General features: G+C 43.1%; 3 protein-coding genes and 1 long non-coding RNA gene across 5 annotated transcripts; 3 read left to right on the forward strand and 1 right to left on the reverse strand.

Annotated features, from left to right (window-relative positions):
- Nucleotides 1-2,858: 2,858 nt before the first annotated feature.
- Nucleotides 2,859-12,229, forward strand: LRRN4 (leucine rich repeat neuronal 4). Its single transcript, XM_076335132.1, has 5 exons — nt 2,859-2,969; nt 4,695-5,418; nt 6,644-6,848; nt 8,428-8,565; nt 9,739-12,229. The coding sequence occupies exons 2-5, from the start codon at nt 4,731-4,733 to the stop codon at nt 11,069-11,071; spliced, it is 2,364 nt and encodes a 787-aa protein (XP_076191247.1). The 5' UTR covers nt 2,859-2,969; nt 4,695-4,730; the 3' UTR covers nt 11,072-12,229.
- A 9,963-nt stretch (nt 12,230-22,192) lies between these two features.
- CCT4 (chaperonin containing TCP1 subunit 4) lies at nt 22,193-30,067 on the forward strand. Its single transcript, XM_076335133.1, has 14 exons — nt 22,193-22,408; nt 23,151-23,203; nt 23,460-23,549; nt 24,311-24,419; nt 25,563-25,705; nt 26,406-26,527; nt 26,612-26,744; nt 27,132-27,271; nt 27,572-27,668; nt 27,983-28,093; nt 28,376-28,506; nt 28,628-28,862; nt 29,472-29,585; nt 29,915-30,067. The coding sequence occupies exons 1-14, from the start codon at nt 22,291-22,293 to the stop codon at nt 29,927-29,929; spliced, it is 1,611 nt and encodes a 536-aa protein (XP_076191248.1). The 5' UTR covers nt 22,193-22,290; the 3' UTR covers nt 29,930-30,067.
- Nucleotides 30,068-32,247: 2,180 nt separating this feature from the next.
- On the forward strand, nt 32,248-45,411 carry FAM161A (FAM161 centrosomal protein A). Of its 2 annotated transcripts, XM_076335134.1 has the most exons (7): nt 32,248-32,370; nt 35,455-35,702; nt 36,145-37,329; nt 37,760-37,927; nt 41,278-41,377; nt 42,384-42,538; nt 43,169-45,411. In XM_076335134.1, exons 1-7 carry the CDS (start codon nt 32,248-32,250, stop codon nt 43,644-43,646), a joined length of 2,457 nt encoding a protein of 818 aa, XP_076191249.1. In that variant the 3' UTR covers nt 43,647-45,411. The 2 variants fall into 2 exon arrangements, with proteins under 2 accessions (XP_076191249.1, XP_076191250.1); XM_076335135.1 differs by lacking the exon at nt 37,760-37,927.
- A 10,466-nt stretch (nt 45,412-55,877) lies between these two features.
- Nucleotides 55,878-62,128, reverse strand: LOC143159121 (uncharacterized). Its single transcript, XR_012995117.1, has 4 exons — nt 62,099-62,128; nt 60,715-60,788; nt 59,321-59,435; nt 55,878-56,056 (listed from the first exon to the last, which is right to left on the reverse strand). It is a non-coding gene; the product is annotated as an uncharacterized LOC143159121 (long non-coding RNA).
- Nucleotides 62,129-70,990: the final 8,862 nt, after the last annotated feature.

Genomic DNA, 70,990 nt, shown 5'->3' on the forward strand with positions numbered 1-70,990 from the left:
AACTAATACCTCGACTCGGCTGCAACCCTATGCTGTACATCGTGCTTAATTAAACCAAAGTCAGGTCAGGGTAAAACACTACCAATGTCAGATGGCTGCTGTCTGTTCTTACAACAAACTCTGTAGGGGATTTCACCGCTGCCTTCAGCATGTGTTACTGCAGCAGACAACACACACACCCCAGAGTTTTCTGAAACGTCAGGCTAAATAATCCTGTTCTTGCATTCTCTCCCTGTTCTCTGTAGGAAAATGTCTTGCTTGTGCTTGCTCTGTGAACTGACCTGCAAAATTCTTCTTTTCTTTTGTTGGCCTTAAAAGCCATTCTCCAGATTTTTTCAGGATAGTTTCATTCTTAACCATCACTTGGATCACGGCCAGTGAGAAACATTCATCTCTTAAACTTTACAGCCTGGTACCATCCTCGCCTTCTCCTGCTCTCCCCGTGCTTCTGTTTATCTCGGTGTCACTAGGGAATGCAGGGCTTATCCCTAGAATTCCTGCAGGCGAGGGGTTTTGTGCAGCACTGAATCAGCCCCAGGGTGGGGGCGTCTGGTTCAGCTCTTTGTGCATCATCCATGTGAAAAGGCTGACAAAAATGCCTGCCTTTACTAAACGTTCCCCCAGGTTGCCACTGAAACTCTTAGAAAAGTAGAAAAAGGGAGAAGAATAACCTGAAGAAACACAGCGACATGAGAACAGGCCAAAGTGACTCACAAAGGGGAAATCTCTGCCTGCTGCTACCAGATAATTTCAAAGAAACTGGTGAGAGAGGGCTGCTGTCTGCCCTGGGAAACCTTCACCAATACCTGGGCAGCTGTTGGAGACGTAGTACCATAGCAGTAATATTCCAGATGATTAGAGTTTGCAGCTAGGCAAAGAGCTGGGGAAATAGGACGCCTGCCTCAAAAACTGGGCATCCAAAAAGCAGAACCAAAGGTGGAAAATAAAAATAACAAACGCTCATTTTCCAAGGGTGCTCTGCTTCTTGCAAGAGGTTCTCTGTATCACTCAGAAGTCAAGCACCTCTGGGCAAAGACTCCACCTCCCTTCCACCTTCACTGAAATGAGTGGCCCGCTCGCTAACGGCCGGGCTGCTTTTCCAGTCTTATGAGGCTGCTTGTCTCAGTCTCCAAAATGAAGTCAGTAAGGTTGAACACATTAAAAGTAAGGCAGCATTTGGCCCTCCAGGTTTCATGGAGTATTTTTTTTAAGAGATTAAAAACAATATAATAACCAATGAAAATTCACTGTCTCTAAGCACTAAGCTAACAGCAGCAAACACAACACGGGTATTTAATAGCCCGAGGCAAAGCAAGACCACCTCCCTGCTCCCCAGCTTCTCTCAAAGAAGAGCTTTGCAGCCAGCAGGTCTGCAAAGCCAAAGGGAAGGCAGGGTTTCCACCCGCCTGGCAGGGGCTGGACTTTCCTCCTGTTATACCAAATTCTTCAGATTTTTTTTAACCTGCTCCAGTTTGCCCTTTGAACCCAGCAGAGTGCAGATCTCTGAAGGTACCTGTTAGCGTGCACGTGCCAGGCCTGCACGCTGCCCTAAACACAGGCCTGCGAGCTGCTCCACCAGGGTTAATCTGTGGGATTAGCCCCTCATTTAGGAAACTATTTGTCTTGCCTTAGAGCCATTCCACACGGGAACAATATGTACATCTCGCCCAGCCTCCAAGGGAACCGCAATGGCTCCAGAGAGTCCTACTAAAAGACAGTATCTTGTTCTGTGGATGTTCTGGTGTTTTTCAAGGCTCTCTCCCCACGCAGATAATGAATGACATGGTCAATAGATAAGGTCTGCGTACATGCAGACTCAAGGTTTTTGGGAAAGCAAGACCTTTATCTGCACTTCAGTACCCAAGCATACAGGTCTGTGTTGCCTTCATGTCATGGATCTGTTTTGTTGTCCTGACAAACGAAAAACACTGACTACTGTTCTCCCTGGAAATTTTAATCATTAATTGTCTTATAGTAGCAACTGAACAACCACCCTTTTGCTTTTACTGTGAAACAATCTCCATCAATTCATCCCTTTCCCATTCCTGGCTTTACTCTCAGCCCTTGACCAGCCAAATTATTATTCGAATTGTGGGAATGCTGAGAAACCCAGCTCAGGGCAGGTCCCTTGGTGGGAGATGTTTTACATTGTCAGTCTTGCTTATCCAGCAAAGGATGAGAGAAGGAGCCGAATGGGAACTCTCCCAAGCCATGCAGTACGGCAGATGCAGAACAGAGAATACAACCCACGCACAGCAGGACCGGGAGAGGCCTCCCAAGTCCATCACGTGCAGCATGAGATGCCGCAGGCCCTCTCCATCGGCAGAGAGCATTCCTCTCTGCAGGAGTGGTAGGTGAGAGCTTCGCTTTTGACATTTCCCAAGGGCCTCCTTAGAAAAGTCATTTGTCCTGCGTGAACATTTCCAGGAATTACTCCCAACTGCAAGAGTCTTAGAAATAAAAACACTTGAAGCCTTTTATTGGTGCCTAGAGAGCAACCAAAGCCCATGTCAGCAGACAGAGCCTTAGCTTTACATCATCATGGCCTGTCAGCAAAGAAACACAATAATTCCTCTCCCTTCCCCCCTGTCACTGGAAGACGTGAGAGTTGGGACTACAGACACTGATCTTTTCCCTTTATCCCCCTCTGCTTAGACAAAGACAGACGGAGCAGCCCTGCCTGAGTGTTGGGAAATAAGAGCCCTCCCACCCACCTCCTACTAGGGCCGAGGGAGCGGGGAAAGCTGCCTGGAGCCACCCCCTCTCCAGTCAGGGGAAAGCTGGATGCGGGGGAGCAAGCCTGGAACAAACCTCGCCTGCGCTTGTGGGCAGAGCCACGAGCAGGGAAAGCCGGGAACAGAAAAGAGGCATTTCACGCTCTCAGCTGAGTCACCGAAGTGTATAAAATCAAGGCCAGGCAATCGGAGCCACGCAGAGCAGAAGCACGAGGCATCAGGACTTCTGGACAGGTACGTGCAAGCGGATGCGGTTTAGAGCCAGGGACTAAGATTAAATCTAAGATCGGGATCCAGCAGTGCAATTCCTCCCATCCTCTCCCTGCCATGTGCTGGGAATCCAGCAGCTCTGGTAACCAGGAAGCCCTGAGGCTGCTCAGCTCTTGCCTGGTTCCAGATGGCAAAAAGGACACAGGCAACCAAATTATACTATGTTGCTGGTCCCTACTTCAAACCTGGGATGGCAGCAACAGATGATGGTCTGGGCAAGCTCTGGCACCATTCAGGGAACAGCAAGTAGCTATTAAGGTTTGGAATAAGTCAGAGATATTTCATACTACATGGGGCTTCAGCCACCCCCCTACACTGTAATATATTTTTGGATGAGGAATGATCGTTGTGATGCCTGGCAGCACAAAAGACAGCTCAGTAAGAAAAGCACTAGTTTTGGGCTTTGGTTAATTCCCTCCTCTGACACAGATTACCTGCGCAGCCTTGGGCAAATCATTTAGAGCTTTTTTTCTTTTTCTGTTCTTTTTTTTTTTTTTTAAATGACAAAGACAAAGCTGGGGTGGGACGAGGAGGGAGCATGGAGGGAACTGTAACACTGAATAACATGCTTCTTGGTACCCAGGCCTTTAGGGCCCTGCTCCAGGAGCACACTCTCCGTTTCTGACCACTTTGACTGAAATGTGGTTCGGGAGCTGCATTTTCAGCACATCCTTTCCCCAGCAGCTGGGGTGCATACCACACCTGAGGCACTCACCTGCAGCAGGGCCCCAGCCCTGCCACCGCCTGGCAGACAGGCTCCAGGGCACTGCCAGCGGGTCAGGAGCAGAGGAGGAGGGCGAGTCTCAAAGTGCCTTTGGGGTCCCCACCGTGGCTGTCACTCATAACGGGGCAGAACTGCCCTGGCAGAGCCCACACGAGCCCTGGACTTTTGCTGTTTCAACTTCTGCTAAGGGAAGGAAAGCCCTTCCTAACATAGGAAAGGCACTTTTACCCGCCCACGCCATTGCAGCTCAGCCCAGTTTGGGCTCCTACGTCCTTTAATGTTTAACAACCCTCCCCTGCCTTTGGATCCATACATTTGCTTTGTACAGACAACCTCACAGAAAAAAATCCCTTGCCACGGTCCCACCTGACCCTAGCCCTGTTGCTTGGGTATCATCCCATTAGATAACTCTTCCCAGTGGGCTGGCCAAACTGGACACTATGCAGCAGGACAGCCCTGTAGAGAGCAATACACAATCAGGTATAAAAGTCAAGTCCCATAACATGGCAATATCCCTCTCCTGCAGCTTGTCCAGTATAGTCCCAACCGGTATTTTTATACTGGAGTAGCACTGGCACTCCCTCATACCCCGGTACTGCACAGAGGCAGCTGAGCAGAGAGACCAGGGAGCCCACCTCCTGCACTGCTGCTGTTCTGGGTGCCGGTCTGGTGCTGAGGGTACTGGCGTGGGAACCAGACACGTGATACAACTTGGTTGCTTTCTGCATGAAAAACTGTAGGTACGCTTAGACTAAGATCACATGATACTTCTGTCCCCAAGAGTTCATGTTTACTTAGGCTTAATTACAGAAGAGACATTAATTATCACTTCCGCTGTCTGGATGCAATAGGAAAGGACTTACAAATGTTTCACTTTTAGATAGCTTGTAGCTGCCTGGAGGGATTTAATTTAGCTCTTAATGCCGATGTTTTGTTTTCCCCTCCCTGAAACAAAAACCAAACAGATCTTGCAAGTTAATTGCAAGCCACTTAGGAGAAGGATGTTTTCACGCTTGCTCATCCTCTCTCTGCTGGTGGGGAACACAGTGTCGGGCCCGGTGAGCAGAGCAGAGCCTGCAGCATCCAGGGACATCACCACCTTTTTCCAGCTGGCTCAGGAAGACTCTTGGGAGAACGTTAATCTCACCAGCATGTCCTGTGAGGATCGGAAGAACAGGACCTGGATCACCCTGCAGCTGACCAACAGCAGCCTGACAGCTTTCCCCGTCTGCCTTCCGGGGGCCCTGGAGACCTTGGATCTCAGCAACAACCTCTTAGAAGAGGTGAATGGCACGGAGATAGCAAACCTCCCACGGCTGCGCGTCCTCTCGCTGAGGCAGAACCATCTCCAGGCAGTTAGATGGGGATCTGAAGCCCTCAGCAGTCTCCTCTCCCTGGACTTAAGCTTTAATAAGCTGTCGTCGGTGCCATCGTGCCACAGCTCTGCCCTGCCTAACTTGAGGTGGTTGTCCCTGGCTGGAAATCCACTGATTGAAATCCAGCCGCTGGCTTTTTCCTGTTACCCTCAGCTACAGTTCCTAAACCTCTCTGCAACGCTGCTCGGGCAGGATGACAGCAGAGGAATTAGGGAGTCTGCTTTTGCCATCAGCACATCTCCCAGCGAGGCCACGAACAGGCCTGGAAACAACATCAACGTGCTTGATCTGAGCGGGACCTTTCTTGAGAAAAGTAAGTTTCTGGATTTCCCACTGTAAACATGGGGCTTGGTCAGGCCAGGGGGGAGCAGAAGCCTCGCTGGGACAATGGCTCCCATCCTGGCCGAGCCCGGGGTGGAGGGGGAACACCCCACGCTGAAAGCTGCAAACAGCTGGTCCAAGCGTGCAATGCACTCTCCAGCTGTGATGCAACTGCTGGGGGGAAACCCTCACGCAGACCACCCTCCCAAAGGAAGAGCAGAGAATGGACACCACCAAACAGGACTATTTGTCCCACTGTAGTCCCCCACCTCTGTCCTAATTCCACTGTCAGCCCTGAGATTAGCTTTGGGAGACACAGGAGGAAATTCATTTCCCTTTCCAGACACACTGCTGAAATCTTTCTTTGTCTATCCCCACAGTTACACTCTGCTTTATACAACTGTGTTGAAGTAGCACAGAGAGAGGCTTTTTGTGTCAACCACAACCAACCAAATACTTCCGCACAGGGAGACAATCCCTGCCCTGAGCAATTTACAGCATGATTTTTTTTTCTTTTGTCTGTCTCCCCTGCCAGCCTCGGTTTATAACTGAGGTGCTGAAGCGGACAGATGTTAGATGCCTTGCTCAGCTGCTCTCAGCCTGGGGCAGAGCCAGGACCTTAGGGACTCCTCAAGCTAGAGGTTTCACCTCAACCCACATTTAACAGATACACCACCAAATTTACTCCATGAATTTACCTAATCCTTCTTGTGGTAGTGAGTTACACAATTCAGTCGTGGGACGGAAAGGCACTTTTGTGTAAGGCCTATTCTTTCAGTTTCATGCCTCTCAGCTCTTTTTCCTGCGCTAAGAGAAACAAGAAGTTACTTGCCTTTCTCACACCAGTCAAGACTTTGTAGACCTCTCTAATCTCCCCCCACCTACCACGTCTCTGAGCAGAGAAATCCTTGTTCATTTAATCTCACCTAATAGGAAACCTATTCCATATCTCTTATCAGCTTTATCGTCCTTCTATCTTCCCTTCTTTACCTCTGCCCTACGACAGCATGACCTGCAGGTAATATTACAAAAATGTGATTGCATGGGTGTTTATACACTGGTGTATTGATTTTTGTTCTATTTCTTTCCCAAGAAGAATAGCTGCAGAAGACCACAGAGATATTTTATATCCCTATGAACTCAAAACTTTTTTCTAGGCAGAAATCTACAGGAATGCTCTATTTAGGCAACAGATATAAATTTTTTTTCTGCTTCAGTTCAACCAGAGTGGACCAGAGATTTGCCCAACCTCAGATCGCTTCACCTGACAAAGATGTCACGATTAAGAAGCCTCGATACTGACTTCTTCAAGTCCATGCCTGGTCTCCAAGAGCTGAACTGTCAAGACTCCTACTCACTGGCTTTCGTGAGGACAGAGATGTTTGACAGTGCTCCTCATCTGAGCCATCTCTCGTTTGAGAAGTGAGTTGTTTTCTTTTTTGTTCTTCCTCACATAACGTTGCCTTTGCCTCACAGCACCATGGTGCCTGGGAGCTGATTTTTATGCAGAGTTTGCTTGTTATCAAGTGTTTAGGAAGGAGGTATGGGCTTGCATGCTATGGAGAAACGTGCTGTCTTATACTCAGATATGCCATGTAAAGCCTGTGATGTAGACCTGATACAGCAGAAGAGCTGATACAGCCCAAAGAGGTGGCATGAGACTCACAGCACAGTTACTGGTTGCTTGAGATCGCATCCATCGCGCTCCCGCTCTTCTGCCTTATCTCCCAGCCCAATGGATGAGTTCATCTAGCGCTGTTAAGATTGGCATAGACCCACTGAAGCCCACTTGCAATACAGCCCATGCTTCCAACATCTACAATGGCAATGTCTCACCAGAGGAGAAGCGGGTCACTGAGGATTCCTTGCTCTACAAAGGATGAATGCTGACAGTTTCCTAAAATCTGCACCTTGGAAGCAGTCAAAAATCCTGTCCCTCCCACTTTTAGTGTGAGACATTAATATAGTTCCTTGTTCAGCATTAGTAAGAGCAATGGTTTAGTCCTTATTCTAGAGGTAACACCTCTGTGATTTACTTTGTATGCCACGCACCTGTTGAAATACTAAGGGAAAGAAAAGTCTGAAGGTGATTTATCAAAATAAGGGTAGGTAAACTGCACACAGAACAGTCAGCATAAAGGAAAAGATTTGGAGAGCACCTTACAAGAATTCTGTAATATAGGCCCAGATTATAAGCATATCAGAAAAGATGGCACTGGCTGTGCTCTAGGAACCAGTTTTAGGAAAATATACCCATTTAAGCAAAAAAACCCAACGGATTCCATCCCCCACTAGATTGCCACACTGAATTTACACAGCACTTTACAATACCTGCAGGAATACCAGTTCAAAGTGCTAAAAATCATGACCCAAACTTAAAAAAAACAAAGGAGTAGCAGTTAAAGTCACGGACAAAAGAGAGCATCTTCTGAGCACTCAGACTACAGGGAGGTCACATTATCACACTCTTTCTGCAGCTAGGACAGCTTAACAGTAAAGGCAAGGAAGGTCTTCCCGTATTAGTCATTTGACCTTAGTCGGTGAGAGTGTATATTATGAAAGAGGCAATTAACATGAAGAGGATGATTGGCATACAGAAAGACAAGCCATTACAAGCAGACTGAGAAAGAAGCTAGAGAAATGGCTTAGTATAAAAGAAAAGTGTAGCTGAACGCACGACGGCAGAGAGGAGAGCATCCTTCACAGAAGACCCTTGCCAAATGCTAGGTCCTTTCCCTTCCAGCTGCCATCTCTAAAGGTGTTATCCCCTTACAATGCTTTTGTTATGCTTTAACACACAGCAGCTACGCTGTGCAAATTAGAGAGATGGGCAGGCATTAGCCTGGACTTAAAAGTGCAGAATGGTGGTGTTGGTAACTGGCTACTTCCAAGGGAACTGAGAATATTGCTTTGTGTCTTACACACTCTGGGATACTAAGCACACTCCAGTCCTTGGAAGGTAGCTCAGCGTTCGCTAATTATTGCATTTGTCATCTTGTAGCTGTAACCTGAGTTCCTTTAATCCTTGGAATACCAATTCATCGGGTAGCATCATCATCAACTTGTACGGAAATCCTCTGTTGTGCAACTGCCAGCTCTCCTGGCTGCTCTCCAAGCCCAAGAAAGTTGTACTGCAAAAGTAAGTGAGTTCAAGGAAATAAAGTAATGCTTTTCAGACACAACTTACATATTTAAGTTATTTGGGGACCAAACATTCACTGTCATCTAAGTTATTCAAATTCCTTGTGTGCTCTTCCCTTCCACAAGAGGTAGAAATACAAAATAAAGTCCCCTTCAGGGACAAAGCACGGCTGAATTGTACTTGATTGTGGACAAATGCCATGGGCACACGCAGAACAGTAGAAAGTGTTATTAGCTGTGGATTCTACTTTAAGGTGAGAAGAGCTTATTTTCTCTATTTCAGTTCACATTTCTCCATTAGCTGGAGATAAAAAATGAGCTGGCTTGGTGGCCTTGATGGGCCACCACTGGGAGCAGGAACTGGAAGACTTTGCAAGATATTTAGCAAATTATTTCCTCTTTGCCCTTGCATTCCCAAAGCCTAGATCAGCACAGGCAGTCAACAAAACCCCTTGCAAATAGCCCCGTTTGTCACCTATTGTTTCCATGCTCTCCTACAGTTTTACAGACTAATTACAAGAAGCTGTAGTTAAAAGAAGTGCTTTGCATATGTATGATCTCCCTTCCTTTTAAAAGGCCACCGAGAAGATTTCTCATCAGAAGTGGACAGAGCAGGGAAGTAGATTGTTAAAATTAGATTGTTTCTCATCAGGATGGGCTTAGCAGTTGCATTCTTTACAAAAACATGCGATGTCTGAGTAAAGAAAGAACTCGAGCTCGGTCATTTAAAAGCACATCCCGCGTCAGCACAGCTCCAGCTGCCTAAACCAGCTGACTTAAGGATCCTGGGGACCCTGTTAAATCTCTCTGCAAGCGTTCCCCTCCTAGTGTGGCATTAAAGTCTGACCCTTTACAACAAGTTACCTTGAACCCTGACACTCTTGCTAAGGTTCACAGTCCTTGTAGCAAATGATGCTTCCTCTCAGGCAAAAGATCTTCCTGCACCTTACAAAACCAAAAAGCCAGTCCCCTAAGTTCCCAGTGCTGTATAAAGCCATCTGCCAAGCACAGGACTATCGTTAAGACAACCTAGCTTTGGTTTAGGTTTCATGTCTTCTTTAATATAAAGACTGTCTGGGGACAGCAGGTTGCCACTTCCAATCCAAGCAGCCTAACAGCAGCCTGTAATGTTCTTGTGGATCTTGTCTATGCTAACTTGTCCCCTCTGCAGGGCTTGGGAGACTTTTTGCAACACATCCCAGGAAGATTGGGACAGACCTTCAACATCTTTTTCACTGCTAGAGCTCTACAATAAATGCCAGTCTGAGCGAAACGTTACACTGCCCGATTCAAACACACCCTCTCCCGAACGCGATGCTTTCAGCCTTACCAGTTATGATGCAACTACCGTAGTAACAACAACCGACTCTGCTCCACTAACCAAAGACACTTCTACCAGCTCCCTAATTCAGAGGAATGTAATGAGCACAACTGCAGCCAACCCAACTGAGCCGATGCTCACAAAGGCCAACAGTTCCTCCCAGGAGGAGGTGGCAGTTTCTGAGTCCACGAGCCATCCCCCTTCTTTTGTGTCCGTAACCAGCTCCCCAACTTTTCTCCAAGAGCTCTATAGGCACTCCTCAGATTATGGTTCCACGAATCAAACTGAAACAGATCAGCTAAAGAGAGAGCTCAGAACGACCGATGCAACGTTTCCCCAGGAAGGCCCGTTCAACCAGCCCACTAGTGATTATTCTACTAGAGCAACAGGAAACCCCGATGCCACTGACCATTATATCCACTCCTTTGCCACTCATGCTGGGGAAGGTACACCACAAACGAGCCTACCACAGCTGAACTCCACAAGGACCAACGCTCGGTCAGAGCCTGCATCCACCAGATCACTGATACACTATGTGGATGACTACGATTACGATGAACAGTCAATGGAAACCCCAGTGCAACTGGCATACACCTCCTGTGACTACAACCCTTGCAGACACCTTCAGAAGCCGTGCAGTGAACTTCAGAGTGCATCCCAATGTTTATGTCCTGGCACGTCGAGGGAAGATGAGGTTCCAGACCCACCGAGGCTGAGAGAGGTGTCTGAAGTTACAGACAGCTCTGCACAGATACACTGGTGCGCCCCAAATTCAGTTGTTCACACCTATGAGCTGATGCTTCATGCCCAAGGCAACGAGGACAGACAGTTTGTTCTGGACAATATTTATTCCACAGCAAGGCAGTACACTCTGTATAATCTATTACCATACACCACTTACCACATTTGTGTGACTGCTTCGAACAAAGCAGGGTCAAGCCAGACAGCAAGTCAGGGAATTCCAGGTAATTCGTGCACCAGATTTAAAACAAAACCCAGCTACAAGTCTGTCTTTGCTGCTCTGTCTGCAGCAAGTGGACTCTTTCTCATTTCCACAATTATTTTGTCTGTATGTCTGTGTAAGGCATGTAAAAAGCCTCAGAGTGAGCAATATGGTACACACTTAGTTTCTTATAAGAACCCAGCCTTTGATTATCCGTTAAAACTACAAACAGCTAATTAGCTTTAGGTGATCATTCTACACATTCAAAGCTCACTGTCTCTATCACCTTGGTATGTTTTCCTGAGACTCAAAATGTCCTTCAGCAAAACTATGAAACATCAGACTCCATAGCCCTCATGTTTCTAAGGGAGAGAAAAACACACAAAAAGAAAAACTAATAACGAAGGTAGTCAAACAGAAAAAAGCCTTTGGACTCTTTCATGTGCTACGCAGCAGCAAATCTGGACACTAACCCTGAAAAGTTGTTTTTATAATCACCTACAAATATACTAGCATACATTTCACACAGCCCAGGTCTCCTGGGGCTCAGCGGCAAGGTGCTATGCAGCTCTAACTCCATTAAAGAACTCCGGTGACTGCAACTGCTCAGCCCAACTTCAGTTCAGGAAAAAGAAACATGAAGATTAATTGTAAAAAAGGACGGTGCAGGATCCTTAGGGCAGGGATAATAAGGTTTTTTCTGACTTTGTATGATGTTTTCCACAACGGAGGCTCCTGAGTGCTACCATAATACCAATTTACAGGCAGTGAGGAGTTTGCAGTACAGCAGTAACCCACAGAAGAGGGAAGCACATTAGCATTTGCTTCACGATTTTAAGCAGAGATGATTGCTCAGTCCCATCTACAGATTTAGCAGGCTGATGATTTACCCCATACAGAGGCAAAGAGCCAAGTAATGAAACAATTTAATGCGTATGCTGCTGAGACTTGAAAAACTGAAATCCCATCCACTAGCAGCGGACAGTTACGCAGACATTTTTCAAATGTACTTTTGGGTGCTAATTGCTGCTACAAAAATAATAAGAGATGCTGAGAATCTCAGTTCTTCAGCAGCTTTGAGCTTGCCATTAAAATTCAAAGAGATGTTTGTGTAAGGGGAGGCGTTTGTCCCGATCAAATACTTCCTATTCAGAGACCCATAGGTTTATGTTCCAGTAGCTGCGTGTTTCTGCTGCTGTATACTGCTGTATAGACACAATATGCAAAATCCCCCCAGATCTCAGAGTGTGAAAGGTGCTATACAGTGTAAAAGAGTCTCTGTTCTGTTCTTTTTTTTTTTTTTTAATGCTTCCAGTATTAATGGAAATAAAAGCTACAGAGTTGAGTTCTGGTTCTTTGTTAAAGACCCAGGTCTTTGTGTTGTCTTTACCATTTACTACGTTTAGCCTGAGAAATTAACTCAAACATTTTGTTGTTTTGGAACTAACTTTCAGTATATAGTAATGTTTTTATTATGGTAAATTTGTGTTATCTGATGTCATAAGAGCTTTCATGTTGTATGTGCATAAGGTGGCCTCTGCCATCCTCACCACTACCGGCTTGCAGTCCTTCCACGCGGGTTTGGCCTTTCCCCTACACCAGTGCTGGGAATGACACCGTCATTGGACAGATGCTCGTTGCAAATTCCTGCCGTGCCGGTCCTGAGCTGCTGAGCTTGGCTGAGCCCCATGACTCAAACTCACAATAGAAGTGAAATACAAATGGAGAAGCCAGGATGGCGTCACCTTCCACTTTGAAAATCTCTTCTATTGTCACATTCTGGTAGTTCAGACCTTTCTTTGTTTGGACTTAGTTCTTCATATTTATTTTCAGCCTGTTTTTTCCTGCGTTTTCTGGAAGGTCTAGTGAACAGGCGCAGATGATACTTTAACTTAATTTGAAGTGAGCACAAACCTTCAGTCTTTGACTCATTATTCCAAACTGGGGCAGAGATCATATACTCCCTTCTGTTTGTACAACACAGCTCTAAGAGACCTTGACTGGGGTGTTTGGTATTAGAAACAGAAACAAAGTGGAGCAAAATAAGAGATTTGTGAATAGCAATTGCTATAGTCTTGAAGATTAGCTCTAGAGGAGGAGGACAAAAAAGATACTGCAACTGAAAATGAACATTGTTCCAGCTTAGCTATGAGTTAGTCCAAAGCAATAGGACATCATTTAAAATGAGATTTTGAGAGGATACGTCTAACTACCCTTTACAACGTTGCAACTCATAATCACTGCAACACCTAACTAGAAAGCCACAAAGCTCAGCAGAAGAAGCTCTGCCAGTAACAGGATTTGACTTCCCTGAGGGTCAGTGACCAGGGGACACTCCAACCTGACACTGCCCAGAAGTGCAATCTCATATCGACCTCAGACTCTTGAATCTTTCCCCACTGTGAGATGCAGGTTTATCACAACTGATTTCTCCAACCAATTCTCACTCCAGCCTCTCCTGACTTTTCACAGGTCTTCACTGCCTTCAAGCCAAGGCAACATGTCAGAGCCTCCCATTCTTTAAAAGTGTCTTTCCTGTGAGCCAAACAAATATGTAAGTCCCACTCCCACGTCCCCCACTTGCTCCAACTTAAAGTAACCCTCAACAGCCCAGTTTGATCTGGGCTGATGAACCATCCTGAAGCACAGATCCCCCAGCCAGGGGTAGTGTCTCTCTCTTGCCCAATCACACTCTACCCTCTTACAAGTGGGACGTAAGAGAATTAGCAGCAGGATTCAAAACATGGGATTTTTATTTATCGACACCTATGGTAAGTATCAGTGCTTCAGGTGCAGAAGTTCTCCCCCCCCCCCCCCCCCTACCATTTTATAGTTTCACCGGAGTTGATTTTAGTAATGACCAACTTTGTTGCCTTTTTTTCTATTTTGAATCAGTGCTTCTCTTATTTCACTTTTTCCTGATATTTGTGCTAAGCTACAACCAATCTTCCTTGGATATATTATATATATACACTCTGAAATAATTTTCAAGTTATGAAAGCTAATGGCTTTATTCTGCCGTACTTCAAAAATCCCAGCTTGGATAAAAAAGTCCTCCCCTGTATTCCCACTCAGAACTCGTGTCTCTTGTATATATACAAGACAAATAGCTGCTGCAGCCCAAGAACAGGTAAAATGACAGTTATTCAAAAGGGCAACTTCCATTTGAGTAAGTCACAATATTTTCAAAGTAAGTATTCGAGTATAAAACCTTTTTTTGAAAGCACTGCCTGTTGCTAGTTCTTAAAACCGATGTATACCTCTAGAAAAACTGAATCACCACATTATCCCCTCTAGATTTTTTATCGTAGCTGCACCTACCAAATTAGAAAGTAAACCCCAAAAAGCAAGCAATATTTTAATCCATAGGGTAAAGTTACCTTGAAGCCCATTTTCTGGCTTCTACATAATCCAAGTATAACTGCAGAAAAAAATTAACGTCATCCCCGTTCCCCAACCTCAAAACCCAGAGCTGTCATTCTTGTAAACACAACTAATAACCAGTTTGGACGTTTCCTGTATTTTCAGTACTGTGCATCGACACAAGCAGCGGAGCCGGTTCTCACAGTGCTGCTTGGGACAGGGGGCAGTGAGGAGAGCAACCAGGGAGCTAAACGGAAACTCTCCCACCCACACGTAAAGCCATGTTAGAAAGTTGCCCGGCTCTGCTCCGCCTGGTTGTTCCTCCCCCTCTTCCTGTTTGCACCCAACAGCGAATCCTGTTTGTACCTCCAACTCCAAAGACATAAACCTTTGGCGGCGTGACTGGGATACCCAAACATCTCTGAAACCATTTTAAAAGCTAACAAAAGCCAACCCATTAAAAAAATATATACAACTAGTAATCCACTTACTGTTTCACAGTCCAACTTGTCCTGTTTCTGTGTGAGAGGAAGATCACTTGGGGGACGCGCAGAGAGCGTTTAAATATGTTTTTTTAAGAGCTTGTGTAATTTTTTTTTCTGGCTGTTCTCTCCAAGAAGAAATAGTTATCTGCATTCCAAAGAACCTTCTCCATTCACTTGTCAATGTTTTTATTCTTTCTACAGGACCAAGCTCAAGCAAAGGAAGTCCAAAATAGCCAACAGTGCATGCAGGTGCATCCCCTGGGTGTCATGGCAGAGGTGCATGCTGCTCCGTCTCCTAGCTCAGCATTTGACAATCAGTCACTGAGTCTCACGGAGTCTCCCAGGAAGCAGAAACACTCTGGGAAAAGGAGCTGATCCCTGAGAAGGCCTCCATACAGAAAAAAAAGCAGCTCTCCAAGGGCCAGAACCCACGCAGGCAAAAGCCTTGCTGGCTGCAAGGGAACAGAGAGGGACCGCCTCGTCTTTGGTGCAACAAATGCCATTTAGAGAAGCAGTCACCAGGAGCCCTGTCCTGGGCGGCAGAAGAGGGTGGGCGGGAAAGCCCAGAGCAGCAGGACAGGGCGCTTCACCCTGATCTGCCTTGGTGACAAAAGGGAGCCTGCTTTTGAGAGTTGTCCCTGGCCACAGGCTTGAGAGGTATTTAATGGGCCAGCTGGGAGACGATGCAGCCCAAGGCAGGGAGCTCACATCATACCACTGACTTTATCAGCCTCTTCGTGGAAGGATGCAAAATCAAACCACCATGCTCATTCATCAAGCACTGCACTGGCACAGACGTACTCCTCCACGGTGGTCTCCAGAAAAATGCATTCATGTGGTGTTAGAAAGGAGGATGCCTCTGAGGGTTCAGGATCTTGCTCGTCAAGAAGCATCAGATTCGTACTTTGCCTGTGAAATACAGAGATGTTTATCACAGGTGCGAACATGTTTCGAGTTTGCGGAAACAGATATTCATAAAAGAACATGTTTAAACTCCTGGTGCTTTTTCTTTTTATCAGCTGTCCGAAGTATGCAGAGTTTGTTCTGAAGCAGGGCAATATATTACAACAATAATTCCAACCTCTCTAAAAAGTTATCAAGCAGGACAACAAGTAATATTCTTTTGAAATACATTCAGGAAACAATCCCTTACAGCAAGGCTGGTGTTCTGCTGTCATCTAGAGGGAGAGGGTGGAATCATCTCCCCAGGTACTAACCCACATGGAAATACTCATTCTTTCACCAAAGAACTTCAGCCTGCACCCTACAGACCAAGCTCACTAACTTAGGCTACCCATGTGCCTGCCTGTGTGCATCTGTGTATCCTTACCTATTAACATTTGAAGGGAAAGAAAGCAGAAGTGCTAAGAATTAACAGTGGCAACAGTCCCAGCCCCCTAGACTGTTACTCAGCAGCTTATCTGTCCCTGTCTCTAATACTTTTTGCAGCCTTATGACCAGGAGGTTCTCTGCCAACTTGACACTGGGAAGGAAAAATGTAAATGAAACTGTCAATTTCTTAAGAGCAAGGAGGGGATTACTGTCTGAGAAAACCAAAACTGGTAAATCAGTCTACAAGTGCAATAAGATTTTTTAAATATTGAAGATTTTGGAAACAGAGATCAGATCACGGTCATTGCACTTACAGGAAAAAAAAGGCAAGAATTGCTTGGGTTTTTTTCATTCAGCACAGATAAAGATCAGTAACAGTTAAGTATGTTTACATTATCTGATATGTTGAATTTCATTTTGCATATAATATTACTGTGGAATATTACAATAATTGGATGGGGATCTTCTAAGCAACTCTCACCAGCTTCAAAAAACACTGACGATTCAACTGATGCTTATGGATTTTGCAGGTCCAGGGCACAGTGGCAACTTGTACAGCCCTGGGCCGACAGTCGGGCCATGCACAGAGCCGTTCCTTTAGCACCTCTGCAGCATGTCCAGCCAGTCACAGCGTCTCTGCAGCATCTGGTTACTTGGTACATGAGCAGATCAGTGCTCTTGGCCCACTGGTACATATACTTGATCTGCCCGTATGCAAAATGGAGGTTTTTGCATGCCCCAGCTATAGCACCTCTGAAGAGTCGGGCGCTGCCAAGAAAGCATGAAATAAAACATCTCCATTTTCACTGCTGGAGTTGACCAACCCATAACCTCAAGCTGACATTTCCCATGCCACAACACGTTTTTAAGAGTACGTTGACAATGTAGCTACCTATAAAGTACAGTCTTCAAAAAAAGGTCTGAATCCGTAGGAATCCCTTCTAGCAAATTCTTCACAGGATTAGCAACGTTTACCGTAGTGTCTTAGCAGAATAAGATCACCATAAATAGGGTATTTGTCTTCTCTTCCAAACCACAGTGCAGCATTGTATTTTGTGCTGCTACCTAATCCTCACACTTCAGTGCTGGATGACATTACTTACCAGTACATGTGAGAAGATAATACTTGTATGGCACTTTGGGTATTTCCCAACATACTACCACAGTATATATCCGCATTTTTGCAACCTCCTTTAATGGGTGAGCAGCCTTTTCAACTGCTTACCACGACTCTCAGATTATTATTTTTTTAAAGGACCGTAAGGGAGAAAAAAACTCAGAAAATACTAACAAGAAATGGAGGGAGTGTGAGAAAAGGGGCAAAAGGTCTTCACAATACGTAGTCCACTGGATACACCCAGAGCAGGAGAGAACCAAAGAAAATCAGAAGAAATAAAGTAAAAGAATCCCAAGAAGAATCCATAAAAACCAGGATCCCTCGTTCACTGCCTCCTCCAGAAGGTGGAAGCAGTGATGCAGCTATCCCTGCCGTGCAGGCGGGCACAGGGCTGGCAGCTCCTGCAGGGCTCTAACCAGGGCACAGCGCTCAGGCACCAAGAGCGGCAACTTCTGGGATGAAACTCCAGATAGAAGAGGAAAAAAAAATCACACACTCTGCACTAGGTAGAGACTTTCTTCATCTTTGGAAAATGAAAATCTACTTGCTGAGCTGGGAAGGCATAAGTATTGCATTTATCAAATGTTTAGAAGCTACTGGCTTATCAGAGCATGATTAAGTAATGGTACTTAATAACTTATCTAAGGCCATTGGGTGAAATGATGTCACCCTCCCTTTGGCAATCATTCGTTACGCTGTCATCACTACTGCCTTAAGAATACTCGGCAAGTTATCTCCAGGAAAAGAGAAAAAAAGACCCTGCGTGAGACTAACGTTCATATCCAACCTGACATAAGTGCAGTAAGTAGTAAAGAGACACATCCCAGGTGTTTTTTCACCTTGTAAAAAAGACAGAGATGCAAATATTCCCAGAAGCCCCATTTTGTCCTAATCGCATGATTAGATGTCCACTGACTGTAGTTATGCTGTGAAGGTTGTTCGTGTTGTTCATATTGCAGTAGAACTAGCAAGTTCCACTCGGTATTAGGACTCCGTTTGACAAGATGCTGCACAAACAGCTGGTAAAAAAGTTTATCATCTAACTGCACCGGACTAGAAATAGTTGGGGAAGAAAAATCGAGAGACAGAGAGGTGACGTGATCTGCCCAGAATCACAAGCACCCTGTACAACAGTGACTATAAAAAAAAAATGTCGTGTTGATAGCGGTTCGTTGTCTCTGCCTGAGTAAAACAAAACTTTGAAAGCCACAAGAAACATTGTGCCACTGACAAACATCCCAGAGGACTGAGCTCTGTCCTCAGTGTGCCTTTAACTAAAAGTCTCTCTTCTCTGTGCAGCTGCCTATTTATACAAAGCCAGAAAACACAGAGTTTCTACCACATTTAGTCAAAATTGGTGATAGGTCCAAGTCCTATTTGAAGGACAGAATACCAAGCACACAAATCTCATTTTTTCAAGAAACTAAGCTAAAAAAAATATTACAACCCCAGGATCATGCATGAGGGTGTTTTCTGCATGATTTGTTATCGTCTCACTGCTCCCTGGAAATGCTGGAAAAGGTCAGAACAGCCAGAAATTATGATAAGAGGGTAAGAAAAACAATATAATGTGCAGGCAACTCCGAGTCTATACTCAGCTCTAAAACAAGTCTGGAAGGCTTCTGTGAGTGCTGGCTCTAAACATGACCTAACAACAGATTTGGTCCTTTGGGTCTGCTGTCTGAAACCTCAGTCTTCACCCTGACATGAAGTTGAACTTCAACAGCAAGTCTGACTGACGTTAAGCCATCTCAGATAACTCTCCCACAAGCAACACCGAATTTTGAATACCTAAGAAATGTCTCTCCACAACCCTCCACCTGGATCAACATTAACAACCGACACGCGGGTCAATGGGACATTGCAGGAGGACGCCTAACCATAAGGCTGCCCCTAAATACACACTAGTAAAAAGAAACAAAATAAATCTCTATTTCACATAGAATGAAGAAAAAAACTGAGTGGTAGCCAAAGCCCTAAACAAAACTCAGCAGCTGGAGAGCCCTATATGTCTGCTCATCTAAATTACAGAGAGCAGACACAAAACAAGTAATAAAACACAATGCACACTCCGGGTCAGCCTCCACCCAGTGACACCTCAAAACCTGCAACGACCTAAGATCAAACCAAACCCTACCCAAGGAGCTTCTGTTGGACACAGAACGAGGCAGCAGTGGATGACAACCTTTAAATTAGCCAGACAACTCCTTTTACATCCAGCGCAAACCTGATCGCACAGACTAACGTTTACAAAACCCTTAATCCTAACTCTGTCCTGAAGCCCAGCTCTAGAGAAGCAACCCTGCCAGACCAAAATTATTAGTAAGAAGGTAGCCGCTAACCACAGCAGCCCTAAACTTAGTGCAGCAGCTTGTTATGTACCAAGTAAAAAGCCAGGCTCTCCACCCAGCAATGGAACAAACTCCAACCCCAAATGATTCTTAACACTAGAGGGGCTGTTTTTGCCAGACACAGAGCTATGTGTAACAAGGTGGCTGCGACAGCATCAGTTCTAACCTCCGTCTCCTTCAAAATCCTGAAAAAAATTTGCTCCTAACCCCAGTGCAGCATTGTGCAGCACGTGTTCACTGATGGTAATAGCACACGATCTGTGTTTTCCTGTCACTCTCTGGCATAACCAAACCCAAAGCCCAGTTCAGCACCAGAGAAGCAACACCTGCCACTGCTCAAATTTACACAATACCCTTAAATGTAGCTATACCACTTCTTATATACATCCAGGAGAAACCAGGAACCTCCTGTGATACCACAACAAACTCTAAATGATCCCTAACCTGAGTCGACAAGGAGGCGGCCAGCTACAACAACCTAAACAGACCTCAATAGCTCTTTTAAAAGCTTGGCTCTCTACTGATTCTAGCTTTAACGTTGCATTAGTGTTAAACGTCCAGGATTTAGTATTGTTGCCATTGCTGCTTGATGTGCTTTAAGATCAGGGTCAGAGACCCCAGTGATCTTGGTCATTTAGGATGGGTTTCTGATGATTTTGAAGGTGATATAAATCCAGCTCAAGACTCTTACTAGAGTACCTTTCCCCTGTCTATGAGCTGGATGTCTCCCTACCTTTATACTTGAAACTGTTTTCTTCTCTGCCTGTTAAAAATTGAATATAAAAAGGCAAAGACCATTCACTTCCAAAACCCTCTCTCTGTAAACAGTCTCCAACAGACAAAGAGCAGCCATCTATGTTTCAATGGTGCATAAATCCAGCAGAAAAAATTCAAAAGCAACTGTTAAACATGGTTGAGAGATGATGAATTCATATGACTATGGAGTCTTTTCCTATTTTTTTTTACTGACAACAGAACCGTCCAAATGCTTGATTTTTATGTATCACCATACAAAGCTGTTGCTGGCACTAGAAAATTGCTCAGCATGAGGACATGTTTCACTTGCAGTGAGCTCCGGGTATAGATGCAGGTACTTGGAAATGGAAAACAAGCTCAAGAGCTCACATCCTTTGCCTGTTTCTTCCAACGTCCTGTCTTACATCAGCAGCACCTTACTAGTGCAGGGACACGTTTCTTGTATGACTGTCTCTCCACGGGAGCACTTTACTGGCACTGCCATATTATAAACCCTGACTTTTCACATCCAGTCAGAAAGAGGTATGCCATAAAAATTATATGGTTTAGATATTACTTGGGCATTTTTCTTTCAGCCAGAGCTCTTTTGAGCTGCTGTGTCTTAGTTTGTGTCTTACTTTGAACACAGAACAAAATTAATTTACTTTGTGGATTCAAGTATGTCCTTTGCATCTAAACCGTATTATGTTTGTATTCTGTTCAAGGTGAAGAAAATAATTTAAATAGCTACTCAGAAATCCCCCCCAAAAAAGAGAGAAGCTTCTTATATCGATACAGTAGTTGAGGCAAGATCATCCTAAGGGGTATATGCTATCTTTCAACTCTAGCATTATTTTTATTGATGATAAAGCCTACCTTTTTACAACGGTGAGAGAAGCTGAAATAAGAGTCCCTGAGACACACGGGAAGACCAGGGTGTTACAAGAAAATGTACATTGTTTCTGTTCTTTTCCTGTAATTCAAGTCCGTCTAACTTCACTTGCTATAAAGCTGCTGCTTAAAATCCTTTTTGGTAACAGGTTCGGCAAAACATAAGAAAACAGGCGCTCAAAACCTACTTAAAACAGCTGGGGTGGCATAGCAGGTCTCGGTCTTAGCAGGAAAAAAACCCTGCAAGATGCCACACCGGGACAAATAAAGGCAAAAGACGAGGCCTGTCCAGCCCTGGGTCAGACCAGGAAGGACGACAGGTTACAGCTATACTCCCATCCACCGCTAGCGGCTTGTGCGGCACTAATATTAATGGCTTTGTAACAGTCGCCTGTCAAACGCTTCTAACGTAGCCGCGCAGCTGAACGTCACGCAGGCTGCGCACTGACAGGGAAGACCAACCGAGTGACTTCGCGGCCATCGCGCAAGGAGCGTTATCCCTCCTCACGACCCCAGGTGTCCTCAGGAAGCACCTTCCCTCAGAGAGCCCGCCTCGCCAGCCGGACCCTTTCACCAGCTGCTTCACAGGTGAGGAAACCCACGTACCCCTCCGTTCCTCTGCTCCCCGGAGCCAGCGCCTCCGTGCCCCGGCTCGCCCCGAGGGGCAGGTGGAGGAGAGGCCGCCCGGGCTGAGGGGCCCCCAGGCCGACACCGGCCCCCGCCGCCTACCGGGCTTCACCCGCAGCGCGCGACCGGGCGCCTTCCCGCCTCTTTCCGCCCTGACGCTTCACCCCGGCCGCGCCCCTCCGCCCCCCAGCGACGGCGGCGGCGGCGGCGGCGGCGCGGGGCGGGCCCAGCCGCGCCATTGGCGCAGCGCCGCCCCGGGAGCCCCGCCCCGCCTCGCTGGGCGGGAAACCTGCCGAGGACCCCGCGCGGCTCAGTCTAGAGGCGGCGGCGGGCTCCTTTAGGCGTCCGTGCCGTTCGCCGGCAGGCAGGGGACTCCCTTCGCGGTTACCAGGGCGCAGGCGCGCAGCGGGCAGCCCCCGCGTGACGTCACGCCTGGCGCCGGCCGGGAGGACCCGGGCGCGTCCTGCTGGCGGCGGCGGTGGCGGCGCGTTCTGGAAGGTTCCCGTCGGGGAGGCCGTTACCGCGGGGCCCATCCGAGTCCATCGGCGGCGGGCGACGATGCCGGAGAACGCCGGGGCCAAAGCCCACGGTGGGGCCGGGAACCGGGTCAAGGGCACCTACCAGGACCGGGACAAGCCCTCCCAGATCCGCTTCAGCAACATCTCCGCCGGCAAAGGTGAGGGCGCGGCGCGGCGGCTGGCGGCCGCTCCGCTTTGTGCTGAGGGGAGACGGCCACCGGCCTCCCCTCCGCGGGCCGCTCGGGGCCGGGCCCGGGCCCAGCGGCAGCTCTGGAGGAGCGGCGCCCCTTCCCCGCCGCCCGAGGGGGATGGAGGGCGGCGCGGGTTCCCCTCCTTCCCCTTTGTGAGGAGGCCCCGCGCCCCGGGGAGACTCGTGCCTTCGTGTGCACCGATTCGGGGAGGGGGGGGGGGGGGGGCGCCTTTCAGCGCTGAGGCTTGACAGCTGAGGGTGCGTCGCCCTGGTCCGGTGTCGCGGTTCGGGTGCAGCCATTTCCCGTGCGTCCCCCTGTGGTACTCGGGTTTGTGGTAGCGGGAGGGGGTCTGGTGATTTTTAATGGCGGGGAACTCCCGGGGGTGGGGGGGATGCTGTATTTGGGATCTGACACAGGCCTTGGTCGGATTACTTGGCGTGTAATGTTTCTCTGTTACCGCTCAGTTTCAAAACGGCTGTGATGGAGTGATCGGATGTTAATTGTTTAAAGAAAGAGCTGTGGAAGTCAGTCCCGGTATTGCAGCGTTTTGTATCGTTGTACTATTAAGGATGATCTAGCGCTGGCAAAATAACTGGGAGCTGCTTAATACTGGGAGACGCTTTCTTTTCAGAAGAAACGCTTAGAATGATGGAGTGAGTGCTTGTAGGTGTTTAGATCAACTTGCAAACGTATTTTTTTCTCTTCCTAGCTGTTGCCGATGCAATTAGAACAAGCCTTGGACCAAAGGGAATGGATAAAATGGTAAACCTTATACTTAAATCTTTAAAACATTAAGCTTACTGGTGATCCTGTAAAGTCAACGTGTTTTATATAGGATGCCGTGTTTTGCCTTGAACATATTTTCCAAGTTCCATTTATTTCAGGGAAAGAGGGAGTTAAATGCACATCTCTGTTTGAGAAATAATGTTGTCCGGAAAAATATTTTACGTTGAGTATCAAATTAAATTAAAGATTTGTAGTTACTGATCAGAACTACGTTTCTACTCTTCCTTCTCAGATTCAGGATGCTAAAGGAGACGTGACAATCACTAATGACGGTGCTACTATTCTGAAACAAATGCAGGTTCTGCACCCGGCAGCCAAAATGGTAAGTCTTTTTTTCCGTTGCTCGGACAATGGTGTGTGTTAGAGCTTAATTTCTGGGACAAAAAAAACCCGTAGTAACATTTCACGTGGATTTGAGGAGCGTTACCCACTAGTGATAGAGTAAGAAATTCTGTGCCGCGTGCTCCAGGACTACATATTTTAATTGTAAGATGTGCTGAAGCATTTCAAGTCCTTATTTCTTATCCGGTATTCCTTATGCATAATCCCTCTGGACATGTTTTAAGACATAAAGGAATCTAGCCCAAACCTTCGTCTCCTACCTAAGAAGGAAAAGTCAGTGATGTCCCAAACTGCTAGGACAGAAGAGAATGAAAGAAGAGAGTGAATTACATTGTGGTCAGGTGGTCCGAGGACACAGTGGCCTGGTCTTTTGAGAAGTTACATGTAGACCTCTTAGATTTGATTGTGGTTGGAGATGGAAATGAGGTTCCCGTGACCCTCCTACAGGAAAGGAGAAGGTAGGCCTGTTCGATAGGCGTGGTCGGTTTTAAGCTTGGGAGAAAAGCTTCCTGACTTCTGTGATTTCTTTCACAGTAATTGTACTTCGCCAAATAGGTGTACAAGTATGGAAAGCAAGGTGCAAAAGGTACCAACTTCAAATTAGAAAAGGCGTGATTAGTCCTGATACTAAGATTGATTTCGGTAGTGCTGCATTCTTGAATATCTCCTTTTTTTGGTAATTGTCGGCGTTTGCAATTAAGTAGCATTATATATAAACTTTTGCCATAATTTGTCATGCAGTTGGTAGAGCTGTCAAAAGCACAAGATATTGAAGCTGGTGATGGCACTACATCTGTGGTTGTCATTGCTGGAGCTCTTTTGGATGCCTGTTCCAGACTTCTTCAAAAAGGTAAATACACATCTTTAATATTAAAAAGATGACTGGAGGTAGTTACGTCTATCCACTTGCACGTGTATAATGAAGCTTAAAGTAGCTGTTCCCGGTTTAAAAGTGAAAGGTGACTCGAGACTTCACATTCAGGTTTCACTCGTGTCCCACTTTCAATTAAAAATCTGTTCAGCTTTTTACTTTGAGTTGAATGCGTTACCGTTGATACAGGAAGTAGTGCCTAGATGATGCGATGAACGTTGCCGTGTAAAAACTCACCTTGAGTATACTTGTACTTCTCTCGTGGGCAGAGAGATAGCGTGAGAAGGTATCAGTGAAATTTGGAACCAGTGATTCTGCGGGTTTTTTTATACTCGGCAAGTTTATCACCTCCTGTCACTTCCTAAATAGGGTCCTTGAGAAACTTCTTCAGAGTTCTTTTTTGTCTCCGATTTGGACTTTACAGCGGTTCACTTGCACTTGGCTCACCTTGATACACACCATTTTGCTTGTTGTCCTCTTTGTGACCCCTGCCAAGCGTTTGCTGTCCGCTTCCTTTCCCGGTACTGGTGGTACCCGCGCGTTCTGTTTAAGTGTTCCTCGCAGCCAGGAACAGTCTGACCCAGCAGCGCTACTGGAAGCTGCTACCATGGTCAGGACCAGCAGCGTGGCGTCCTCTACCACAAGAGGTAGTTCGAAGACGCCCGCTTTGAAGAGATCAAGGGTATATCACACACACCAGAGAAATCGGGGAACTTCACACACCACTGTGGGAAAACAGCCTTTGAAAATCTGAAATAAAATCGCTGTCGGGCTCCTTGCAGGTATTACCTGAACAGCGGCAGCTTTAAGAACGCCAAGGATAAACGAAACTTGAAGAAAGCATGTTTCTGGGATGTCTGACATTGCAGGGAAGTGTGCTGTACTTGTCTGTGTGGACAAATTATTAGGAACATTGTAGCTTTTTTCCTCAGCTTTAACAGTGGAAAGTAATAAGGGAAGTCATCTACTCTTGAAGAACACATTTTGCTAAAATGTCTTCAGTTTATTCTGACACGAGAGTCTCTCTAATCTTGAAATGGAAAGAGAGGCTGAGGAAAAAACAACAAAAAAACACTAGTTTGAAAGCGTGACTGTCTAACAACCTTTTTATACTATCCCCAGGAATTCACCCCACCATCATTTCAGAGTCATTCCAAAAAGCTTTGGATAAAGGTATTGAAGTATTGACCAACATGGCGCAGCCAGTTGAACTGAGTGACAGAGAAACCTTGCTAAATAGTGCAACTACGTCGCTGAATTCAAAGGTATGACTGACAGGTGAACTCGGTACCTCCAGACTAGCTGAGCCTTCAGCTCTTCCCAGTCCGTGCTGCTGTGCGCTTATTAAGAATAGCCTGCAGATCATAAATCTAGTTGGTTTTCAGACATTGGCTACCTTCTCTTAGACTGACTTTTCAGAAAGCTATGGTTGATTGAGATTAAATGGAAGCGCTCAAACTGAGTTTCAGTCTGAAATATCAAATGTTAACTGCAAGCGTAAAATAAACCAGCTTCAACTGAAAACAGCGCCAGAAGAATCAGGTGGGATACTGAGAGCTTTTGCCAACTTTCTGTGTAGGCAGTTCTTGTTCGTGTGGCAGAAACTCTTAAAACAGCATCGAAATCTGGAGAAGCGTGCTAGTTTCCCTTCCAGCAGAATAATCTGGGAAACTCTCACAAGTCTTATTTTAAGAGTCTAAGAAAGAGAAATTCAGGTTTCTTCCCTACGTCCCTAAGCATCGGTTCTCCCCCCAACATAGCTGCTCTTTCCTTTAAATGGAGTAGCCGTTAAGAAGATACCACATTAAGACATCTGGTTGATGGACAGGGAGGGAAAATGAGCTTGGTTTCAAAATTCAGAAGTCAAAACACTGAAATACAACGACAATATTATTTTGAAATTACTGGTTGTCAGTGTTAAATCTCTCACCGTTTTTCTTTTTTCTTTCCTATCAAATCCCTTAGGTTGTGTGTCAGTATTCTAGTTTACTCTCTCCAATGAGTGTGGACGCAGTGATGAAGGTGATTGACCCAACTACAGCTAGTAGCGTGGACCTCAGAGATATTAAAATTGTTAAGAAGTTGGGGTAAGAAACAATTTGTAACTAGACGGATTTTGTCTCTGTGAGGTCAGCTTCCCAATGTGAGTCATGGGTTGTTTTTGTTTTCAGAGGCACGATTGATGATTGTGAACTGGTTGAAGGACTAGTCCTGACTCAGAAGGTGGCAAATACCGGCGTAACCAGAGTGGAAAAAGCCAAAATTGGCCTCATTCAGTTCTGCTTGTCTGCTCCAAAGACAGATGTAAGTTAAACTGTATGACTAGAGCGAAACCTTTTGCGTAGTACTTGGGAGATGCAAAGGTAATGATAACGCTTTTTTTTTTTAAGGTGTTGGGATGTCAGCTCTATTCCACAGCTGTAATGAAACTGCTGGGTAATGCATAGATACTCATAACTCTTAAAGAACTTACAGTTGGGATAAGAAAATAGTTCAAAAGTCCAGTATTTCTCATCATTTAAACAATCTCTAATAAGACATATTTTACTGTCGTGCTTATTTCCTTTGAATCACAGGCTCCTAAATTAAAGAATATGGAACATCTTGACACTTGCTTTTCAAGATGGCAGTTGTTAGTAATACTTGCTTTTCTCTTTTTTTTCTCTTTTCCTTTTTTTTTGCCCAAAATAGATGGACAACCAGATAGTTGTTTCTGATTATGCTCAGATGGACAGAGTACTGCGTGAAGAGAGAGCCTATATTCTAAATTTAGTTAAGCAAATTAAGAAGGCTGGATGCAACGTGCTGCTGATCCAGAAGTCTATTCTGCGGTATGTTAATACCGATTTACTGGCTTACCGTGTGTGTTTGGGGGAACAATTGGAATTGTTTGGAATACCTGGAAAATTGAAGCCCAATGCTAACAGCCACACTTGGCAGAGTGTCAGACTGGCTGTAACGGTGACCTTACCTTTAGAAAGCACTAGTGTCATCTACGTTTTGAGTTTAATGACATCCCTACTTCATAGTCTGAAGAACTTTGGCACTGCTGGTAAGAAGCATGCAGCTGGCTAGTATGACCCGCTTACTAAAATAGCGCTGTGGACTGACTACTTCCCTCTTGTTTTTAGGGATGCTCTTAGCGACCTAGCCCTCCACTTTCTGAACAAAATGAAGATCATGGTGGTTAAAGACATTGAAAGAGATGACATTGAGTTTATATGTAAGGTAAGTTACATAAATGGCTGTTAAAAGTAGGAGCGGTGTTTACAGTCTACCCCAAAACTAAGTACCCAGCCAGTGCCAGTTTATTATGACGCTTCCACGAGTTTCGTGTTCTGACTATAACGTAAGAGCAGACATTTCCCTAAAAAACACTCCTGTTCTGTTGAGCAGTCACATTTCTAGAAAGATTGGGGACAGATGTAAAAGCCGTAGTCTTAACTGCATTTTACTGTAACGTGCAGAAGAATGTTATGCAGTATACTTGCTGACTCTGCAGTTCGGGTTCTGGATTTTTTTTTTCCCTATTATTTTTTCAGACAATTGGAACTAAGCCCGTTGCTCATATTGACCAGTTTACTCCTGACATGCTGGGGTCTGCTGAGCTGGCAGAGGAGGTCAACTTGAATGGGTCTGGGAAACTAATAAAGGTGGGTGAGTGAGTGAGTGAGTGACAAAACGTTAATACCTACTTAACATCTGCCAATTATTTTAATAACAGCCGCTAACTTTAATGGTTTTTTACTACTGAAGTTACGACATTTAAGTACCTCCTCTAATCTCTTGAGTAGCCACCGACTTGGGAAGTGTAGTGGTTTTGCTTAGCCGGATATCAGTACTGTTACAGAACTTGCAAATACCAACTGAAGTCTCTTTTTGTCCAGAACCTTTTTTTTTTTTTCCCAGTCTTAGTATTTGGTTTTATGTTTTAGATTACGGGCTGCACAAACCCTGGAAAAACTGTAACCATCGTGGTACGTGGATCCAACAAACTTGTTCTAGAAGAAGCTGAGCGTTCAATTCATGACGCCCTGTGTGTCATAAGATGCTTAGTTAAGAAAAGGTAATGTCTCAGTTTGGTTAGGGTAATTTATTATATTAATAATGCAGAAAGCTAATCATTTACGCATTTATGTAAAATGAGGTTTGATTATTTTTTTTTTTTTTTAAATTTCTGTCCTCAGAGCTTTAATTGCAGGAGGTGGGGCACCGGAGATAGAGTTGGCACTGCGTTTGAACGAGTACGCTCGCACTTTGAGGGGTATGGACTCGTACTGCGTCCGTGCGTATGGAGATGCACTGGAAGTCATACCGTCTACGCTGGCTGAAAATGCAGGTCTCAATCCTATTTCAACGGTAACAGAGCTGAGAAACAGACATGCTCAAGGAGAGAAAACAGCTGGCATTAACGTCAGAAAGGTAACAAGGAATTGCATATGCATAGCGCAGCTTAAGGAAATACTCGGGCGTTAAAAGGAAAATGCTTAGCGTGAGGGCTAAGCTAAGGAGAGGGCAAGTTTGTCTCTCGTAACGGTATTCACCCTAAAATTAGTGTTGAGGTAGATCATAGCTTGTTCTCTGAGGCTTTAACAGCTTATCCTGAGTATGGGTAATAGCAGATACTTAAATGCCATACCCACAGGACAAGAAACGTCCTGTGTCTCTTCAAAAACATTATTTCAGCTACAAAAATCGATCCATTTAGAAGGGTCCATCAGTATTATCTGCAGTGGAAGGTGCTCGTATGTTACAAGTAGCACAGTGGGCTAGCTTCTTTTAAATTGCCACCACGTTCAAGCTGGTGTAACTACGTTTGTCTTGTCTCTTGGCTAATTTTGACTGGATTATGTCAAGTGCTTGAGGGGGGAAGATGCATACCATAATAGTCCAGTTGAGGATGGAAGAGCGCAAGCCTTCTGATCATCTAATTTAGAGTTGACACTCCTTCTCAAGGTTCCACTAAAAGAAAACTTGCTAAATCTAACTGCAGTCTGACTTGCACAAAGTAAAAGCTACTTGTTCTCGCAGGGTGGCATTTCCAACATCTTGGAGGAGTTAGTTGTCCAGCCGCTGCTGGTGTCTTTGAGCGCATTGACTCTTGCAACAGAGACTGTGCGCAGCATTCTTAAGATTGATGATGTGGTGAGTAGTGTTTGCATCATGTTGTGGTTAATCTTTTTTTTTTTTTTTTTTTTACAAGCAGCAGGATAGTTATTGTCATCTAATTTGCTGTGCTTCAAAATACGGTTATTGTGCAGCATTGTCCGTTTACATGTGACTTAAACCACTTGGCCTTCTAATAACTGCAATGGGAACAAAATGAAACGCATTATAAATGCTGTACCTTAAAGTAAGGGGTTAAGACAGTGACTAGAAAACCAGTCTTTAAACTCCTCTTTAAGCAGAGGAGAAGTAATTGTTGGGTATCCTGGGGACTTCTTAAGCCTGATTGTGTGAACTCTTCTTTGCAGGTGAACACTCGGTAAGCTGAGCAAAGAAAGTGGGGACTGTGTCCTAGAGCTCCTTCCCTGTAGTCTGGAATATGGCTTCCTTAATTTAAAAAAAAAAACCACTTCTGTTTTCAAAAAGGAAATGCTGTTTATCAATAAACACGCAGTAGTCTACCCGAGTCTTTACCTTATTTCTAGCAAAATTATAAAGCAAACTTCTTGTTACATTTGCTTTTCTGTGCTACATGTTCCACTTAGCTCTGAAGTTTAATAGCAAGTAATTAGCTCTTGTAATACATTCTAAAACCACGCCTGAATTTGCGCTCTAGTAACCTGCTAGCTTAGAGCTGCTTCTCTAAAGGTTTTCCATAATGGAGTGGTATTATTTCCCCTAACTGTGACCGGCTCGAGCGAAGGGGTGTTGTGGCAGCGACAGCACATCAGAATACGACCACAGGCCTTGCTCTGTTTAGTCTCCTGAAGGCCGCAGTGGTTTCTGATGCCATCCCATGATCCAGAGCATTACGAAGGGCAGTCTTTACGTGCAGCTTTTGGTACTTCACCCAACAGTGACGTGTGAGTGTCAAAACTAAACCTAGTTCTGAAAAGGGAAGGATAACGTTACTGTAACTGGGTTTCTATAGTCATAGGGATTTATTTAAAATCAGTTTTGGATAAGAGGTGCGTCTCTGAAACAGTTGTAACTGTCCTTTTAGTCGCTTCCATCATGGTGGTGTTCAACTCCCCGTTCCGTTTAGGAAAACGCCAGGAGTGAAGTTTTTGGACAGTTTAATCCACACACCTCCCTCCCACCCCCCCAAATTAGTTGGTTTTCCCAAAACTGGCTGAGAAGTCAAAAAGTAGTAACGCAAATTACACTTTTTTAAAACAAGTCAAACTATACATTAAAATCTATGATTACCTGAAGGAAATGGGTACCCCTTGTTGGTGTCGCCGCACCTCAGTGCCTTAGCTAGTCACCTCATTAGGGTGAGCTGTAATACGGGGGTTCTCAACTCCCGGGAACATCCCAGCTGCCCCAGGATTCATTCACTTTAGAGCTAATTTGTTCTTAATGTTACATTTCATAGTTTAGAATAAACATTTTTTCAACTTGTAATTCTTAGCCTGAAATCTTGAATTAACCCTTTCATCTTCACTGCTGTACTGAATGGCCAGATTCCTCTTTATGTCTAAAGGAGAGTATTTCTTTCATGACTCTCTAACTTGCATTTCTATTTACAATCGGTCAGATCTGGAGCTTTTGAGTAAACTTCCACCACACTGTTGACCAGCTAGTGTTGAAATACTTTCCTATGACTTAGTTATTTAAGTCAAGCATTCAGAATAATTCAAATACTAAAAACTAGACAATCGATTTAGGCATCAATGCTCTGCATGAATTATTTATTGGCTGTTTAAAATTACAAATGATGCCTTACCCCACAGGGTTACATCCAACAATGATCTCTCTTCGTTTAGATACTGACTTTGATTAAAGCTTTTCTTCCCCATCATCACAAACTTCCAATTCTTGACAAGACTTACAGCAACTAGTGTGCAGTTTAATCTTCTCATCTGTTTCTTTACATAAAAAATAGTTGCAACTTCACTACGAGAAATAGGTCCATCAACCATTCGTGCCTCTGCAGAGGTGGAGGAATATTCCTGCTGATCCTGGTTTACCCTTATTCTGTAATTGCTTATCTGAAGTACAAACTTTTAAGACGGGAGAAGCTTCTTTAATAACGAGGGAGTAAAAAAACACGGGCTTGTCAAGGAGAGAGAATTACACGTTCCAACTAAAATCCTGCAAGAAGTCACCTAAAAATCGGTACGGGGAGCATCCAGACGAACGCGGCAGAGGGCAAGCGTTGCAGATGCAGGCAGGCAGTGGAGGCAGGCTCTAGCCCCGAACCCCAGGCCTCCACCGCCTCCTTGCAGGCACTCGAGGACCAGGCGGCGTCCGTCCCGCACGCGGACCGGAGGGTGGCCGGCAGAAGGGCCGCGTTGGTTCCCGGCCCCTCCTTGGGGCAGGGCAGGAGCTGCTGCCGCCTCTCCAAAGGGCTCTGGCAGGCCTCGGCTCCCCTCGCCCTTCCGAAGGCGGCCCCGCGGCGGGCAGCAGCACCTTCCCCGTCCAGAGCCGCGCTGCCGGCCGTCCCCGGCTGAACAGAAACGGCCGGGCCCCTCCGCCCCGGCGGCGGATAAAGCCCTCCTCTTCCGTTCAACGGGCCGCCTCCCGCCGCTGCCGGCCACGCCGCGGAGGCGGAGCGGGAGCCGGCCCGGCCCCCGCCGCGGGGGCCGCCTCCTTCCTCGGTTTCCTCGCCCGCCGGCGGCGGGGGGAGGCGGGCGCCATGGAGGCGGCGCACCGAGCGGCGCGGCTGGCTGCCTCCTGCCTCCGCACCCCGCTGGACCCGCGCACCCGAGCGCCCGCCGCGCTGTACGAGCGGGGGCCGCCGCCGCCCGCCGCCGCGCAGGTACCGCCGGGGGCGGGGAGGGGGTGTGGGGCTCCCGGGCCCCAGAGCACGGCTGACGGCGGGCAGGAGGGGGGAAGCGCCGTTAGGGGTTGTCGGGCAACCGGGGGAGGCGGGAGGCCTGAGGCGGGGCGACGGGCTCACCTTTACCTGGCCGTACCTGCTGTGCACCCGCTGCCTCCCCTTTGCACCGCAAACCTGCCCCGGAGAAGGGCCTCCGCTTTCCTCCTGCACTGCGAGCCAAAACAGCCTTTGGCACGTTTTTGCACCTCCTGGCAGTGCCAAGTGGCACAAGTACACACACACACACACACACGTAGAAAAACCTGACAGATGGTCCTGCTGCAGCGCCTGTGCAACACCAAGCTCTTAATGAGCTTGTTACACCCCGGTGGTTGAAGAGCAGATTTGACTTGGATCATTCTGCAGGTCAAGAACTGAAACGGGAGGTTTATAGGCAATGGCAGAAGCAGCAGATTATTATGGACGGTGCCTTTCGCAGGGCGTTCTGTAAAGGCCTTTTAAGTTTGTTTCTTTGATCACGTAATTCATGTTGCATTAGGTCACTATGCTATGGAAAAAACGAGTTGGAGATTTTTGCAGTGAAAACCTGACAAAACATAAACAACGACTTTTTGTTGGAATGTCAAAGCTTATTAAAACACCTCTGTGGAAAAGTATTATTCTAGTTTTTGGATAAAGAAACTAGTCCTGTAATTTTTTAAAATGTGGTGCTTAAAAATAACATAAAGGAAGCCTTTGTAATGCAGACTAACCTGGTTTTAGTAACTTCTCTAGCTTGTGTAAGCTTTAAAAATGTTTAAAGAATGTGCTTACCTGCACACTGCTGCAAGCTGCCAAACAGTATTGCAACTATAAGCTGTGCAGAATCTCCGTCATTTCACAGTAAGTTATGGAAATGGGAATAAACATTTATACACAAGATACCTAGTGACTTATTTTTAGAATCATAGAATGGTTTGGGTTGGAAGGGACCTTAAGGATCATCTAGTTCCAACCCCCCTGCCCTGGGCAGGGACACCTTCCACTAGACCAGGTTGCTCAAAGCCCCATCCAACCTGGCCTTGAACACTTCCAGGGATGGGGCATCCACAGCTTCTCTGGGCCACCTGTTCCAGTGCCTCACCACCCTCAGAGTGAAGAATTTCTCCCTTGTACCTAATCTAAATCTACCCTCTTTCAGTTCAAAGCCATTACCCCTTGTCCTATCACCACATGCCCTTGTAAAAAGTCCCTCTCCAGCTTTCTTGAAGGCCCCCTTCAGGTACTGGAAGGCTGCTAGAAGGTCTCCCTGGAACCTTCTCTTCTCCAGGCTGAACAACCCCAACTCTCTCAGCCTGTCTTCATAGGAGAGGTGCTCCAGCGCTCTGATGGTCTTCATGGCCCTCCTCTGGACTCGCTCCAACAGGTCCATGTCCTCCTTATGCTGGGGGTCCCAGAGCTGAATGCAGTACTCCAGGTTGGGGTCTCATGAAAGCAGAGTAGAGGGGGAGAATCATCTCCTAATCCTGGCTGCTCAGACAATTTCTCTGTATTCGTCACGGTATCTGTCCTTGCTTCCACCCTCTGTAGGCTTCCTTTTTGTGTCTGAGTTGGTCCAGGAGCTCCTTGTTCATCCATGCAGGCCTCCTGGCGTTTTTGCCTGACTTCCTCTTTGTTGGGATGCATCGCTCCTGAGCTTGGAGGAGGTGATCCTTGAATATTACCCAGCTTTCTTGGGGCCCTCTTCCCTCCAGGGCTTTGTCCCATGGTACTCTGCCAAGCAGATCCCTGAAGAGGCCAAAGTCTGCTCTCCTGAAGTCCAGGGTAGTGAGCTTGCTGTGCGCCCTCCTCGGTGCCTTAAGGATCTTGAACTCCACCATTTCGTGGTCACTGCAGCCCAGGCTGCCCTTGAGCTTCACATTCCCCACCAGCCCCTCCTTGTTGGTGAGAACAAGGTCCAGCATAGCACCTCTCCTCATTGGCTCCTCTACCACTTGGAAAAGGAAGTTACCATCAACACACTCCAGGAACCTCCTGGCTTGCTTATGCCCTGCTGTGTTGTCCCTCCAACAGATATCAGGGTGGTTGAAGTCCCCCATGAGGACCAGGACTTGTGAGCGTGAGGCTGCTCCTATCTGTCTATAGAGGGCCTCATCCATTCAGTCTTCCTGGTCAGGTGGCCTGTAGCAGACCCCCACTGTAATGTCACCTGTCCCTGCTCTCCCTTTAATCCTGACCCACAAGCTCTTGGTCAGCTCCTCATCCATCCCCAGGCAGAGCTCCACGCACTCCAGCTGGTCACTGACATAGAGGGCAACACCCCCTCCTCATCACCCCTGCCTGTCCTTCCTAAAGAGCCTGTATCCCTCCATCCCAACACTCCAGTCATAGGAGCCATCCCACCACATCTCTGTGATGCCAATAAGATCATAGCCCTGCAGGCACACGCACGTCTCTAACTCCTCTTGTTTATTCCCCATGCTACATGCGTTTGCACAGAGGCATTTAAGTTGGCCCCCGACGAAGCTGTCTTACTGCCTGGAGTTCCTTTGTGCTGCTCTTCAGGCGCTCTCCTGCTGACCTGTGTCCCTTCTCCAGGCTCTGGGCATCTGTTGCTGGCTCTGGCATCAAACTGGTAGGAGTGGGATGGATTGAGGTTCCCCTCCCCCGGCAACTTTAGTTTAAAGAATGCTTATGGAAACGGAAGGCAGAGAAGGTTCTGCTGTGGTTTTGTCTGGTTTTAAATAAAGGCTTCTTTAGAGCTGTGTAGTAATCAAGTAAAAACTACACTTTACAAAATAGTTATAACTTTTTTCTTTTGGTAAGTCCCTTTGATCATATTTCCTGGTATAAATATCTTGATTACAGGGACAGACTTAGGAATTTTACATGCTTTAAATAGGACTCTTAGGATATAAATTATTATGCAATATTATTCCCTGTAACTCTGCATTAACATTTGTATACAGGTGTATCTATTTGCTGTTACTGTATCATTCATGAGACTTAATTAGGATAAAGCAGTATTAAGAACCTTGTTCCCCTTTCTTCTAACAGTCAGAAAATTTTAAACATCTCTTCTAGGATGGTTTTGATTTGGATTCAAATACCAACAGAGAGCAGGCCCTCTCTCTAAATGGAGACTCTGACAAGTGGATAGACTTTTCCAAAATGCACAATTCAAATCAAGAATATTACTTGAAGCTAGAAGAGTTGAAGAATGCCCACTTGGAGACCATGGCAAAATTAGAAAGTATGTATCGGAATAAACTGTATTTAAAAGGAGTACAACCCTCGGACAAGAAAAATGCTGCTTCTAACACGTGTTGTAGGTAAGTTTGGTGGTACCTTTTATCTGAAGATTCTCAAATGCTTTGCAGACATCTATAAAACAGCAGGTTTTTTTCTGGGGCTGGGAAGTGTTACTCTCCCCATTTGCTATAAGCAGATAATCACAGAAAAGTTAGTTTTAGTAATAAAAATGCTTGTTCACCTTGCTAACAGACTGTGAGATTTACAAGTGTGTGCAGCAGAGACTGGGCAACATGTTTAGTAGAACACGGTGCCTTTCTTTAAGAAGTGCTGACTTGATCAGCGCTTACTTAAAACTATGATCTGGTGTGAGTGCCCAATGTGCTTCTCTTTTCCCCCCTCTCTTCTTCCCTACCAGTGCTGTTATTTTTTTTTCTAATGATGATACCTTAAAGTGGAAGTCACTGGCTTTGCATCAATGTTGGACTAGACTCAAAACAACTTTTTTTTCCTTTTTTAAAGGCCAACTTGGGAGAAGAGCTCGTGTCAGCCTCTAAATTTGCACAAATCCTTTTCAGACTCTGACTTAAGTGATCCCTTAGGCTCAAGTATATCTGATGGGTCTGACAAAGAATTAGCCTTTGAAGAAAATGGTAGTGAAACTGGATCATCTGCATTTGCCAAGGAACAGATTGAAAAAATGTGGGACGGGTTCTCTGTGGAAGACTACGTCTCCCGCACCAAACACAGTTTACCAAGCTCACCAGCCTTCAGAATGGTACGGAAGAAACAGAAGGCATGGTCACCAAAAGTTACTGTGCCCAAGCCTTTCCAGATGACTATTAGAGAAGCTAGGAAAAAAGAACAGAATGTCAAATCAAAGTCACAGATTGAAATAGAAAATAACTTATTGAAGAAGCAACTAGAGGAAGAAGCAGAGTGTCAGAAAAAGTTCCGAGCCAACCCAGTGCCTGCTGCCATCTTCCTTCCGCTCTACCATGAAATTGTGCAACGAAACGAAGAACGCAGGAGGTCTGTGAAAGAGAGAAGCAAACTCAAGCTCGCGGCTTCTCAGAAGCCATTTAAATTCATTGAACGAGAGAAGCAAAGGAATGAAATTAGGAAAATGCAATTAAGAGACCTTTCCACACCTGAAAAGAAAACAAAACCGTTCAAAGCAAAACCAGTTCCTAAATGTGTTTATGGTGCAGCCGTTAACGACAAGCTAAAGGAGGAAGAGCTCTACAGAGAAATCAGGATCAGAATGAGAGCTGAAGAGTTGCTACGTAATTCATCTCTACCCAACAGCAGACTGGCTTTAAAAGATACCAATAAAAGGAAGAAACACAAGTGCGTTGAACCAAAGGAAACAGAACATAAACCCAGGATCAAATCAAATGTTCCGGATTTTGAATTACTACACCAGAAATTTCAGAAACGGCTCCTGCAACAAAAACAAGTGAAACACCTTACAGTCTGTGAACCTTTCGATCTTCGTACTCCGTATATTCCCTCAAACAAGGGGAAGATTTTGAAGGACATTCAAGAGGACGAAGAAAAGTTGAAAGAAACACGCTGGCCATATGCCTCTCCAAGACGCAAACCTCAAATGAGACATTCAAGTGCAAATTCACATCTCTCAGGATTTGGGGAAGCTAAATCGCCAAAAATCACAGAATCCACAAGACGACGGCTACAAGCCATGAGGTGACTACTTTAGCAACGCTCTACGTTTTATATACACTTTAAGAGTAGATTTCTTTTGTATTTCTACATATGTAGTCAGTTCTTCCATGCAGTGCATATAGGACTTAATACATTAATATAAGGACTTAATTATAATAGAAAACTTAAAATCTTTCAATATAGGACTTAATTAGTATTTATGAGTGTTAATGAAACATAGTGCATTTTTCTTGGAACGTCCATAGGAAAGGGACAAATGACTGCTGTTTCCCAGGATCCCCTAAATCAATAATTTCCCTGAATCCCTTAAAATGGCACATACCTCGTGTCCTCTTATGCCAACCCTGTCTTCACCCTGTTTTTCTCTTTTGAATCTCCTTTGCCAAAGCTTCCTTTGAAGTCTTGCTCTTGATTTAATATGAATTCAGCCTTAGTTTATTTTTCCACCCAGGAATACACTTGCGGAAAAGAGAAAGCTGGAAGAACAACAAAAAAGGAACAGAACAAAGCAGAAACAAAGAACGAAAAAACTCAAGAAAATTGTAACAACTCGGGCTGAGGCCAATGACCCACATCAGAGCCTAGCTCAGATGTCTAAATCCAAACTAAAAACATTCAGGTATTTTGTTGCATTCCCCTGAATCCTGAACCTCTCATTCTACGTTGTATGTTAAACATACAATGTAAAAAATAGCATAGTCTAATTTTACATAATTACACATTTGATAAATTATACACTGTACGAGCAGCTAGTAAATGAAGTGGCCAAATTTAGTATTTCAACTGGGAAATTGTTGCCTGTTCTAATGATTTCGATCTATATGTTCCACCTTATAGTATTATAGATTAGCCAACAGGAGACTCCTGTGTTTTCTCAATTGACATATCAACTAAAGAAAAAAGGTTTAAAAAACATCAAAAGGAAGAGGAACAGTGTAGTTACAGAATATCCTTGCACTGCTGGATTGATAGGTGTTGGTACAACTTTGGTGCTAGCTGTCTCCTACAGTAGCGAACATTTCACAATTCGCTTCTTTGTCCCAGCAGGTCCCCTCTTAAGAGGGAAAATCAGAGCAGGAATATTATTTTTTAACTTAGCAGACTTATCAGGAGCTAACCAGGAAGCTGCTGGTGCTTAGGATGAATGTTAGGAGGAATGGATTCCAAAGTTACCTTTAGTAGAGATAAAATTCAAAAACTGTTTCTATACAACTGAGAAAAGTAGTACACAGGGAACAACATCAGGGCCTTCTCAGTGTGCTGTAAGCTAGCAGTCCAGATGGCTCCAGCTCTCCGATGCTGATTTAACTCCAGAATTGCTGCTCAACCTTGTGTTTGTGCCCAATTTAACCATTCCAGCTTCTTGTTCTTTTTAATCCTAGGAAAAAAAAAAATTAGTCCTGTTTGAACGAGTTTTTAGTGAGGTTTATAATGTGTCTTGGCATGATGGCACTGCAGCAGCATCATCCATTTAAGTGCTGTTACATGGAGACAGTGAGAGGTACTGACTGCTCTGCCCCTGTTGCTTCATGCATAGGCAGGATTCTTGGGCAGCGACTATGAATCCCGATTTCCAGTAACCAGGCAAGTTGCCAGTAACTGACAGTAGTAGGGCAAAACAATACAAGGGTGGATGATCATGAGATACACCTGATTACAGGATTCATAGCTTGGACTAGCAACTTTTAAGTTACCATACTAAACTTTAAGGTGTTTAGAATATGGTCCAGGATAGAGATCTTTCTGAAATGAGGGTGGAGGCTAGGGCTGTCTTTATGGCTGAGTTAAAAGGTAACAAATAAGGTTTCATCTTTTTTTTTTTTTTTTTGCTTTACATGGGTCTCTTCTTTCTTTATAGCTAAAATAGGAAACTGGGGGTTTATTCTTAATAGACTTTAAACTCCGGGCTGTTTAAGAGCGCAGCACCATCTGCGAGACAATTTTGCACATTGTTCCACCAGCAAACTTTGTAATGGTTATTTACCACCAATGTTGCTTCACCATGACCAGAAAGAGAAAATGTAGCAGAAGCTGAAGCACGTGCATTCTCACATGCTGAAAGCATGAAGTGCAGTGGCTCAGCCAGGATATGCTAGAAGCAGCATTGCAACAATGGCCACGTGGGCAGTCAGTGACGATCCAGCATACATCTATGCCCACCTACCAGCTCCCCCAAAGACAGCTGAAGCCAAAGCACACATAGGAAGAAGCAGTGGTCTAGGAGAAGCAGAGCCTACACAGGGTCCTGGAGATGCAGAGATGCAGTGGTGGAGGTGCAGGTCAAAGAGGGCAGTCCCTTCTAACTATTTTGTTAGAGGCAGAGCTCAAGCGCAGTTGCTTTTGTGACACAACCAGCAGATACCGTTAATAACAGGAGCTTTATAATGTAAGTGTCCTTGGGCAGATGATCTGCTGACTCTAGGACAGAAATTGTTTTTCTGCTTGAGTTACAGTAGCAAGGTGGAGAATTGAGACAGTGGGTGGGCTTACAGATTTCATTTGAGTTCATTCAACAGCAAACTTCATATTACAGTATTTAGCTTAATCAGATTTCAGGAGTATTGTATAACACTCATGCTTAATTCTTGTCTGCACATAAAATTATGCTATTACAAAGCAGGATTACTTCCCTAGTGCTGATGCATTAAGGCTGGTACAAGTGCTTAACTTGATAACGCTTATTTCAGCATAGGCTGGGTAATAAAGTATATTAATGTAAGTGCTCTTCTAACAGATAATTAGGTTTGTAGAAAGCCGCCCAAGAGAGCAAGCAAGTAGCAACAATGAAGTTCACTCCTTCAAACTGGTGAATAACTTGCCTTAATGCACAGCCATACTGCAGAAATTCAGAGGATGGTAAGGGAAAGAGGCAGGAGGAGACAGAAGTGTAAAATGCCCCCTAGCTCTCATACTTGCCCTTAAACGTCTGACTTGGTAATGCTAGAGCTGGCCCAGTACAGAGGCAACATCACAAAGAGGTGTCTCTGTCACACACCGAGGATTACAACCCATGCTATCTGGATTATCTAGTGCTTACTATGATCTGAGGTATAATTTCAGTTGATGAATCAACAGTTTTGTCATCCTGCTATATTGGCTGGGCCCTTGACAAACCAACTAGGAAAAAGTGTACTATGATCTAGAATGTGGCCACCCCTCTTGCGAGATAGACTGGTAAAGTAGCAAGATTCTTATCATCAAACTTTACCTCAAAGTACTGATTTTTATTTAATAATATTATAGAATCATAGAATGGTTTGGGTTGGAAGGAACCTCTAAAGGTCATCTAGTCCAACCCCCCTGCCCTGGGCAGGGACACCTTCCACTAGACCAGGTTGCTCAAAGCCCCGTCCAGCCTGGCCTTGAACACTTCCAGGGATGGGGCATCTGCAACTTCTCTGGGCCACCTGTTCCAGTGCCTCACCACCCGCAGCGTAAAAAATTTCTTCCTTATATCTAGTCTAAATCTACCCCCGTTTAGTTTAAAGCCATTCCCCCTTGTCCTGTCGCAACAGGCCCTGCTAAACATTAATTTCCTATGGTGTATTCTGATTTTATCAGTCATTTCAAACTGTTTAATTTTACTTAGAACAACTAGAAAATCTGTATGAAATCATCATTTCAAAAAACCTAGGTATCTAAAGTTAAAAAAAGAACCCTAAGTATCCAAAAAACCTAAGAATCCAAACTCAGCCCCTAATTAACCTCACTAGCCAGAACCCCTCTGCTTAGCCAAAGTGACTACTTTAGAGACAGTTTTGTTCGGTACTTAACAGGCAAGCAATTGCTGTGAAAATGAGACAATATACCTCAAACCCTGTAACCACCATAAAGTAATTTACCTTTTATGTATCTTTAAGTAGGACAATATTTAGTTTGTTATAAGCGATTTAACTTTCAGCTGCTGTAGAAAATTACTTCTTGTATTATAAATTAATAATAATTTCTCTTGTACTCTGTTTCCCTTAGGAATTATGAGAAGCAGAGAATGCAAGAATATTTGCAAGAGTTGCAAGAAATAGAAGAAAGAGTAAATCAAAGGCCATTGCTTTTTGAAAGAGTCACTCAGGTTGTCTTGCTTCTGTATTCTTAATCTTATCTTCAAGTACTGCACAAGGCATTTGTAGTCAAACATTTCAAACATAGAAGACACTTGAAAGACTTTTGAGACCAGTATTTGTCCATTTTAATTTCAATTGCCCTATCTCCATATAAATATTACTAATTTTTGTGACCAAGCATTCGTGGCTTGCTTGCACAGGGAACTGAGATGGCTGTTCTAAACGTGTTGTCCAATTCAGTTATAACGTGAGTAACTCTAAACACAACAAAAATTTACAGCAAAAATGTGAGAGGTTTAAGTTTGGAAAGAAGCGGTAAGAAAATTTGAGTATTAATATCTACTTTAAAGCTCAGATGCAGTATTTTTATCGCTCCGTTTCAGTACGACCATGTGCTGGTAGTGTGGTCGCTGACCCGTTTCCAAACCCAGAGAGGCAGCAAGTCATAGATCACTGGTTCCCTTGTCCCTTCTGTCTGTATGGGTTTCCTGGTCTGCCATCGGTGCGGGGCAGGAACATCTGTGTAGATCAGAGGACACGTCCTCTTCACTCAGATATTACCTGGAGGAACAGAATTTACACCCTCAGAGACACACATCTATGTAATTTGTTAAATAGCACTATAAGAAGGTGAATCAATACTACTTTTTTAGGGCAGCAGCTCCCAGAGAGGGAAGACAGAAGAGGAGGAGGGGATAAGGGAGAAGCCCTAGAAGACTACATCTGATTTTCTACATGTCCACATCTTCCTCATCCTCCCTCAATAGCTACATACAGAATATATAGCTCTTCATTAGCCAGTGGGCGCAGGGAGCAAACCGGATTTAAACTAGTACAGAAAAGGAAAATCTGGTGTAAAGTTTGAGTATTGTTTTGCCATTCTTACCTGCAGTGAATAATCATTCAACTTGTCAGATGCAATTAATGAAACAGTATTAATATAAACAAACAAAAGAATCAAAAGACAGGCATTTAATGCACTTAGATAACATAACCATTGTGGTTTTCCTACAGAAAAGTGCCAGAATAGCTGCAGAAAAGCATTATTCTGACAGACTGAGAGCGCTGGGGATATGCCCAGAGTTTGTTTCAAAGAAAGGACAAACAACTAAATTGCTACAATGCTCCAGTGCTGAAGATTTTAATAACTCCACTGATGCCAGAGAAAGGTAGAGATTACTGAAGGCTTTTTTTTTTTGCCACTACACACCTAGCAATTAGAAAGTAATTTTTGATGTGTAGGTTTGGGTTGGGGTTTTTTTTTTTTAATTATTTGTAGTATTTCCCAGGTAAATATTTGACTATGTAGTTAGCTTTACTAAAGTTAGCATTAGTATGCATTTTTTATTGTTCTTCCTGAATTAAATATTATTTCATAAAACAGAAGAGAGCACTGGATATGTTATGTAATGCACTTCAAAGAAAAATTAAGACAAACATTTTTTATTTGTTCCTTTCCCAAAATATTCCGGCAGGTTGCTAGTAAGTCACTTCATTCTGCATTACCTTTACTGAATTTTTAAAATAAGCCTTGTAAGAAATACTTTTCAGTATCCATTAGGTTTAATGGTGATTTAAAAGGAAGTGGAAATAAAAACATTGAAATATATAAGCAATACTGTTGAGTTACTTTCTAGCGTAAAAGGAGACTCTAGTGTCCCCCCTTCCCTTTTCCTTCCCTAGTTCCACCCCAGCCAAGTCTACCAGGATTTCTCCTAGATTACCTGAAGGTAGTTTAAAACCTACTGGAAAGCATCTTACCTGAAAATAAAAATCACACATGCAAATTGTCTTTTCAGAGTCATCAAGGATAAAGTGAAAGAAAGGGAATCCTTTGAGGAAGCAGCTGACGGCAGTCCTCGGTCTGAGCAGTCTCGTGAGGAGGAGGAGGGACAGAAGAGAAAAGGTGTCAAAACCTCTGCCCAGGATGGCCAGTCCAGAGAGCTGGAGGATGAGGAAGAGGCAAGAACCAGCCCTTATGCTCATCAGCCTTGCCATGCAGAGGAGGCTGGGTCCAGCCCCAACTCTGACCAGCACCGTGAAAAGGACGAGGAGAAGGAGGAGGAAGAAGAGGAAGCAAAGGCAGGCCTGTCGCTTGGCCATTCCCAGGAGGAGGACGATGATCAGTCAAGACCCAGCTCTCGGTCTGACCAGTCCCATGAGCGTGAAGAGGAAGGTCAGTCTGACCCTGAAGCTGAGGATGCCTTCAGATATGAGGATGAGGAATACGAAAGTGATTATTCAGAAGAGAAACCCAGCGATGATGAAGCTGACTGAAAGGAAGGCAGACAGGATGGCCTGGGGCTCAGGAACCTATTTCATTGCTGGCAGCGAAATAGACAAAGAAAAACTTGGCACTTTGCTACTGATACAAAATTCTGTGAATTTAGACCTCTTAGCTTAACAGTCTTTCCAGCACAGAAATTTCGTCTATTTTCCAGTAAGAAAGATCAAGTTACTAATTTCTACCAACAAAGGAATTTACTTTAATATTAATCTTCTTTATTCTAGTCTTCTGTGACATTAGTGCACCTCTGTTCATAAAATGAACGGCAACCACTGTTCAATAATGTCTTGCATGCTGCGTTGGTAAGTACTGAGGTCTTATGTCTAGCTCTTTCTATGTGCTGGCAAAGCCAGATGAGATTTTGGAGTAGTAATTTGCCATTATCAGTGCCTCCCAGTCTCAAACATTTCAATATTTCTGGGGTCTGTTCCTGCAACATCTTCTAGGATGGCAATGAATAGACAAGGGTTTGTTGTGCAAGGCCTCTGAGTGTTTTTAGCAGAGCAGCCACTAGGAAGACAAACTTGTTGTGCAGTTAGACAATATGGCCAAATTAATCTGTTCAATTCCTCCCTCCTCTTCCCATGGGGTTCGTCTTCTTCCCGTCTTAAGTGAGCTGAATTGGCTCAGTGATGGGTCAGATGAGTGCCAGGGCCAGAAAAGATTACTGCTTTTGGAGGAAACAAGCTGTTATATCAATCCAACTACTTTGTCCAGCTAAAATATTAACAGTATTGCAGTTGCTCTCCCTATAGTGGAGAAAATGCCTAGAATACACTGAGAGGAACCACTTAAGCTTTCAGAGATTTTTAACGCTTACAGACAAGTAAGGTAGAAGAGTAAATCAGCAGAATAATATGTTATGCTGCAGATCTTATATTACTGTCTAACCAAGCCCCAGAACCGTTCTTTCAAACTCCATTTTGTTTTGAAGAGCTCTTCGCATGATCGTGTAAAATCATTCTTCATAACATAACAAATGCTGACATTAATCTTCAGATTTCTTTATTGAGACAGTAAACAGACTGTAAAGACAATCTTATTACATCAGATAAAAATGTAGCCCAGCAACTCTAGCTGCATGAAAGAATGGAAAAAAGTGCTTTAGTACCTTTTCTTACACACTTGCTACTCAGGACTTTAGCTACTACACAACAAAGAATACAAATGGAAGGTTTGGGTTTTTTTTTTTCCTTCTTTGTATCAGTAGCACCTTCTCCTCCTATTACTAGCTTTCTTGCTAACCTGTCGTATACGATGTTAAGAAAGAATGCATCCACATAATAACAGGCCACAAATAAAGATCGCAAACAGGCTTTGTCAGGACAGAGTATAATGCGACATTGCACAGGTGCTCAAAACACATTCATTGACTAGTAAACGCATTTGTTAAAACTACCAGGTTTGCAAAAGCATCTGCAATGACTAGCAATAAGGATTTTTATTTTTTTATTATTTTCTTCCACGCTGCATGCAAGAGCACTAACTAAATGTGTTATTATTTCTTCCTCCTGACTTTGAGAAACTGTGTAATAATGTTTGGAAGATTTTTATCATTATTGCTTTTATTTATTTTTAAGTGTGAGCGTAACTAATATGAATTTGAAACTTTTTTTACTTAAATAAACTAGCTGTTGTATATATGTCATACATGAAAATATTAATCATTACTTCACAAGGAAAAAAAAAAATCACAGTTTACAATCCCTAGTTATACCTGACAACCCCGCAATACAAACTCAAGGTTGGTTTGCTTGTGCTTGTCAGTATTCTGGAATTCTGAAGAGTTGTACAATGTTATTGAATTCACAGTCACATATTACTCATATTTGTCTCTTTAGTAAATCAGGTTTTTTGAAAGAAGGCAGAGGAGCTCTAAATTACGGTTTTCTCAAAGATTATTTTGAAGAGGTTTCAAATCAGAAAAAAATCTGTTTTTAAGATCTGATAGGACTCAACTAAGTGTTCTAAAAGAACATAAATATATAATTGTTGAACTATTAAGATAGAGACTAAAAATATTACTAAAACTCCTTTGAACTGGAAGGAAGTAGCAAAAACAATGCTTTTTTTTTTTTAGGTTTTAGAAGGAGGAGTTGGGGACCTGTGTATAACTGAGGTTTTCACTGAATTTTTACTGTATTGACCTTACGAACAGAATTAATGAACACACAGATAAATGTGATATAACAAGGAAGAGTTAGTACAGCTTTTGGAGGTTATGCCTCAACTTTTTTAGCATTTCTGAAAAAGTCAAGCAGACTCATGTGGACTAAGGGGATCCAGTTGATAAGGTTTACCTAGATTTTCAGGAAGCATTTGACAATTTGCTATCAAAGGAACTTAAAGAAGCCAACCTTCTTGTAGGAGAATAAAGGTCTTAATTAGTAACCAATTAAAAGTTCAGGGAAGAAAAGGTCATTTTTCACAGTATAAATGCAGTTATCAGCAGACATTCGATGAGATTCAAACTGTTCAGCATACTCAGAAGGGACCCGTAGTATCCATTCGAAAGAGTTTGCTGAGGCCACAAAGTTATTCAATGCTGTGAAAAAATGAAACTGACTGCAAAGAACATGCCTGAGGGTCTTATGACACAATGATAGAAGAACAGATATAGTTCAGTTTTAACAAGCGCAAATAAATGCACATGAGGGTAAAAAAAAATATTCCTAAACTATACAATACTATACACTGAAAAAAAGCAATTCCATCCTGAATACTGCATGCAGTCCTGGTCCTCCCATCTTAAAATGGATTTATTACGTAACTGGAAGAAGGCAAGAAGAATGATCAAAGATAAAGAATGGTTTTCATATGACAAGAAGGTAGTTTGGTTTTCATATAACAATATATACTAGGATTCTTTAATTTGGAAAAGATACGAGAGATTGAACTTTGAGATATTAAAGGAACCATTTATGGAAATCACTTTGAGCAGCACAGACTTTCAAAGTGGAAGAATAATGAAATTTAAGTCAAAAACACTGTTCAGAAATTGCATTACAAACAAGAAAGGGATAAGCGTTCCAATAAGGAATTAAAAAGGAAAGAAAGAGCAAAGAAAAAAATCACAGATGACAGAACAAAAATGGGGAGAGACAGGTCAGGATGAATTAAACCTCATGAAGCAAAGTACAGCAGTGAAAAAATTCTTCAAACAAAGAATGAGGCATGTACACCACGCTGTCATGAGATGAACAATAGGCTGGCCTAAAAACCAAGTCATGATTTGACCCTCCCTTTTTTTTGGCAAGGAGGATGATTTAAAATGTAGACAAAACAGGAAGAAACTAATAGGATGATGGCACTGAAATGAAAATTACTATCTTTAAAGAAAAATATCCAATAACTTCAACATGAAAATCCAAATCCAGGTGAAAGATTTTGGTGAACTACCAAGATGCAGAGTAGTACCACAGAAAGGAGAATAGAATATGTAGTACTTTCTGTCATAATTCAAAACATTTTGATGCAGTTAACATGGAGGAAAAAAAGTCATTTGATTCACAAAAGATGATGTAATAGCATTTTAAGGTAAGAAGCTCATTAAAGGAGAAATGATGATGAGTTACGCTTTCAGGGAAGCCACCTAGCAGGAGGAGGATGAATAGAAGAGTTTCTCACAGATTACTGAATATTCTGTCTTTAATATTTTAATTAACGGCCACAGCACAAAAGTAGAAACATGTTCAAAATTTGCAAAGAAAATGAGAAAGGTGTATCCAAAAAAAAGGATTAAAAATACACATGGGAAGAAGAGGATAACTTTGCATGTAGACCGTACTGTTAAATAATAATTTTGAAGTGCAAGAATAACATTTCTTTAATGGGAATTCATCACCTGAAGCTGTAAGGAGAAAGACCCAGATGACTTGTTGAGCAACAGATATTGTACCACAAAATGTGATCATAAAAAAGGTGATGGAATAGAAGGATGTGGCAGGCACAATATTTCCAGCAGGATTGGAAGAACAGTACTTTTAAGTCCACAAACACTACAGATCCCATTCTGGGTTTGTAAGTGATTCTCACGGTACCGAATGTGAGCAGTAGCCTTAGTTGGAAATTCTGTACTAAACTTCACCCCCCCCATGTATCTGCTCACATCTGCCACAGGTTCCCAGTGAGATAAGCTGCAGCCATATCCACCGTGCTGGAGAAGGTTGACATTACAGGCAGTCTGAAGGGTCAGCATTATTGCTTGGCTGCAATGCACTAGCTTGCAAGCGTCTATCATTTGTAGGGGTTACACATCCCAGGAAAGGGATGCAGATTCTGGAAGTTTAGTGCTCGTAGGCAGTGCAGTTGCTATGGAAAGGCTCTAATATCTGGTGAGCCCAGGCTGAAAATGGTCATAAGGCCGTAGGACCTACGCTGTAATAAGCCAGCTGCATTTACTGAAGTTTAGAGATATCAGAAATGGTACATTTTTAGCAGTAGCAAATTCCACAGGAAAAGGAATATCACTGCCAAGTAAACCAAATAGAAGTACAAGGCCCACAGAGAAATAAAAATTACTTTTAAGTTACAGCCAGATGCAGTGCCCTGTGTGACTGTTCAGCACCCACGCCCACCTAACTTGCACTGAATACAGTCCTAAAATGTTAATATTGACAGGTGGTACATAAAGCCTATTTATATATATTTTAACTCTCTCTATATATATTTATCTATATAATTACATAGATTTCTATGTTTTGAAGTAAGAAGCCAGAAGTTTTGGATATCGTGCTTTTTCTGGGTGCAATGCAACGTTGTGGTATTGTTCTCAGGGAAGTCAATAACAATTTTGAAAGCTAACATAAAAGTGCCACCTGAACACTTCTTCTAAAAACAAAGCATCTGACTTTGAGAAACAGGCTCCAAAAGCACAACACCCAGCTGGACTCCAGTGAGGCTATGGGAGCAAGAGGAGTTGCTACCATGGACTGTTAGGCAACATCTTGAGCTTTGGCCAGACAACCACCCCTCTCTTCAGGGGGTGTTTCTATCTTTTGGTTTGCCTTCCAATTTTACCTGCATTTCTCAAGCATTCTGTGTATATACGATACCGCTTCCTCTAGAAACCATTTTCTCATGTACATAATTACCATAACATCAAGCAGGAGGATACATTCTCTTTTCCTTTGAGGAAAAAATTATTACATCATTACCTTTTACAGCTGCTCCTAATGAGGAGAATAACAAAAGAATTTGATTTTTTGAAGAAAATGTTTAAAGTCATCACTATTTTGAAATTATTTAATTATAGTCTCATTTAGAATCCTCAGGCTTCTGGAATGGCAGGAAGCAAAACATTTCCCTGAGCTTAGCAGATAATAGGCACTCTAAAGATCAAAATATATATTTAAAATTATTTCTAAATGTATGTCCATACAGTCACCCACAAATTTAAGTCAAACATCAGTTCTGTATGCAGAATACATTTGTCCAGGAATACTAACTACTCCATTACTGCAAGATATGGCAGCTGCATGCTTACAAACATTAACATGCAGATAAAACTAGAAACAGTTTGATGTCTGTCCTCCTCACCCTTCAGTAGAATTTCAGTCTTACATCTCTGGTTGTATAATATTTGATAATTACTTGGCTTTAGGGAAAAAAAACCTTGCATACTCCAGCAAAACTCAAAATTGCTTCTTTCTTCAATAGGAATTTCAGGTATTTGAGGAATGCCGGATCAGAACTAAGACTTACAATAGTATCAGAAAAATTCCCGACCCTACTGTATACTAAAAAAACCTAGCACTCAGATGAAGAAGCAGAGAAATCAGGGATCACATGAGTAAGGCAAACTGCACAGATACAAAGGAAGTCATAGGACCTGATGTACTGCTTTAGGTATTAGTTTTGTATTAAGGAATAACAGCATTAAGAGGCTTCCACTGTGCTAAGTGTGCACAAACACACAGAAATAAATCCCCAGTCCAGTCTTACTGGGCATCTCCGCATACTTCAGAGGAAGTACGTAACGTTTACCCACAGAGTAAGTCCTTTCAGAGACAGCTGAGCACGTAAAACAGCTTGCTTGTGCCCAAATAGCTCAAGCTCTGTCCTCCCCTATTCTTTCTTTTCCTCCTTGTTTTTCAGACCCTTTCACTGAGTCAAATTAACTCACTAAAATAGCCCAGCCAAAACGAGGGGGTGAGGTTAGGAGATGAGAGGGACAAGCAGGACTTCACCCTTTTAGTGCTGGCCAGTTACGATCAGTGTCTCACAGAACTGCATCCCAGGATTAGCCACACAAGAAAATCCCCCGCATGCTTAAGTGGCTGCAGTACAGAGACAACAGATGTTTACGGGCAAATACTGTTATCTTCTGATAATTAAAACTGTAAATGAGACCATGTTTAATTTCATGAACACAAGTGGTACCGTGGAAGCCCGTTGTCCACAGGACTAAAACCAAGCATGTTTGCATTTGCACAGCTCAAAACTTGCTACTAATAGTTAGGGCTTACTAACAATAAGCTGATTGCTAACAATAGTTAGGCAGGTTAACAATAAGAAGGTTAACGATTAAGCAGGTTACCGATTAACAGTAAGTAACCACACTACTAACACTGCTAGGAAATTCTTGTTGCCAGCACAATGAATTGTTACACACCATCCCAGTACCACGTTATTCAGATCATCACTCTGTTTTCAAACAATAGCCTTCCACACTTACAGATGTACATGGTTCTCATGAAGGGCTTCTGTTACCTTGCTATACTTTTTAATGGATATTTCATGCCATCCTACATTTTCTAAAATGGATAAAAGATACACAAAATACATTTGTAATAAGTAGTAAAAGCAAACAAAACTCAGTTCTTAGAGCTGTTAATGTGCGCACGTCTCATTCTGATTTAGTTCTGCTCTGCGGAGCTCAGTCCAGTAACACCTTTATCCCTGAAGGTACTGGAATTGCCAAGGGCACCATCACAGCTAGTTAGCAATGAGCTCTCAGATCTGATACTGAAGGGGCCACACAAACTTCTAGGTGTGAGTTAACACATCCCTTGACGACAACCAATTTGGAGTTTTGAACTCAAAGAGTTTTCTAAGAAAAAAAGCAACTCCAAATATTACACAGCAGAATCTCAGCACAAAGTGCTAAAGCTTAGTCTGACTGACACAAAGGGCCTGCTTATCACGCCACTGCGAAATATCCAGTATTCACCTATCAATGTGTTCATAAAGTTTATGATATTGCAAAACTGTGATACTGCAGTATCACTGAGATACTGCCTCTGACTGAGGCAGTCAGACCAGAAGCACATGGATGTCAGAGCTGAGACATTAAGCAATTAAGACTTAAAACAAAAACCAGAAAATAAATTTGCAGACTTGCCCACTTTGAAAACTAGAAAAAAATATTACTTCCTGCAAATCCCTGTCTGTTTAGTTTCTGCAGTGAGAATTCCCCATCTCTCTTGCTTGTTAACTAGATCCATAGTTTATTCCTGGATGACACCTTCCTTCTCCTCATACTCTGTTAATGCTGATTTCATTCAGGCCTAGCAAGCTGAGGCCAAGTTTAACTCTCCTCATGTAGCTGGCTGGGTACCCGTTTGCATGCTCCAGCTTGTTTCTAGCCCTGAGAACTAGCATGCTACCCTTGTAGCACGGAGGCCCTCCTGTTCACACAGCTCCCTTTCTTCCCTTTCCCACTGAAAGGCAGCTCAATGTTGCCCAGAAATAGCCTTCAGCTTCAAACCAGCCATGCAACTTCATTCGTGGGGCTGAGCAGCTTCTGAAAGGAGTATCTAGACTTTTCTAATTGATCATAATAGCTAGGGCTGTTGTGTACACCCATTCCTCACTGGATAATGTAACTGCATGCATAAAATAATGAAACTGTTTAAAACAAAGCAGCCAAGTTGCACTGCTGCTTTCAGAAGCCAATAGTCACCAACCACGTGCCAGCAGTTTTGAGCCTGGGGAAGAACGGAGCCATCTCAGTGATTGTACATGTTTCTGAACACAGGCAATGATGCCTCTACAATTTGCATACCTGACCCAACATCAAGTGGTCTGTGCTGGGAAGTTGGTAACATCTCTGCATTTTTATGAACAGCTGAGACCAAACTACACAAGGGAGACTCTTTCCCAAGGGCTTTCTGTGGTTCTTCATCCCCAGAAGGGAACTGTTTTCCATTCTTATCCATAAACCAGAGGTACTAATACATTAACACATTAAAGAAAACACTATCCACCAAGCCTATTATGTTTCTGAAGTTACTTAGAAAGCACAGGAATATTGCACAATTATGCCACTTTGCACTGGCTGGAGACATCATTATTTCCAAATAGGATTAGCTGGAGAACACCCAGAGTCATTGACACATTTAGCATTGGTGAGGCAGTAAACCTACTGGGTAATATTCAACTTCGTATAAAGAGTAACTAGGAAAAAGTTGCTCAGTTTTATTCAACAGCTAGTTCTCTTTTAGACACCTCACAGACTGTACAATACCAAAGTCTACCATCTGCCCTCCTCACCCTAATGCAGAGCCAGCAACTCTAAAATGCAGTCCAAACTCCGTTTTAGGCCACACAGCTGAGGTCAGCACTCTTCACCTGCGAAATGCACTCTATTTAACAGTAAATGAAAAGAAAATCTAGCCTGGAAGATGTTTCTGTGAAATGAATCCCTGCATAACTTCTCTCTCCAGGACAGAGTTGCCACATCCCAAAGGAATTTCCATCCCCTGCTATGGCTGGCAGCTGAAGGGGCAGGAAACCCAAGTGGGGAACATCCAGGTACACAGAGGGCCTTCCAGCACGCAGCCTACAGAGCACTTTCCACAGCATTCTCACAAGGCCTGTGTCTTGACACAGAAAACTCCTACAATACCTGCAAAAAGCTTTGAATTCCTCAGGCAGAAGAAATTCTGGAAGGGTCAAGTATTAGGAAAAAAAGAGCAAAGCCTGTCTTCATGGCAATCAATCTGTAGGTAAGATTCCTAATGGTTTCTCAAAAGGGACTGCAAAACAATCCAAAGAAACTGCACAGCATAATTTTTCATCTACATTCATAAATTACCTTGCAGGAAACCAAGTAGTTCCCATGCTGTGGTAAAATTATTAATTTGTATTTTTTTTACTAATAGTTTTATCAAGACTTCAGTAAAACACATTATCTAAACAGCATCGAGATGCTGTAAATATGCTTCCCTTTTCTGCTGTGAGTTGTATTCCAACCTAACTCACCACCACGAGCATCCCTTTCATACATTGCCCATTCAACACAGTCCTTCAGCTCTGCTATTCCCTTCAGGCAGGCATCCCGTAAAATAATGGAAATGATCATGATAAATTATTTGCTACTTGTGCATACATGTCTGTGGACACCATTCACTTGCCATAAATGAGAACAAAGGGCTGAGGCAGCATGACATACCTGATAAAGTACTTGTGAAATTTAGTTTCTTAACCAACCTATGGGTTCACAGAACAGTTTGAAATGAATTAAAAGTTTGCTTCAGGCGAAAGGGAGCAGTCCCTGTCCTCTCTCCTGGCCACTTACTATTGAACAGGGTCCAAGGCTTGTAAAGTCCAGATCAAAACGTCCTTCTGAGCACCCAGTAAGCCTATTCAACTCGCTAAAACAGTAGAAATCTCAGCAAAACACTCCACGCCACAACAAAAGCCCTTTCCAGCCATTTCGATGAGCATCAGTGCAAGCACAAGGGGAGGGAAGATCAGATGACTGCTAGTAAAGGCAGGGGAAGTAAACAACAAGACAAGCTGTTAATTCGTCTCAGCCATGACACACAAGGACGTGCCAAGTGTGTTTCTTATTTTTTGTTTACTGTACAAAAATCACTTCTCAAATATACTGAGGGATCTGACAGTTGTTTTTCCCAGGCTTCTGATATAAGCCTAGCACAGATTTTTTTTACAATCATTTTGAAAATCCCACCTTTGGTGTTCATTACAGACTTCTCCCTTATACATAGCTCAGCTGGGAGGCATGGGCCAAAATAGGATCTGTTGCTCACACAACTGTGCACGCAGAAAATACTTTTTCACCAGCTACACTGTGTTGCTGGAAGACAGACTTGGTTATAACTTTTGGGGTTTTTATTAGACTAGCATGAAATGCAATTTTGCCAGTAGCCACATAAGGTACACTGTGCTATACTAGCGTGCCCCTGGAATTCCTCATCTGGATGCAGCCTTAGTACCCGCAAAAGAGGCTGAACAGACAATATTTGTGTTTCTGCAACATCTTCAGTACATCACCTCATCTCCAGTAGGACTGCAGTCTCCTCACATTACCCAAGGCTTTGTGGCAGGACAAAGTGATTTGAGGTGCAAGAAAGCAGTCCAGCCTCCCCTCTAGCACTGGTTAAAACCCTCTGAAATTTAGAGAGGAGACAACCCACACACACACAAATGCACTCTCACTCTGCAGAAAGGTGGGGGAGAGGAGAAAGAGAATGAGATTTTTTTTTTATTTTCCCCCACTCCTCAATTCAGTTTAATTCTTTCAAATTTCTACAAATTTTCACTCAGTTTAGTTTCCTGATCTGTTCCCTTGCCAGCCATGCTGCTTGTGCCATCGCAAGGGAGAAATGAGAATAAAAGCAAAGAGGGAAAAAGCCAACCTCTTTCAGCAATAATACCAGCCTAATGCGTGCGTGAAAGTCTCCCTGAAGACTAGGATGCTCTGCAGTCACAGGGGTCTGTTTGGGTTCACTGGCTGTACAGGAGAGCAGGAGAACTGACTGAAACAGAAACCCTGCCAACTGTTCAACACCAAAACGCAAAAGCATTGCCAATGGCAGGCTTTCTTTTAGCAATCAAAATCAATACCCTCAATTCTGATTTTCCAAAAAGAAAGCATCCCTTTAAAAAAAAAAAACACACCAAACAGAATCAATACAAAAGCTACATTCCAAAGGATGTAATAATTTTCCACATGAGAACTATGACAGTCTTTTAGGTTTTTCGTTTGTTTGTTTGGGTTTTGGGTTATTTTTGGGGGTGGGTGGGAGGGGATTGTGTGGAATTTTTTTAGAACTTCCTGCCGCACGAGCTCTTTGGACTCTGTATCCCAGACACTTTGCTGCAGAAGGTCTACTTATGTCCCAGTCACACAAAGAACAATCATCACAAGAAGTATTGTACTCTGTACTATAAACACTGGTAGAATGAAATAGAAAGATTAAGGAAAAAATAATTAAAAATAGAACTCTTTTCTTTCCAAAGGAAATAACATGATTTTTACCCCAGCGTCTTTTGTCATTGTTGTAACAATGGTTCATTTTAGGCCATATCTCACTGCACTTCAAATCAGGAAACCCTGGCACAAATGTACTACAGCAACTTGTGCTTTGCACTGTATGTCTGGGACAGCACTGCAGATTTCAAGGGACTTGCTAGAGGTTAACACAGCTGTTTCAGGGGGTATGTTTTCCAAGAGCACAACTCTGACAATACCTGTAGCACTGGAGAACTCTGCAGACTATGAAAGCGAAGGTGACTTGTTGGAACATCTCAAGTCTCTAGACGAAGTCATCCATTTTGCAATGGGGCAGGTTCAGCGACCAACTGTTAATCAGGCCTGGATCCTAGCTTGATAAAAGAGGGATATGTGGCAGAAAAGCACTCAGCAGCATATTTCCAAGCACTCCTATTCCCAGCAAGACCCCTACCTTTGACTTTACAGGAACTGCAAGAATTCAGTTCTCAGGATTTGACTTGCTAGAGGAAAAAAATTTATCCCACTCCCCTTAGTCACAGAGCAGCGTTGTGACCTGCAAACCCAAAGCCCTGGAGAACATGGAAGCGTTAAGATGTCTTAACTGCTTCCCGCAGTGTTTTGCCAGGAAGAATGCATCTTCACTACCAACACCACCACAGCGTTTCTCTTTACGCTGTAGCAATTGAGGGTGTATGCTTCTTTCGTAATGGGAATGCCAAAAGACCACATTAATTATTTTTTCACTGTACAAAGCTAAAAAGCTGTTTCTCTCTCTATTCATTACCAATGCACATTAAGGGAAACCCTGTGGCCCCACGCAACTTCAATAGTGCAAAACCTGCCCCCTCTTCTTTTTTCATCTCTCCCAATACAGGAAACAAGCCACAAGCCACCTTTCTTATATATATTTCAAAAGTTAAAACACTTCAGAGTAAGCATAGGAACTGGAAAGAAAACTGCTGTACACTGGCATGCATACATACATCACATCCACATTTCCTCTGATAAGCACCTTCTCATTTTCCAGAATCAAGATTTTTCCTTTTTCTCTTTCTTTGTCCTTTTGAGCTTGGACTTTAACTCTTCCATTTCAAAAAACAGCTTGCTGTGCTTCATCCTCTGGGTTTGCTCCGCCTCTCCATCCTGAGTTCCTTCCAGACAGGCCCTTGAGTCCTCCATTTTAATTAACAAGCTGTCCTGGGTAGGGGGAAAAGACACAACATGCTCCATGCTCATTTTGAACAACAGTTTAAACGTTCTCTGCTCAGCCTCAAGAGTCTGAGCACTTATTTGAAAAAGCGAGGTGGTAGACCAGGTCATAGCAAGAGAAGTAGGTGCTCTGACTGAAACGGGGACCAGGATTTCACCCACATCTTCCTCAGCAGTCATTTTAAACAATGAAAATAAATGTTAGGGCTGGGCATTTTCCACAAGGAAGACATCAGAATCCTGGCCAGCTCTAGAAATTGGCAATGTTAAAGCTGTGCATTATCTTGTCAACATGTAGAACTCTTCTTTAGCAAGGCCATTAATATTAATGAAATCACGTATACGTTTCCCCATTCCTGGATCTAAGTCCAATGCTAATTACATTCTAAAGAAGGAAGCTGTTGGCAGACACAGCATGCATCGTGCCATAAGGCTGAGTGTTTCCCCTCTTTTCCAGCTGTGCGGAATACAAGAGAGACCTATCTTTCTCCAGATATGCAGGAAAGTCTCGCCCAGGGTCCTCTACATCTCTCAGCTGCAGGCCACTGGAGACTGCAGCTCTTCACTAGCACTCTTGCTGTCTCTCCATTAGGATTCCTTCCCAACTTCCCTACTCCCCAGCACTGTAGGGGAATACTCCAAGCCAAGAGGTATACTCACTTCCTGGATCATCTTAAGACTACGCTGCTGGATCTTCCTGCTGTGATGATTTCAAAGTATCTTCAAACCTCTGAATTCCTTTAAGATAAAAAGCTGTAAGCCTATGTTTAAAAATCCAAGACTGACTTTACACTTGCTCAAACCACTCCCTTAGGGAGCAACAGCAACATAAAGACTAGAGTTCACCTGCACTTGAATTCCTCCCAGCTGCTTAAAGGCATTATCAGTTCTGGCATAATGCTTCCTACACAAGGACAGCCTGCAGTTCATTCTAGTGTGTGGGTCACCACAAAGACATAAAGCTCATCAGCTTTTGAACAAATTAAATTTGCGGTCGGAGACAAAAATAACATTGGTGAATATCCAAGGCAGACTGCCTTCATTCTCATAATGTATTTGGCCCGTGGAAAAAATAGAATATGGAGTGGTATGCTATTTACGTGAACAGATATCAGGGAACTTTTAGGATGATGAAAACAACTGGTTGTTTCAAAGCCCCAGTGTGCAGTGACCATCCACTGACAGCACTGTGAACAAAACAGTTTTCTTCAACCCCTCTATCAAAGATGTAAAGTTGTAAGTCAGAGTCACCTTATCAGGAGGTGCAGGATAGTAGACGCATTAGCAGAGGAAGGAATCAATTCGGTCAATAAAGGAATTGATACCTGTCTATAGTTAGAAAACGCCTTTTACGGAACAAGCTGTTCTTCTGGATCATTGAGAAATAAGAGTTTTATTGCGTTTCTAAATACACAGATACATGTATAATTAATATTGTCTAATTGCCAGACATTAAGAGTGTTTTAGGATTTTAAATGTTCTCTTCTTTTGTTCTTTCCTTCTCAAGAGCGCATCTAACAGCTATGGGGAAAAGAATAGACATGTCAAAGAGTTATGAATTCCCTGGATAACGAGCAGGTGGCTGGTATGCAAAGCTTAAAGCAGCGAATATAGAGATTACTCACTCACAGAATCTACTGAGCAGGAAAACAGGATTCAGTCTTCTCTTTCTTACCCACTGGTAGGTGGCAGCACAGCAGCTTTCTGGCTTCTCCATCCATAAAGTGCAAATAATATTCATCCACACTCCTAATACTCAGTGAGATTACTGGGCAGGAAGGCCTCACACATGCAGAAGCACTAACTAGGACATTCTAAGAGAGAGACAGGGCAATTTTCATTGTCTCCCAGAAATCCAGCTTCTGCCCAGGACAGGCAGTGAGGCAAGAACACACATTCACAGGCAGGATTGTCTGCATCAGATCTCCCTGGCAGTGTTAGCGCAGTCTCACTGGGCTGGAAGACTGGCTGCCTTCAGAGCTCAGAGCAGTCTTCACGAGACAGGCTTGGAACGTGCTGACAGCACAGGCTCTCCTGCCAGAGCTGGTTCCATACTTGCAGGCCATCACTGAACGATGGTCGGCAGGCATGCTTCAGCAGAACTAAACTGACCTTCAAGTTTGACACATATAAAAGAGGTGAAACAAATGAAAGGGTACTTCTACATCACCATCCCAGTTTGGATGCAGAGTGCACTTGATGCAAATCTTCCAATTGTCCATGCATCTTGCACTGTGGTTCATATCACCATGTAGTCTCAAAAAATGCAAATTGGATCCCTTTCAGATCAAATTAACCAAAAGATGCATCCCAGCCACCACTGGGTGGCTGGTCCCAAGGACTACAGAAGAGCTAGTCCAAAGTAAAACCCTTGAAACACACGCAGAGTAAACTTCAGGTTGTCACACTGAGAATTCCCCTCTCCAGTTTGCCACACCTGCTAATGGAGATGCAGGTAAAGCCTCCACATACAGACCAAGGACGCTGTGGAGGACATCCAGCAGGTGGCAATCTGCTGATAGCAGTGACAGCAAAGAGCGAGCAGGAGGTCCCACTTCTGGCAGTGGGCTCAAGGACAGCAATGTGGAAAGAAGGCAGTAGTGCAGGAAAAAACGCTTAAGGTTTACCTTATCTACTTATTTTTCTCTTTTTAAGAAGTTCAAACAAAGCAGGCACCAACTGGGCAGAAAGACTCGGTGCTATGGATAAAAATATTTTCTTAACAGTGTAAAAGCACACAATCATTCCACGAAGAAACATCTAACTTTTCATGGAATAGGTGAAGTGCAAAGTGTTTTATTAAGATGGGATTTACAACATGACACAAACCTAGTGGTATTACTCCAAGTAATCAGTTTTGTCAGCAGACCAAACAAATAATGAACTTTGAGTCTTTTGTTACCACTGAGGTCATCAAGAAGTGAAAACGTTGACAAACAGCTGTGTTTAATTCTTTGAGAATATTCATTAAAAAGCAAACCAAAATACCCAGCAGACATAATCCATATTATCAATACCATAGGTTCTTACCCCTTCACCTTGTCTCAAAAATAATTAGAAAAGATGTGGCTGTCAGACAGGAGCTAGACGTGACTCCATACAGGGGGAATGGCTCCATATAGAACTGAATATAGCCATTTCAGCATAGAATTCCCTCTGTCATGAAACACACTCTAACATACACTGACAACAAGCACAAGAAATTGAAAGGAAAAGGTACAATCCTCTACAGCTGAAAGGCAGAAGACTTACCTTAGGAAAGCAGACCTCTTCATTCTCTTGGTCTGGAGGTGTCTCATATTTGCATCTTTTCAGTTCAGCTTCCAGTTCCACAATCCTTTTCTGCAAGGCCTCTGTCTCTTTTAGACTGCAAAACGAATTTCTCATACTTGTTCTGGAGCCTTCTGTCCTCTTTGCAGTTTGGACAGTCTGAACTTTGAAGTGCTTCAGCTGTAGGTCCTTCTGAGGGGGATCTTTGAAGTGGGCAACTAACCTGATTTGTTTTCCAGTTTACTCTCTCTAGAACTATCAAAAGTAAAACTTCTAAACACCGAATGTTACAGATATTAATCTAGGTAGTAAACCCGTTTCTCTAAAGCAGCATTCACAGGGTAACAGAGGAAAAAAACCAACAATCTTTTTTCCTTTTATATAGAGGGAAACAGACTTGGAAGCTGCATGGCTTCGGTGGTGTATAGAGTTACAATCTATACACCAAATCCATAGCTTAATCGGGAACAAAAGTCAGGGGCAGAGTTTTTAAAGCATTTAGAAGGCTTGCAGTCTGCAATCACCTATATGCTTTTGAAAACACCTCTCCAGCCTTCCTAACCTTCCACTAACACCTGTTCACCCAGAAGTAGGTGCGTACAGCTTTACTCATTTCAGCACACCCTCGATACGATCCCTGCACCATTGCACTACGAGTATCCCTTCTGAATTCTTGAAAAAGAAAAAACTCGCTATAGTCTAATGGGGAAAAAAGTTCACAAGGCAAGGAGTGAATTCCCCCCTCTAGGCAACACAAACGTTCAAAATGCCTCCCTTATGACTGGACATTACTTACAGCCACATAAGTGCAAATGCCTATATATCACAAAAAGCATTAGAGAATATGGCCAAAGGTCTCCTGAAACTAGTACACACAGAAAATAGAGTTCAAAGTAAAGGCCTCTGTCTTCCCTTCTCTGCCTGCTAGTCCCTCTATCAACTGTTCTCATTTCCAGAGAAATCAGCATCTTCCACATCAGATGACAAGTATAAAAGCAAAAAAGGAAAAATAACCCTTATTTTTGAAGAGAAGATGAGGGAAACACTAGGATTTTTGTAACAGATGAAGATGACCCGTAGAAGCAAAACAAAATAAAAGAGGCACCAACAGAATTAAGTTGAATTTTTTATGAAGTCTCGTTCCTCATGACTAACAAGCAGCCTCAAATTTACCTTGGTCTTATGGAGCTTTTATGAATTTCAATTTGTACTAGTAAAAGTCAGAAATAGCAGTTTGAAGTGAACAGAACTATGCTCTTCAAATGTAGCACAAGCAGCATGTCAGTGCACGTCCCTGCTTGCTGTTTCTTAGAGGAACACAAAGCATATTTACCAACCACAATTCGATTACAATTAGTCTAATGGCAAAAACTTACCTTTCTTGCATTTGGATTTTCAAGTAACCCCTTTTTTTCCTTGGATTCTTCTGAGCAGAAAGTGCATAGTTTGTCTTCAATTAAAATAGAAATAGCAGAAGATCAATAAAGATTTTCATCAGAATAACAACAATAAAATCCAATGTCTCATGGAACCATAATTTATACTTTCTACAGACATGATTTTCTACCAGTCAAGTCAGTAAAAGACTTTCTTCATAAATAACTTCCAGTTAAAAATTCAAATACAGCCTCATTAAAGCATCTGTCTGTAGAACTGGCCACATTATACGGATTGAGTGACACTACAAAAGTATGACTCACTGGACAGCAAGGTTTTTTTTCCATCTGCTACAGAAGCACAATGAATTTCACCTAAATAAAAAGCGGCCTACTATTATTTCCATCCATGCTGTCACAGGATTATCAGAATCAAAGAGTCACTAGAGTAACACCTCAGCATTGCATCAGCGTTTTGCAACACTATAAATCACCATTTAAGGGCTTTAACTGATATTTAACATTCAGTCTCCAACCCAGGGTGAGAAATACCCAACATTACTTCCAGCTTATGTTTTCAATCTAGTCACACTTCTTGCCACATACAGGGGAAGAATAGCATGTTATACCCAGTTCAACGTTATGCAATTACAATAACCCTTCTCTCATCTCCAAACCCTTAAATGGCAAACTATTACTTACTAGCTATGGGCCAATTAAGAGATGAGATTGGGAAAAAGCATTGTCTTAAAATAGCACTTAGGTGAGAGACCAAAGTCCATACAGCTATAGAGAAAAGGAAGGATGCTAGGAGTCCTTCAGGCACACCATTTGTTGCCTTCCTGGTGGCTCTATCCATTTTTTAAATCAATGGTGAGTTAGTAGTTGTCTCAAACATCAAACTCCTCTAGAATGGATAATTTCCCATGGAGCAGGGTAAGAAGGCTCAGATTTTTGCCACCTTTGCAGCTGCCTACGCTTAATACAAGGGAAAAAATAGTAGCTTTAACTGTGTGGCATCACGTGAAAGCTCTTATCAACAGTAGAGGCTCTAAGGCTGCCCTTTTGCAGACCCAGGAAGAAACTACATCATATGCATTTCTCATGCATATAAACGTAGGCAGTACGCAAGCATACCTAACTGACTTTTCACTTGTGGTATTTTACAATTCAAAATAAAAGCAGTAGGGGTTAGAGGAAGTTGGGAGGAGTACTCATTTAAACCTACTCACTTAGATCTACTCATAAGAAAATCAAGTATTTTAGATACCTTAGAAGTTGGGTGAACCCACCTGGAAAAGCCGCCTATTAGCACAAATATGAGTTTTCACAATCTGCCACAAAAACATTGCCAGGAACAAGGAAAAAAAAATCTACGTTATACCTGACAAGCACTATCTTGAATTAGTGAGGTCTTCATAGTTTGATTTTTGATCCATCTCACTTTAGACATAGCTTTGTACTCAAAAGAAGGGATAAAAAGCCCTTTCCAGGGGAGCTGAAAAAATAAAAGATGTGTTTTAAGTTTTGGTACTGACAAAGACCGTTCAGCATCATTTCAGGGAATACGGAGCAAGACACTTGCACTCTTTTCACATCGCTTCCAAGGGTTTGTCTTATAGGCTCCCCCATATTAAAAAAAGCAATGGCAGCAGTAACGCTCACTACAGAAATGTTAGGATTAGCACACTAGGGAAACCATTTTGGAGTTGAGAATGCTAAAGTGGAGAAGTATAAATTATCTTATTATTTCTACAGCACTTACTAGGAAAGTATTAACTAGAACAAGGAAAGGAACACTTCTGCAGAGAATAAACACAAGCGTTTTGCCATGGTCTTCAGTGGATCATCATCCAAGAACCAAGTTCTGCTTCCTTAAATAAGATAGCCCAAAAGGTCTTGTATTTCTGTAGGACTGCTCCTGACAGTACCCTGAGTGGGACTGGGTTCCTGTTCACTTCTGTCCAGAAAAGATGCCAAATGAAATTAATGTTTCTGGAATCTTCATCCAAATTATCATTGCTGGATGGGAAAGGTTTGTGTATGACAAGATTATCATCATTAATTGCATCTACATAGCAGAAGTACCTCACGACCACTGAGCCTGAAGCTGTGTTAGGAACTCCATAGTGTAAAAATAGTTCCCAAGAGTTTGTCATCTAAGCAGTTAAGGCAGAAAAAGCTACATTCTTATTACAAATAAGCCTTATAGGCACAGTATAATATATTTTAATAAGGACTTATCTGTGATTCCAAACTGATTTTATCCACTGATTTTATCAGTGTTTTTACCTTCTAATTCAGAAAAATACTAGTGTGACTAATTCCTCCCAGGGAAAAAGAAAAGGAATTAAGAACAGTACCTCTTAATAGGAACAGTACCTCTTAATCAATGCTTTAGTGTTTTATTAAAATTCCTGCTATTAGGGAAATGCCAAAGTCCAGATTCAAAACATACCTGCAGGTCTCCTTATTGCAATATGGTTTTCAGTAAACAAGTACGTGTTTTTAAGGCTCCTTGTAATATATTAAAAAGATACGTCCTTTAGGCCAGCAGCATCCTATATCAAACACTGAGGGGTACACGTCTATGCTTCTAAAACTGCATTAGTAATTTTCTGTCCAGCTGTCTGACTTCAAAGACCTGTCTACAATTTAGGCCTTAAACGTGAAATTAAGGACTCCGAATAGATAAGATGAAGGATACATTACATACAGTTCTGCAATCAAGGAGGAAATCAATGCACCTAACGTTTATAATTTAAGGTAAAGAATTCCTACCGTCAGAAGTGGAAAGCTTGGAATTTCCTTGAATAAAAATTCCTATCTCAAGCTTGTATCCTCAATGAGAATAAAAATGTAGGAAAGCGTCCAGACCAAACAGAATAAATAACCATGTTGAAAATAATAAATATCAGGTATTCAGAAGGCAGAAAGACATACTGATGATAAAGTGATCAGTTTAGGTTACTTTTTAAAGTGATAAGGAAGCGTGATAATAAAAGACTTCCCAATAGTAAAGATGGATTAGATCTTGCAAAGCGCACTAAGAAGAAGACAGAAATAAGTTCTTTGCACTTTTAATAGACCAACTCGAGGAAAGTAGAATTGAAACCGGGGTGGGGGAATAAAGCTAGGTAGAGATCAAAGATAAGCAATGAAAATAAAGATAAACAGGTTTCAAAATGAAGACAAAACCTTGAAATCCCACATAACCATCTATACTGAAAATGGTGGTAAGCGGGACAAAGGCCAGAGTGGTTCAGGAGAGTGGGAAAATATACAGAGATTACCGCCTCCCAGGTAGAAGCAAAACCTAAAGATCTTAATGCTTTTAAATGGAAGTGCTAGGCAATCTCCATCCCAGACTTCTAGAAGAACTGCCATATGAAGTTACAGATCCAGCAGTAAACAGTGGAAAATAATTTGGGGGTAGTATCGTGTCATGAGAGTTGCAAATATCGCATCTATATTTAAGGAGGAAAACACGACAGCCCACTGTGGATCTGTTAACCTAGCCTTGATGACATGCCAAGTTTAAAGATACATACTTTTTTAAAAGCAAAGATACAAAGCTCAGTAGGAAAAATGAGATATAACGCAACACAGATTTGTAAAAGACCAGTTCTCCGCTAACCAGGCATTTGTCTTAGATTAGATCTACTTTATTGCCTATATTTAGAAGAATCGCGTTTCTTATCAGTCTGGACTTCAGAAGAACACTTCATATAAGGGGTTAGTTAAAACGGAGACATTACTGTAGGATGGGACACAGCAAGCCAGGGAAGAGACAAAATGGAAAGCATTAGGTTAAGGGAAGGTTGAAATTGATTTCATTTAATAACCTTTCAAATAAATAGTGGAGAGAGAGAGAGGGGAAAAAAAAAAGGAAAGAAAGAGTGCTAATGGCACAGGTCTGGGAAGACTCCAGGGCTAGAAGGCAGCAGTTTGTCTTCAAACTTATAGTTGCTAAATTTTTTAGATTTGATACAGAGTTGCCCAATATCACACAACCGTTTAAGAACAAAGTCAGGAATAAAACAAGAGAAAAAACTTAACACAATTCCCTGTCCCTTCTAAGTGAGACTGACAGATTTTTAACAGCATGTAGACACCTCACTTCCACACCCTCAACACACAAAGTCTAACCTTTTACAAAGCAGCTGTGAGGCCAACACTCCCATTTACTCTGTGGAAGCAGACATTTAAAATGCTACAAATACGCCTTACAGGTCACTAGTTATTAGGAGGTAGAAGTATTTCCTATATTTTTCATGTATTGAATCTAAACACATGGGAGCCTGAAGGCCAGTGTTCCTAGACACTACAATGAAATAAGTTCAGTAAAAATCCTGCCCCTAGAAATTAAATAGAAATCAGTGTTTCTGAAGTTCTACCCAGATTCAATTTTATAGGCAGTGTTAAAATACATAAAGAGTTCTGTTCAACAGCTGATATTCCTGATTTAAGCAGCATCACAGACAAAATAAGATTTCAGTATTAATAGTAATTACCGCTTTTCTGGAATGATAAAGCATTAAATCACACACACAAACCAAACTAGCACTTTGAAGTGCCATGAGAAGCGATTACATCATTACTACAGACCATCTGCTAGGAAGAACACGGAGCAACAGATGAGCCAAAAATCACTTCTGGCATAAAAGGACAGAGTTCCACTGACTTCAGGAAATTTATGTTCCTGTATCTTACAGATTAATAAGATGACAGACACTACAGACTAGTAGAAGTGAAACAAGGTTTAAACCACAAAGATTGATATAGCGTACTCATTTAGAGCAATTTATTCTTTTCACTGCAAATATATTTGTAGATGCTAAAAATCAAGACTGTGACAGCTACTCACATAAGTCAGTACGCTAAAAAAGTAGGATATTTCTGCAGAGATAAGAAAGAACGTATGGTCCTTATTGCCAGCTAAGGGTCCCTTTTAAAACAATTTTCCTCAATCTGATTTGCTTTACAATTACACTAAATCCTACCATGACTGCTCTCATAGAGCACTTAGAGAATTTGGCTTCCCTTGAAGATGTATTTTTCCTTCCCCTAGTTACCGCCTTTATTATTGATTTCTAGATAATCCCTGCAGTTACTAGAAAAAGGTTTTGGCAAGTTTCCCTAGAGGCCTGCAGATGCCTATTACCCTTATCAACAGAGCATCCTTTCACCCCTTAGCTACCATCCTCAGTTACTAACCCATTGACTATGCATATATTCTGTTCAGGGACCAGCAGGGAGAACATTTAATATCCTCTCACTAACAAACAAGAAAGGCAACAGCTGCTGGCCTCAGCAGAGGGTCTGCTCAGGGAACCTGTCCCAGAGAGAAGTCTGGCTGGACCCAGCTGCAGAGAACTAAGCGATTCCCCCTCCCCACGGCAAAATGCACTATGAGAAATTGGGCCCATTTTGTCCTCTCCTTATTGGAAGGAGATTATACTATTTGAAAAACCCTTTTAACCAATGCAGAAGAACTGTAATCAGAAAAGTACTTTCATTAACATCTCTGACAGAGAGGTCATATCAGAGAAGGGGGGGTTCTTTTGTCAGAGAAATAACAGACTAAACAGTCTGTTAACAAAAAGAAATCACAACCCTGAAGACAGGGCTGCTAGCATGTAAGCTGCTTTCTGAGAACTAATTGATTGGCTGAAGTGAGAAGAAAAGCTTAAAGAAACTTTTTTGAGCAATTAGCGTAAAATTCAGAACTAAAACCTGGCTAGGGCTGTCTGTTGTATGGGATCCGCACACGCCTGCTGCTCCAGCAATGGGGGTAACCAGAGGGGCCACTGACTACAGGGGGTTGCTACGTGACTGTCACTGCCAACTTTGTTAGGTGAACAGCCACTATGGTTAAATTACTTATTTTGGTGGTTTTTATTTTGGTTTTGGGTTGGGGGGGGAGGGGAGGGCTTTGTTTGTTTTTTTTAATTGAGAAAAACATCAACTGTGGATTTTTTTTTTTTTAAGACAGAGAAGGAAGAATTGGGCTATAGTCCCAAAGTTTTCCTCCAAGTGAATGCCGAATCTTGGAAACCACAAGGCAAATACAAGGATGCCAAGCCCTATTAAACATAACTCAAACATTTTTCCTTTTATTTTGGGGATTTGCAGTCCTGTTCAGAAGATGGGGCATTCACACTTCAGAGTGAAGACAAGGAGAGAAAGACTGAACGGGTACAAAGCTCCTTTGAAGAAAGGAGTTGTGCCTTATCTCCAAAACTGGGTAACAGGCTCCTTTAAAAGGAGCTGTGCTCTCCTTAGTCTCCAGTTGCTCCAGCTGCCACTCAGGAAAAGGGACAGAAATGCTCAGGGTTAAAAGCTTCTCCCCTCCCTCCAACCCAAGCAATCAGGAGATGAGACGACATAAACTCAAACTATGGCCCCAAGCCAGCCCCTTAAAAGGAAGCCAGAAGTGTTTAAGGAAGAAGATCACTGGTGCTAGGATCTGGCTGCTGCCCATCTCTTTCCGACAGCAGTCACTGCGATCCCAGGGCTGTAGAAACTGTTCTGCACTGCAGGGAAAAGGGAGTGTCGGGCTGTTCTCATATTGGGCGGATCTAACACTCTCTATCAGTAATTTTGCAGGCTCTGTTCTTGTCCCAGCTTGCTCAAGTCCAGCAAGGCTGGTACAGAGCTGGATTGGAGTTGCACAAATGCCCTCGCAATTCAGAGCTCCTGCTTTTGTTCTGATACGAGGAAAACTGCTGATTTTCCACTTGCACGAGTACAGTCAAGTGTGGGCTGCTGTCTGATGAGTGATTACAGTTGAGTATAATGGAAAGTGGAAGCCTTTTGTTCTGAGGCTAATTAAATGCTTGGTTTATGTCCATTAAATAGGTGCTGGAACTTCTGGGTGCTAGTCAGGTGCCCAATGAGTTTTGCCCATTTACTGCCACAGTAGCCCACTGCATGACAAATATTCACACTATTTGTTACCACAACTGCTTGTAGTTACTCAGTGATAGTACATGCAAGTGGCCAAGGGCTGAGCAGAACCACCTGAACTAGCCAGCCACACTGAGAACCTGTCACCAGGGACTGAGCCTGCTGACAAGATCAGTGTAATTCCTGGTGCTGCTTCTCCATGGATTCACATGAAAAAGGAAGAAAAATCCAACACACACCCCTCCCCAAAACCCCAACAAAACAGGAGTCCAGAAGGTCAAGCAGACATTTTTCCCCACCGTAAAAGTATGTCAAATGCTTAAAATATTTTGTATAATTTAACAAGTGATTGAAAAAGAAAATACTCACTGGTGCATGGAGATGTTTTTGACTAAATCCAGTGGAGTTTTGTTTTCTACCAAAGATATAAACCTCCGGCACTCTGGGGATTAGAAACAGAAAGGCTGACAGATTTAACTCTTGCAGCACAAGTGGTTTCACTATAACATGATACCAATACGGTAAGACTGAAACCTGATCACAGTGTGACTTTCATACATGAGAATGTGAATCCTGTTACTACCACATACTCTAACTTTAAACACCAATAGTTTAAGTGACAATTCATTTCTATAGCATATCTGTTAAAAAAGTCTCATATGAGAAGAGGCTCTTGGTTTATTTATAGGCAAAACAGCTGTTTTCTGCATTCCATGACCTAGGCTGAGGTCTGCTCCAAGTCCTGCACGTACCGAGACAGCCTGGGTACAGAGTTACCTTGTGTGGAAGCAAAGTGTGGAGCTCCTTTCCAAAGCAGTGAACGGTGCCTTTTTCACTGTATGCTGACACCTCCTATAGAACATAAGTTTACTGGTGATTTTCTTTAATCACAAGAAAAGTTATAGTTTTTGATGGTGGTGGCAGACTAAGCCAGGTCTGGAACTTGGGTTAGTTCGTTTTAGAAAACAAAGTAGAGACCTTTCACAGCTGCTTTCCTCTCAATTTCCCTCCTGAAATGCTGGTTAAATATATAACAAGCAAAAGCAAATAATAGCCTCCAGCCAAATTAGCCCATTCATCTAGATAAGATGAAGATATGTTCCTTATCTACACACCGAAACGATTCCGCTCATATCACGCATGTACCCAGATGCAGTAATTGTCTACTACTGCTCACTTTCACCTATCCTACTACATTGCCAGGTGCAGCACATCCTGCTGTGCATCTGCCACTTTGTAACTGAAGTATAAAGTATTCCATACTTTGTTAATTAACATTGGGTACATGATTGTGTATTAATACAAATAGGCAAAAAAAATACCTATTGTTGCATATATGAGTACCTCCTTTCTAAAGATCCACAAGTGACAAGTGCTTTTTCATGTTACCTGTATTTGTTCTCAAGCGATAATATTCATTGCAACTAGAAGTTTCCAGCTCTGTCTAAACATTTATTCTTATATGGTTTCACACTCTTAAATTTTAGCATTGAGATAGTATACGCTTCTGCCCTTTTATATTTTTAAGTTAATATCCTTTTAGATGAGTTTTGCATTGTTTAGATTCATTATAGCTTTTCTCTCTTAAAATCCACTTCATTTAATATAGCTGCCCCTTTCCTAATTTTTTTTTTTAATAAATAAATGGGGGTGTGTCCCCTGTTCTGACATCATTATCGACATATTTTGCCAAGCAGCAGCCAATATCTGCAATCTTGCTACCAGCCTCATGCTGGAAGAGAAATCAATTACATATTCTAGATTGCTTGGCTTTATATGGCATGCAGACTACAGAAAGTCAAATAAACATAAAGCAAGCAATTCCTTCTCCCAAGGATTCCAGTCTAGTATCTTTGCCTGGTTCCCAAAAGCGAAACATGAATCAAGAAAGACTCAAAGATCAAGACAGAATAAGACTTCCTACTACTTACACAGTTTCAGACCGAACCTTTACAGTCACGAGTAATTCCAAATGAACTGTCAGCACAATACATCTTCCCAAAACAGAACATTTACACACATACTAAGTAAAAGAATGTGGAAGACTGGTTGCTGGCCATCATAATTTGGACTCTCCAAATACCTTTGGCAGTATTTGTCAACCCAGTTAAGTCTGCCCTGTAGTTTACAGGGTCATATAAAACTCATACAAAGAAGCACAAAATGATGCATGCACACACTTGGGTGTTACCACAGATTTAAATGATCAGTTTAATTAAACCAGGCAAGTTTAAGCACAGACAAGCCCTGCAGTGCATGTCTACTGAACATCTTTAAAAGATGACTGGGGGGGGGACCACTAAGTTTTAACTCTTTTCTTCCCCCTTCATTGCCCAACATACTCATCCTGCTGCTCGGATGGTGTGCGTGTTTTGTGCTGAGCCATTTAGATATTGCAAAGTAGCTGTTGGATGGGCTTGCTGTAGGCATTTTCCTATGAGATGTAGTGTCTTCCTACATGTAGCCAGCACAGCCTTCACTACTACTCACAGCCTTCTTGCTTTGACAGCCAGCAGGTGCTTTAACTACTGGCTGGGCTAAGCCTGTACTAAATTGAACTGTAGACTGAAGCAGTCCCCAGCTGGCTCCAGGACTGATACAGCAGGCAAACGACCAACAGCCAACTTTTCACAGCCCTCCCCTTACGTTCCAAGCCTAACTCTGCTCTGCTGAGCATAACCCATGTGAAGTGTAGGATGTGGCCACAAGGTCTGTAAACCTCAGTCTAATCATACATAGTATATCCAAACAGGAGCTCTGTATGCCTTCTTCACTTCGTTTTCTCTGCTTTCTCGAAAGCTGTAACCAACTACTTGGCTCTTTTTTCATGCAAGGCTGCCAGCTTCTATAAACTGACCCAAAACCTGGCAATCAGTATGCAGAATTCTGGTTGCAGTATCCCTGCTTTGCCACCTATTTTTGTAGACACTTCTTTCAAACGCTTGCAAGCCAAGGGTATTTTCCTTTGGTTAACTATTCCATCTTAAAGGGAAGATAAGATAAATCCCTTTAGAAAAGATTCCAACTATCCCTTAGGTGATTTGCACTACATGAAAGAGACTTAAAAAGAGAGTTTTTCCTCTGTCATTGCCAGATTTGCAAGTCAGTATTCCGCACACAAAAAACATGCTAATTTATTCAGTTCTCTTATCTTCCTCCTTTCACTCTCTCAGCTGATGCAAGGCATCCAAGTTCACCGTGCTTCCCTAATGCTGCACTGCCATTCATTTACTCTTCCAAAGGGAACATTCTCTACATCTATTTAGCAAGATGGCTTTTAAAAATAGGAACACAAAATCCAGTGCTGAGTTCAGGATAATTATGGGAGATACAGCAGGTGCAAGTATCCTCTTACACAGCATTTTCT

This window comes from Aptenodytes patagonicus, chromosome 3, assembly GCF_965638725.1.
Source record: "Aptenodytes patagonicus chromosome 3, bAptPat1.pri.cur, whole genome shotgun sequence".
Taxonomy (NCBI): Eukaryota; Metazoa; Chordata; class Aves; order Sphenisciformes; family Spheniscidae; genus Aptenodytes; species Aptenodytes patagonicus.

Coding starts and splice junctions, on each gene's coding strand:
- CCT4 (XM_076335133.1), top strand. CDS start 22,291: ATGCCGGAGAACGCCGGGGCCAAAGCCCACGGTGGGGCCGGGAACCGG. Junction 28,094..28,375: donor GGTCTGGGAAACTAATAAAG/GTGGGTGAGTGA, acceptor TTTATGTTTTAG/ATTACGGGCTGCACAAACCC. Junction 28,863..29,471: donor CTGGCATTAACGTCAGAAAG/GTAACAAGGAAT, acceptor TTGTTCTCGCAG/GGTGGCATTTCCAACATCTT.
- FAM161A (XM_076335134.1), top strand. CDS start 32,248: ATGGAGGCGGCGCACCGAGCGGCGCGGCTGGCTGCCTCCTGCCTCCGC. Junction 35,703..36,144: donor GCTTCTAACACGTGTTGTAG/GTAAGTTTGGTG, acceptor CCTTTTTTAAAG/GCCAACTTGGGAGAAGAGCT. Junction 41,378..42,383: donor TTTTTGAAAGAGTCACTCAG/GTTGTCTTGCTT, acceptor GTTTTCCTACAG/AAAAGTGCCAGAATAGCTGC.
- LRRN4 (XM_076335132.1), top strand. CDS start 4,731: ATGTTTTCACGCTTGCTCATCCTCTCTCTGCTGGTGGGGAACACAGTG. Junction 6,849..8,427: donor AGCCATCTCTCGTTTGAGAA/GTGAGTTGTTTT, acceptor GTCATCTTGTAG/CTGTAACCTGAGTTCCTTTA. Junction 8,566..9,738: donor AAGAAAGTTGTACTGCAAAA/GTAAGTGAGTTC, acceptor TCCCCTCTGCAG/GGCTTGGGAGACTTTTTGCA.